At 47.9% G+C, this 60,948-nt stretch overlaps 1 protein-coding gene across 5 annotated transcripts; it reads left to right on the top strand.

The window, feature by feature from the left end:
* Positions 1-3,793: 3,793 nt before the first annotated feature.
* LOC144099325 (uncharacterized) lies at positions 3,794-49,543 on the top strand. 5 transcript variants are annotated; one of them, XR_013307379.1, is made up of 8 exons: positions 3,794-3,889; positions 7,297-7,588; positions 20,832-20,930; positions 23,288-23,435; positions 28,478-28,723; positions 40,115-40,446; positions 48,506-49,044; positions 49,373-49,543. XR_013307379.1 is itself a non-coding variant. In XM_077632541.1 (7 exons), exons 2-6 carry the CDS (start codon positions 7,317-7,319, stop codon positions 40,436-40,438), a joined length of 1,089 nt encoding a protein of 362 aa, XP_077488667.1. In that variant the 5' UTR covers positions 3,794-3,889; positions 7,297-7,316; the 3' UTR covers positions 40,439-40,446; positions 49,373-49,543. The 5 variants fall into 5 exon arrangements, 2 of the variants coding, with proteins under 2 accessions (XP_077488667.1, XP_077488668.1); XR_013307380.1 differs by having other exon boundaries at positions 3,870-3,965; XR_013307381.1 differs by lacking the exon at positions 40,115-40,446.
* Positions 49,544-60,948: the final 11,405 nt, after the last annotated feature.

Below are 60,948 nucleotides of genomic sequence, written 5' to 3'. Positions count from 1 at the left end.
AGTGAGGAAAATTAAATGCAGAACAAATAGCGCAAATATAGCGGCGTGCATAGAGGAAGCAATAGAGACACATCCCGTGGAAAAGTGGGATTATAAGTTAGAGCTCCTCATTAGTAAAAAAATAAAACAAGTAAAAGGAGTAAACCACTGGAGAGGAAAGAGGAAGCCACGAAGTTGGTGGAATAAGGAAATTAGGGAGGCCATCGAACAACGACGGTTGGCATCACGGGAACACAGAGAAGCAAAGAGGGCGCAGTTATCTGAAGAGGAAATAGGCCGAAAATGGGAATCTTGTCGACAAAAGAAACAGCAAGTGCAGGTCCTCGTACAGGTTAAAATAAAGCAGTCCTCTGATCGCTGGCTGGCTGAAGTTCACGATGCAACTAAAGGGGGGCCAAGAAAATTATGGAACCATATAAGCTGGCTGGGCAAAGCGAATCACAGAAAGCAAGAACCGATTCACGATGCCGAAGGAAAATGTTTAGAGGGAGATGACGCTGTGAACTACATTTCATCAGTTATAGCTGAGTCATTTAAGAAAGACGATAGAGTAATCTCCCGAAATGAGGGAGCAACACAGCAACGCACAATAGAAAACAGCGTGGAACTGACGAATCTTAACTGGAAAAAGGTGGGAGCAAATATTCCAAGATGTACGTCAGCAGGGATCGACGAAATTCTAATCAAGCTAATGAATGAACTTGGCCCAAGAGGCAAGGAAACGCTGAAAAAAGTATTGGAGGCAGTCATAACTTATCAGCAAATTCCGTACAGCTGGAAACAAAGTAAAATGAATTTGATTTATAAAGGAAAAGGCAATAAGAGGAGCATAAAATCCTTCCGACCGATTACGATAACATACAGGCTGGCGATGCAGGCGGTGAAAATAAAAATGCAGTCATGGGTAGAATGTAATAGAATACTCGGAGAACTTTAGAACGGGTTCAGAAGTGGTAGGCGCTTAGATGATTGCCTGTTCGTACTTACCCAGTGCATAGAAATAGCTAAGGCGGAAAACAGACCTCAGTATTTAGCCTTCTTGGACATAAGCGGTGCATACGACAACGTGAACAGGGAACTCCTGTGGAACCTATTAAAAGGTGAAGGTGTCAGTCATGAGGTAATTAATTTTCGACTGGAAATATATCGAGAAAATGAAGTTGAAATAACATGGGAAGGAATTAAGAGTACAACTATCCACATACACAAAGGATTAAGGCAAGGTTGTCCTCTATCACCGCTGCTGTTCACGTTTTATATGATAAGAAGGCTACAAGGAAGCAATCTAGGTTATGATCTGTCATACACATTAGGCAGAAAGTATACTGAGCAACGACTACCGGGTTTAATGTATGCGGACGATATTGTACTGTTAACAGATAGCCAGGAAGATTTTCAAACTTTGGAGACGAAGGAGACAGTTTAGGTTTCAGTTTTAGCGCAACTAAGTCAGGTATGATGGTTTTCAACGGCACAACTGATCAGGAGCTTAACAAGGCCATGAAATACCCCGAGTGGCCGAATACAAATATCTTGGGGTATGGGTAAAGAACGGGCATATGTACACGGCAAAGCACGAACAGTCTCTCATAGCAAAAGGGAGAAGAGATGCCGGGATAATGAAACATAGGGCATTGTGGGGGTACAACAGGCATGAAGTCCTCAGGGGTATTTGGAAAGGAATAATGGTGCCGGGGCTTACTTTCGGGAATGCAGTTCTATGTTTAAGAGCTGCAGTTCAGTCGGGATTAGAAGTAAATCAGAGAACTGTCGGAAGATTTGCACTAGGTGCCCACGGGAAAACCACAAACGAGGCAGTACAGGGGGATATCGGCTGGGCAACGTTCGAAGCACGGGAAGCTCAGAGTAAATTACTATACGAAGAACGCCTGAGGAAATTGGATGATAACAGGTGGGCAGCTAAGGTATTTAAATACCTGTACAGAAAGAGCTTTGACACACAGTGGCGGAAACGAACTAGAAAGCTGGCCAGTAAGTTTTCCAGAGACGAGGAAGGAGAACGAAAGAACATTAAACGACAGGTTAAAAACGTTACAGTTGGCACGAAAAAGTTACGTGCACCACGAAGCGAAACAAAGTTTTCGACGCATGCGGGCATAAGCGCGGCAAGGCCAGCAGGTAGGAGGAGTAGGGTGTGAAAGGCGCAGCGCCAGACGCATCGAAACGATTGCGATGGCAATGGATGAACGCTATTGACGTACTGAAATCGCTGAAGTCGTCTCTGCCTTCGACGCAGCGTTTCGGTGGAGGCGAAACGCAAAGGCGCCCGCGTGCTGTGCGATGTGAGTGCACGTTAAAGATCCCCAGGTGGTCGAAACTATTCCGGAGCCCTCCACTACGGAACCTCTTTCTTCCTTTATTCTTTCAGTCCCTCCTTTATCCCTTCCCTTAGGACGTGTTTCAGGTGTCGGTCGAGATGTGACAGATACTGCGCCATTTCGTCCGCCCCCCCCCCCAAAAAAAAAAAAAACAATTCAACTTCATTTGGTCTCTGCATTTAAAAGAAATTTGCTGGCAACCAAGCAGAAGATGCGCCGCTGAGATTGTACAGTGATTCATTGCAAATATTCTAGCTGAGTTCTAAGAAAATTTCATCCCTGCTCTCTGCCGACTCTGCTCAGCTGTAGAGCATAAATACTGCGGCATCATACGTTTGCTTAAATGCTTATGGTCTTTATTCAAATTAAAAATACCTGATTTTTTAAATTCTATAGTTGGAGCATCGACATATGAGCTAGGGTATGAGCTCATGCTCAAAACAGAGCGAAACTTGTTGCGTATGCGAGCTACGCAGAGTTATATCGGTGATATGTCCACACCTTCAAAATGCAAAGTTATCACATCCTGTTTTCAGCTGAAGTTTTTGCTGCCACAAAATCGAGAGCTGATTAGACAACAGAAATGACGTCTGTGTTCTCTTTGGCTATTTTCGGGCTAATTTTTTTCCTGCACGTATAACAAGAAGTATAAGTATACGCTCCCCTTGCTATCACTACCCGTATCAAACGCCGCAATCGAACGAGTGTCTCGCTCACTAAAACCGACCTGAGACATAGATTGCCTAATGAGAAATTGGAAGCGCTCCTCACGCGTACGTAGTGTGGCCTGGTCAGAAACGGAGGATAGCTGCTGCAAGGATTTCAAACCGGGCCAAGAATTTTTGTTCCATTTCAGTTAAAACATTTTGTACATGAGTCAATTGCAGCCCCGCTACCCAATCAGCTTACGATGCTTAAGATCCTTCTCTAGCCTACTTGTGTCAATTTATTTTAGTTTTTCTTTTACGGTGTTGCGTTGCGCTCAGCGAAACTGTCATGAGCTCCATAATGCAAAATCGATAGTTCTGCTTTTAGAAAAAAGAAGACACAAGAATTTGTGACGAAGACCAACGTTTTTAAAGTATGCATTTAAAAACTCCGATGAAGACCGCACTATGCCACGAAACCATTGAACTGATTGGCGGTACTGCCAAGGTAGATGGAGTACTGCATCAGCTTTCCGCGGCACATGCCCCAAGGTAGATGTCTTGCATGCCCTCTGTGATCATCTCGAAAGGTAAAGCGTGGAAAAATCTAATAGGTGCATATTCTTGCGGAAAATGAATTTTAAATGCCTAAAAAATCACCTGACAAAAAGTAAAAACTTTTTCGCTACTTCGGGGCTACTTAAAATATTCGTCTTTGGCGACATTTGGGCTGTTACGTTTCCGAATTTGGCGACCTGTAGTTAGGGCGATCTGGTAACCCTGCAAGCCGCTAACTTTGCCTATTTTAAACGTTGGATTTGCCAGCGTTCATGAGCGTTTGCTTCGTCCTTTTCCTGCCAGTTCCCTCGTTGCAAGTATAGTGAGCTTCTAGTGCACTGTACTGTAAGTAAGCTTCTGCTTTAACCTTCTGCCAGTCCGCTACTACAGAAGGCAAAGCTTGTGCGCCTCGAAGCGAGTGGTAAAGATTGTCATTCACGCATGTGGGCGAGCTACAATCACGTAGTGGGCCGATGGTTCACCATGGGTTTAACAAACCCGAAGCGCTATTAGTCCGTGCGCGGTTACGTTAAAACGCCCGTAACAATGCTAAACCGCGTGCAACGGTGACGCATGTGCTTGTCTCCGACGTTTTATTTTGGTACGAAGAACAGCACAACGGTGGCTGTACCCGGACGCAGAAGCGTCGCTCATCGTTTCCAAGCTGGTCGACCAAAGTGACGTCGAACTTCATTCAGATTTTTTACTGACAATAGATATGTTTTATAGTGAGAACGGAGCTTATTTTTATTAAATGGAGTCATTAGACGCTGCTATTTAGGTCGGTGTGTAATCGTAAAGGTGGATCCCCAAGGCAGCGTTTCTTAGGCCCTGCGTCAGCGTATCGGCTAGCATCGCCGGAGGCAAAATTTCAACGCTTGGAAAGTGTCTCTTCGCCGGAGGCGAAGTTTCGACGCTTCCAAGGTCTCATCAGACGCTGCTATTTAGGTCGGTGTGTAATCGTAAAGGTGGATCCCCAAGGCAGCGTTTCTTAGGCCCTGCGTCAGCGTATCGGCTAGCATCGCCGGAGGCGAAATTTCAACGCTTGGAAAGTGTCTCTTCGCCGGAGGTGAAGTTTCGACGCTTCGAAGGTCTCTGTTTGTATTAAACACCTTCCAAACGGCGAAATTTTGTCTCTGGTGACTCCTGTAGCAGACACACTGAAGGGACGCCGAAGAAACGCGCTGCCCCATGGTCCGGCCTTTAACGTTGTGAAACGCTCACGTGTAGTTCAGTGGGTTTAGTGTTTATTGTTGAAATAGATAGAAAGGCATTGCCGAAAAAGAGGTACGAAGTTTAGAAAACGCATTTAAAACATTTTGGAAGCACTAGTTACGAACATACTTTTGGACTTTTATTAATACGTGCAGATTGGATGATAAATGGATCAGTGACCTGACACAGCATTAGGCATTGTCGGTGCGCTTTCAGCAGGAGTCTGGTGAACTGGTGTTATGTTGACTGCGCCCTGTCGGTATGGCACTGTCTCTGCCTTTCTGTGTTTTTGCCCTGTGCCACGATTTCTGAAAGTGTATTCTCGAAATTGCTGGTGTCTTTACGGCACTGCTCTGACTGTGCTTCAAGAATACTATCAGGCTGTGTTTTTTTTTGTACCACTTATGCCATTCAGTGACTACATTGATGCAGGTATGGGGCACAGAACATAACTGTTAAAAAAATAAGTACGCGCCTCTTCATATTCTTATTGCACATTACCAACATGCACATTCCCATGCTGGTGATATCATCAGTACAAGTGCAAATCGTGAGTGTGCAGAATGTCCACACCCATTAGACACTTTATTTTAAGAAATGCTATTGACATATTCTCCATCTGTTTACTTGTCCCTTTACATTTATCTACATATTTCCAGTTATCCTGCGTTTAACTATCCCAAACAGCAGCCTTGTTAGAACTTTTTTATACAAAGCATGCTGACAGTAAGCGATGAAACCCTTAGCGGTCTCTACCATTATCTCCTAGGGATTCCGATGTTGAGATTTTATGTTGCTACATGATGTTCCATATTTTGAGTGCAGTTGTGACTTTCAGTTCACATTTTCGAAGCACTAAGTACTCGTGGCTGCTGACAACTATATTACAGCCAATTATCTTGCAGATTCCGGTCCATTTAAAGAGAGTCATGTGCTGCTACTTTCATTACTAGTGGGGAGAAAACCATGCAGCATTGGTAAAATCAAGGGTTGAATCGTTGACCTTTCCACTGCACTGGTGGCTTTGTGGTATGAGCATTCGCCTCACATTTTGGAGTTGTGGGGTGGAGGTTGTTTTGCACGTAAAATGACAGAAAAGAACACTCAAACTTTGCACTGAGGATGATGGCAGTGCAATGGGCATTTATTGCACTTAAATCCATGCTATAGATTTTACCAATATTGTTCCTGTTTCTAAATCTCGTAAGACATAGGCTGTTTTTTTTTCTTTCTGTATTTACTCAATTTTGCAATTAAAAAAAGGTGGACGTGTCAGTGCAGTCCTGGCCTGTCCTGTCAAAAAAAAGTCTTTCCATCCTGGTTTTTTGCTTTGTGGCGGTTGTAAACGTTAGTTCTCAAAGTTGGAATCCACCTTTCACCTGCCTGGGATCTCCCTGATTGTGAAGAGTTAAACCTGCTTAAGATTTTCCTCCATTAGAGTTCATATTGGGTCACTTTTTTCAAGGAGTGGGCAGGTCTTCGTGTTGGCTGCAGGGGAACAGTCTTTGCCTAGGCACTGTGTTGTGGGTCTAGCTCTGTTTGCTTGATGGCAAGGTTGAGTGACCATCTTTATTGGGAGCCATAGGCAGCCTAAATTAATTTGGAGCCCTCAACTACTGAGTCTTTCATAGCCCCTTTGCAACTTTGAGCTGTTTTATCCTGCATACTGTTGCCACGGTGGTTCAGTGGTTATGACGGTCGGTTGCTGACCCGAAAGACATGGAATCGATCCCGGCCGTGGCGGTCGAATTTCGGTGGAAGTGAAATTCTAGAGGTCTGTATACTGCACAATGTCAGTGCACATTAAATGGGCTCTGAAAGGGGCTCCAATAAAGTTGCGGTACGCCTGGGATTTTAAAGCATGCCGCATCACGAATATTGAACACGAAGGATTTTTTTATGCGCTTTGTAGAAACAGAGTTATCTGCAGTCAAAATTTGAATTTCAGCGCCTTCGAGCCTTTCCCTCTCCTCTCGTCACTTTTTGCATGCTGGAAGGTCTGCACTCCTTCGCCAGCCCCACCTCCGGGGGAGAGCTTCCTCACCCGCCGAACCTACGCGGCTTGTTGGCCACGGCCTCGGTAGCTATGTGACGTCTGATAGAACCTAACCAGTAGCCATCTGTCAACTGGTGTACGTAGATGCGAGCGACGGAGGAAGGTGCGAGCATGAGAGAGCCGCCGGGAAGGGCTCGCCCTCTTACGCGCGTGATTGTGCGGTCTCTGCTGCTTGTAGAAGTGTATATTTGGCTCAGGTGTTTGTGACGACGCAGTGCAGTGATTGAGAAAATTGATGTCCTCTCCTCGGAAGGTGCTTCAGAGCCCCTTTAAAGGACACCTGTTGGTAAAAATTTCCAGAGCCCTTCACTGTAGTGTCCTTCATAGCCTAATTTGCTTTGGGATGATAAACCCCTATAAACCATACCATAATGTACTATACCCTTTTCATTAGGAGTGGACTTGGAGTAATATTTCAGGCTGCCTAGCCAGTTCACCTATGAGATGGCTCATCCTGGTGGTACATTGCCTTTTTCTGCAGTCTGCGCAACAGTGCGTGACATGATGGAGGCATCGACTGACTCCCTGCTCAGCGTACCTGGCACGTCTTCTGCTGGCTCACGCTCTGATGAGACCAGTATGCCCCCTTCTGAGCCAGCGGCTGAGAATGAGACTGCCCCTTCTGAGCCACGAGCCAAGAAAGCGAAGGCATCCAGAGCGCCACGGAGGCATTTGGTACCGAGGCTGCGTTCCTGCCGTGGGCGGAACTTGAAGATGACTGTGCGCTTCAAGAGTGAAGGCTTGAAGGATGACGATACGAATTGGACAGTCAAGTGAGTCTGGGGTGTTTCTTGCAGACTACTGCATGCTGCATTAGCTGACCTACTCTATATGCCTACAATCTTTGCAGCTATGGCTTCTTTGAAGGATGTGTAATGCGATGAGCAACAGTAGTTCTTGTGTCTGAATGTTCAAATTTTCAAATAATTGGGGAATAATACTAGCTCTTGGGTTCACATGACACCTTACCACGAACAGTTCTACAGGTTGCTTTGATTTGGCTGCACTAACTGCACTAGTTCCGTGAAGTCCTTTGGTGGCGCCGCCGGCGTGCAGCATCAGTTCAAGAAGTGCAGCTCGCACTGGCTGATTCGAGCACAAATGGTCAAGAGCAGGCCTGGCAGTCCATGAGCTTTTGTGTTGCCACCAAATTTCACCAGGCGCGTGCTGCCGACATCTACTGCCTCCAAATCCCGAACCAGGTGAATTTTCAAGCAGCAAATTACTTTGAAGTGTTGCCATGAACCTGCCCTACGAAATCGTCGTTTCACTGGAAAGATAAAGATTTAAAAAGTTGTTGCATATATAATACCGGGTTTGTTTCAGCGAAAATTTTAACAAAAATTTCAAATTTACCGTAAAAACCGGAATATAGGTCGAACTTTTTTTCAAAAAACCATGGTGAAAAGTCGACCCCCGTCTTATATACCGGTCATTGGCGGAAAAAATACGGAAGTCTTGCAACAATGGGTGGCTGAAGTCAACAGCCTCCATCACCATCGCCATCAGCAGCAGTGCCGCCATTTTGCGTTTCAGTAGATGCAAAGCGGAAGCTAACGGCAATTTACCGTTGCCTCCAAGAAAAACACGATTGAGTACGAGGAAGCTCACGGGAACCTGGCGGCACAGCGCGAATTTGGAGTATCCGAAAAGAGCATTCAGTACTGGCGGGGGCAGAAGCTGCGTATTACAACTTGCAGCAACCAGAAGAAAACATCATTTCGTGGGCAGACCGTAGTGTATCGTGAATAGGAAGGAAGTGTTGCGCTGCGAGCAAGATCGCTGCCTGTGACTGCCGAATGCATCCGCGTGAAAGCAGCAGAGATCGCGCGTGCCTCTAGACTCACGAGGGCGCAATTCAAAGGCTCGCCATCCTGGTTGCGGCGATTCATGAAGAGGAGGGCTTTGCTCTACGGCGCCGTACTTGCCTGTGCCAGAAACAAACACGCGGGCCGATTGGTGCGCGATATTGTTAAAAAATTTGCCGGGTGTACATATAAGCAGCATTTAAATGAAATTAAATACTGTCACCATTGTGCAACCTCTCGAGTCGCATTTGTTTCAAAGTAAGGATGTCTTTCGGTACTTTTCCCATTGAAAAAAGATCTTTTTCATTTTTAGAATTGGTTAGTTAGGGGGTCGACCTATATTCCTGTTTGACCTATAGTCCGGTTTTTACGGTAGGCTTTTTAGGGTAAAAATATGGCTTTTGCAGAAAAGTATTACCAGTTTTCTGGCATTTACCTTTCGTTTCTGCAAGTTCTCACGAAAAATTTGGTGGCACGTTGTCTTACTAATATCGAGAGCATCTATATGCATGCAGACTGTAATGGTGCGGTCTTGCTGTACGATTTCCTTGATCCGAGCCACGTTGTTTTCATTCCGTGAGGTTGAAGGGCGCCCCTGCTTTGTGTCATCTTCCACCGACGTTCTCCCCAAAACGAACCTCTTGTGCCACCCGCCGCGGTGGCTCAGTGGTTAGGGTGCTCGACTACTGATCCGGAGTTCCCGGGTTCGAACGCGACCGCGGCGGCTGTGTGCCGGTTGTTGTATCGTAGTAATGATAATTAGCAATGAAACAGTACACGTAGCATACGGTCGAGCCGATCTGTATTCTCCTACTTCGTCGTCTTCTCTCCCCCCATGCGCGCGAGTGCGTGCAGCGCACTTGCCACACTTCATCTTTATCACATTTCCGCCGCACTTAAAAAAAAACAAAATGTCTAGCGGATGTCATAGTCTTTGAACCATGCGGGCCGCTTCTTTTTGCGAGTACTTCGGCGAGGCGGCGCAGGAGGTGAAGTCGCAGTTGCCGCTGTGGATTTACTACACGAGGGTTGAGGAGCGGCTGCCGATTCCGGAGCGGGCGGAACGGCTGGCATCATATGGATTGAAGGCGCGTCCGAAGAAGGACCCTGGACCACGGCTCCGGACTGTGGACTGGGCGGCGGCATGCGGTTGCCGTCGATAGGCGGCGAAACATCAGCGAAAAGGGCCGCTGGAGCTGAGGAGGACAGTTGCTGCTGAACTACTTCTGGGCGAACCGCAGAAAACTTGGACGAGTGCCACACTCGCCCATCATCCAGCAGATAAGATGCAGGTCCACGCTGCTCCACAACCTTCCGAGGCTCCGAGAACCGAGCTGACAGTTTGCCTCGCACATTTGGTTTGCGGACACGCACGTACTGGCCAATCTGAAAGTCACGACACTGGGCGCCACTCCGCTGGTCCGCATAAAGCTTGTATTGCGCTTGTTTCTCGTCAAGCATCTGCCGCAAAAGCTTAAGCGCTTTTGTCGGATCCATTGAGAAGGACTGATCCGGCAGTCCTACGACGTTAAGTCTTGTGCGGGGCAACCGGCCATGAAGTAGGACAGCTGGTGCAATTCCTGTCGTGGCATGGGGCGTACAGCGGTAGACACCGAGGTAGTCCACAATCGCTGTACGTAGGTCGCGTCGCTCGCACAGAGCTAGCTGAATGTAAGACTTAAGCACTCGATTGAATCGTTCAATGAGTCCATTAGCTTGGGGATGGTACACTGAAGAGTAGCAATGGCGTATCCCCCGTTCGCGGAGGAAAGTTTGCATGGCCATCGATGAAAATTGAGGTCCGTGGTCAGAGACAATCTCTTGAGGGTAACCCTCATGAGCGAAGAGGCCAAGCAGGAATTCTTGAACGGTTTGAGTTGTGATGGCATCAGCGAAGACAACTTGGGGCCACTTACTGTAATAATCCATGGGAGTAATCGCGAAGCGGCAGCCACTGGGAGCTTGGTCGAAAGGCCCCACGATATCAATGGCAACCTTATCCCAAGGTTTCTCTGGGAAGGCGACAGGTTGCAGAGGAGCTGCCACCGGACGAGCCGATTTGTCACAGGACTGGCACACGACGCATGTCCGTACCATTTCTTCGACGTGCTCGTCCATTCGCGGCCACCAGTAGAGCTCTCGCAGTCGACTTTTCGTGCGGCTGATCCCGGGGTGTGACTCGTGCGCGATGTCCATGAAGCGTCGTCGCAAACTTTCGGGAACGACGAGCCTGTCACCTCGGTACAAGACGCCTTGCACGACGGACAGCTCCGAGCGCAGGAGATAGTATGGCCTAAGGTTCTCCGGTAGGGATTTCTTGTCCGGCCATGTCGCCGATGTAAACTGAATGGCTTGAACAACTGCCGCGTTGCTGATGGTTGCCTCTTGAAGCTCTTGTAGAGTCACGGCTGGCGATAGCAGGCGGACGAAGTCGTCGTCACTGGCGTCGAACTCACTGGGCTCACTGCACGATGTGGTCGGTAAGGGAAGGCAGACAGAGCATCCGCAACAGAGTTGTCATTGCCTTTGCGGTACTCTACAGTGTAGTTGTAGCACAACAGGCGAGCCGACCAACGTGAAATTCGCAACGGCCGATGGCCCGTTCCTTTCGTCGACAGCAAAATGACAAGTGCACTGTGGTCGGTGCGTAGAACAAAAGGCCGGCCCCACAAATACACGTGCCACCGTTCGCACGCCCAAACGCAAGCTAGGGCCTCACGTTCACCAACAGAGTACTTTCTTTCTTGGGATGTCAAGGTACGGGAGGCAAACGCAACAGTTTGCAGGGAATGGCCATTGTCTTGCTGAAGCACTGCCCCAAGGCCATATCCGGAAGCGTCAGTCGTTACGACCACGGGAAGGGCAGGATAAAAAAAATGCAACACGTCACATGACGTCAACATGGACTTCAGTAGTTTGAAGCTTGAATCCGCAGCAGCAGTCCAAGTGAAGGCGGAGTCGCTGCCTCGAAGTAGGGCGCGCATAGGCTCAACGACGTCGGAGTAATGCGGGATAAACTTGGAGTAGAAACCCGCAAGTCCAAGGAGGGAGCGAAGCTCGCTGATGTTAGATGGAGTCGGAGCCTTCGTAATCGCCTCGATGGCAGAAGAAAGCGGAAACAGTCCTTCACCGCTGACAACATGCCCCAAGAAAGTGAGCTTCGGAACATCGAAGACACATTTGTGGTTGAGCTTGAGTCCGGCTTGGGACAGGCGCTCGAGAACAGCACGAAGGTTGGTCAGGTGCTCCTGTCGGGAGGTGCCATGGACTATGATGTCGTCGATGTAGAAGAGGACACCTTTGCACCCTTTTAAAATTAAGTGCATCATCTTCTGAAAAGCCGAAGGCACCGAAGCAAGGCCGAAACACACTCGTTTGAAGTGGAAGAGGCCATCATGGGTAATGAATGTGGTCAATTCCCGACTCTCAGGGCTAAGTGGTACTTGATGGTAAGCCGAGGCAAGGTCCTACTTCGAAAAACGCTTTGACCCGGCCAAGCTATGTAGAAGTTCTTCCGTTTGAGGCAAAGGAAAACTGTCGACCACAATAGCCTTGTTCGGCTCACGCAAATCGACGCACATTCGGATGGAGCCATCTTTTTTCTGAGCCACGACTATGCGTGAAATCCACTTGGAAGCGTCGACCCGTTCAATGATGTCTTGAGCTTCAAGCTTCTGGAGTTCCTCGGACACCTGCTGACGAATGGCAAACGGCAGCCGTCGGAGCTTGCAAGGAACAGGAGAAACGGAATCCTGCACTCTGACTTTGTGCACGTAGCCACGAGCAACTCCGAGTTCCTTGGAGAAGAGATGTTCGAAGTGTGGACGTAGCTCAGGAGGTAACAGAGGCGTATCAGGTGTCATGGAAAGACATTCCAACGATGCACCTTTGATCTTCATTTGTAGAGCGGCAATGGAATCCAGGCCCAGCAGCGTTGTGCCTCCCGAGACAACGTACAACAGGATGCAGGCAGTACGGTCGTGGAACTTTGCTGTGGCAACAAAACACCCTTGGACTATAATCCGAGACTTAGAATAGTCCAATAGTTGAACTGCAGTTGATTTAAGCGGGAAACATTTAGCGAAGAATCGGTGGTAGAGGTCTTCAGAAATAATTGACACAGATGAGCCGGTGTCAATCAGGAAGCGGATGAACTTGCCTTCAATCAGGACTGAGGCGAAAATTCCGTTTTTTTGACTTTCAACATTGAGAATAGACGCACTGCTGGAGCCATCCGGCATCGACGATGTGTCAGCAGTATCTGCAACTTGCTGAACTTGAACAGGACGGTCGGACGACTTGCAGAGAGAGTCGAAATGGCCCACCTTGCCGCACCGACGACACTTGCGGTTGCGGGCTCGGCATGCAGGGTTGTTCGCTAGGTGAGTTGTAGAACCGCAGCGGTAGCACATGCGCTCTGGTATTGCAGCAGCAGGTTGTGATGGTTGACTTTGGCACTTGCAGCAATGGGCCTGAGGTGGTGTTTGTCTTGATCCGCGCTCGCATCTCACACGATGTACTGGAGCGTCCTCCTCAGCCAATTCCCTGGCTTCCCGGGAAGCTTGCTCACACTGTCGAGCAAGGAGCATGGCGCGCGACAGAGTCAAGGAGGAGCCTTCCATGAGTAGGCACTCACGCAGATGGCAACTCGAGGTCTTCTCCACCAGCTGGTCCCTGATCATATCGTCCGCCATGGTCCCAAACCCGCAGTCGCCGACAAGGCTGACTCATCGGTTGTCTCTCCTGGAGCCTGAACTCGACGGCGAAAGCGATGACGTGCGGCGATTACATTTACGGATGATTTGTAATGCTCCGACAGGATGGATATCGCCGCATAAAATTCGTCAAGGCGGGGCGCCTCGTCACCGGAGTGCGAAGCCGCAGCTGTAGGCGCTGGAGTGGAAGGCGGCGGCGCCAATGTATAAAAAATGCGCTGACCTTCCAGTCCGAGGCAATTCAGCAGGATGGCCTTCCGCCTGTCCGCGCCCAGAGTAGAGGCACCAGAGGCCAGCATGTAATTCCGGAACGCCAGCTCCCATTGCTCCCATGGAAGGGCAGGACGACCAGGAGTCGGCAGGAAGGGTGGTGGTGGCTGAAGCCCAGAAAAGCTCATGACGGATGGTGAGCAGGCCACGTGAAGGTCCCGAATCAAAACAGCATCCTCGTCGCCAAAATATGTTGTATCGTAGTAATGATAATTAGCAATGAAACAGTACACGTAGCATACGGTCGAGCCAATCTGTATTCTCCTACTTCGTCGTCTTCTCTCCCCCCATGCGCGCGAGTGCGTGCAGCGCACTTGCCACACTTCATGTTTATCACACCCGTGTGCTGTGCGATGTCTGTGCACGTTAGATATCCCCAAGTGGTCAAAATTATTTTGGAGCCATCCACTATGGCACCTCTTTCTTTCTTCTTTCACTCCCTCCTTTATCCCTTCCCTTACTGCACGGTTCAGGTGTTCAAGGATATATGAGACAGATACTGCGCCAATTCCTTTCCCCCAAGACCAATAATTGTTATGTTGGTAGGCGCCAGAAAAGCGGTGAATCGTCTTGAGTAGTAAGCTGGTTAAGTAAATTTTAATAACTTTCTAACTAGTACAGTTAGGCGCCTAGCTGCAATTAGATTTGTAGCCGGTCGTCAGTAATGGCCGTATCAGTTTTTAGAATTCTGAAAACGGGTTTACCCTTGGCACTGGGGTTCGACAAAAATTTGTCGTTTTCAACTAATTACGTGCACTGACGGTGTTGCTTTGTCTGCATACTTTCGAAAGCACATGTATTTGCGCTCGGCACAGCCAAAGTTTGTCGAGCCACAGTGGTGAGCGTAATCAAGTTTTTGAAATGCAAGCAACTGATGTGGCTATTGCTAATGACCGGCTACAAATCTCTAATTGCAACTAGGCGTCTAACTCAACTAGTTAAAAAATTAATAAAATTAGTTAACCGGCTTACTACACAAGACTATTCACCACTTTTCTGGTGTCCGCCAACACCGGTAATACTCCGCCGCAAAAGCCATATTTTCGCCCCTGAAAGCTCATATAGAAAATTTTTTTTTTGAAGTGGTCACTGAAATACCTGGTGTGTACTATACAGTAAAAGCTCGTTAATTCAAACTGATGCCCTTAAGAGAAACTTTCGCATACAACGAGCGAGACCTGCACGACCGTCAAAATATACATTATTTCAATGCCACAAAATCACGTATAATGAACATCATTAGGCCCTGCTGATCGGAGGAAGCGAATGGACGGCGTAAACCCGGCGCCGCGACGCGAGATAACCTGCCTCCGACCCCTTTGTGCGCCCGCCGTGTGGTATGTTTTCTCAAGCCTCATCGCGGTTGAATTGCCCGCCCCGTTTCGTGCCGCTCTTAAGAGAGCTACCCTTTCCCCGCTGGCGCACCTTCCAAGACCACCCTCCCGGCCCTCCTCGCTACTCCACTTCCCTCTCCTCTCTCGCAAATCCGTGCGTGGCCTCCGTGATCAACCACGCCGGTGCCGATCGCGAAGGCCTCACTCCGTGAAGCAGGCCTTCCGTGGGAGCCAAGAGGTGGCTGCAGTGACGCTCACGGACGCCCCTCATTGGTCTCTCCGCTGGCGATTGCGTCTGTATTTTTAGCTTGAGTGCCGCCTGTGTGCGTTGCACGTCTACCCCATCGCGCGCTTCAGTCACTCTTGTTGCGGTGCGGACTCTCCGCTGGCGATTGCGTCTGTATCTTTAGCTTGAGTGCCGCCTGTGTGCGTTGCACGTCTACCCCATCGCGCGCTTCAGTCACTCTTGTTGCGGTGCGGACGTTTCATTGGCTTCGTTCAAATTTCGGGGCCCTGGTCGCCCTGGTTGTAATTCGGAATGTTGGACGGGAACACCGTGCCCATTTCGATTGTATTTAGCGGTTGAGATGATGAAAGCGGCTTGGACGGAGCTGACGGCCACTGGCAAGTGGAACTGCTTCCGCAAGGCCGGCTTCGTCGACACAGTGTCTGACGCCGAGCCTGATGCTTCGCAAGATGACCAGCCCGGCAGCGATTTGTTGCAGCGCGTCGTCGACTCTGACATGGGGGGCCATGACATTGGTTGGAATGATTTTATTTCTGTCGATGACTACGCCGACAGCGCGGAACCGTGCACGGAGGGCATCGTTTCTGAAGTGCGGGACGAGAGTGACGCGGAGGAATCAGATGAGGATGAAACTACGGAGCCAGCACCCATAAGCGCGCCTGTAGCAATGGGCTACATAGAGAGCCTCAGACAACTTGTCTATGCCAAGGGTCTCGGCGAAGAGCACGCTTTTGCTTAAAATAATCCGGAAACCTCCCTGATCGGATCTGCGCTGCAAAAACACACGTCCATCACAGACTTTTTCGCAAAGAAAAAATTTTGTGTTTTGACAAGCAACCGTCTTTAAAGCTGTAGTCCACTTACTGCGAACTTCGGGATATAACGAACAGACGCCGCGTGACGCTCATGTTCTTTATAAGCGGGCTGGACTCTATTTCCCTAGCCAGGGGGCTCTCCCCACCCTGTTTCGCTGTTCCAACCACTGTATTGAATTGATTGCAGCCTCTCATGCGAAGCCTCCTAAAGGACATACAGTTGAAACCCGGTTTAAAATAGTACACATGGACTGCATGCACATGTGCGTCCGTGAAGCCTGCACACCCTCAGCGCCCCTAGTGGATCGAAGCTGATGGGGCACACTCTTGGTCTGGAAGATACCATCTGTGGAGCACCCTCCCCTGTATGTGCACCTGCGGGCACCCACCAGTCTTTAATTCCTATTAATGTTGATGACTGTGTCATTTATCATCAGATTAATAAACCTAACGAGTCTCATCTTCTACAGGAGGGCCTTAATTCATTATCATAATGATGTGTCGTGTGGTTAATACAGATTATTGTTAACAAAACCAAGGTAATTACATTCATTTTACTCCATCTCGGTAATTCCTTGTAGCACTACCAAAGCTGCGATGAGTGCACAGCGATGTTCTGACACTGCAGAATGTTGTGCCAGTATAAAATGGGCATATGGGATAGCGTGTGCTAAGAGCATTGCGTGCTTTGTGGTGTACATGTGCAAAACACTATTTCAAGTCGAGCTTTACTGTGTGCGTGCGTTATGTATGCTATTTGCAGAGTCTGTCGTGCATGGCTCGTGCCACTGCTCTTTCAAACGCCAAAATATTGTTTCCAAAATGGTGTTGCACTTCTAAGCAGGACTCCTAGCTTCAGGATAGATTAATGTTATTACAGTAGCCGACGGGTAATTCGGACTTCAATAATTCGGAGTTGTAGGATGTTCTGGACCTCGGTGAGGCACCGTCAGTCACTGCATAGAAGCACATACATATTCGCGACGGGTATTTCGGACTTCAGAAGTCCGAAAGTTCGATTTTTCGGACTAATTTCAGTCGCCTGCAGCCCAAAATTGGCCATTTTATCGGCTTTTCTCCGGCGCAGAAAGTGCCATCTTGGGTTGAGGTGGATTTACACTGCAGTTGGATTGGCTTGACACACTTACGTCCTGATTGTTGCCAGTAGAGGTCCCTGCGATCTCTGACACATTGAGGTGGCAGCCGGATTGTCATCGCCGTCAACTTGCTTTTGTCGCCGGTGTTGTCGCGGGCAGTTATCACTTGTCCCTTACGTTGAAAATTGGTCGTTGTGGGAAGGAAATTGTGCAGGAGCTATCTCGCATATCGGAGGGAAGAGATAAAAGAGGGGCTGAGAGAAGAAAGGAAGAGGTGCCGTAGTGGAAGGCTCCGGAATAATTTCGACCACCTGGGGATCTTTAACGTGCGCTGACATCGCACAGCACACGGGCGCCGTGTGCCTCCATTGCCTCCATCGAAACGCGGCCACCGTGGTCGGGATCCAACCCGGGTACTCCGGATCGGTAGCCGAGCGCCCTAACCATTGAGCCATCACTGCGGGTCTCATACGTTTGCCATTCGCCGTTTCGTCACTTGGGCTCCTCTGACCGCGTTGACCGAGTGGCGCTCAGTCTTCACGAAGTTACATCCGTTCGCCGTTTTGTTATTGCGTCCGGCGGTTCCGCCGCTTTGAACGAAAAGTGCCTTATCTTTGTGTGTGTTTGACGAGCGGTGTAGTGCACACTCGGGTTGTGGACAACATGGCCCCGCCAGGTCCGTCAAAGAAGCGTGGGAAGTATTCCAACTAAATGCGGTGACCTTTCTGTCGATCGTGTACAGTGAAAGCACAAATTTGGCGCAAATACAGGCGCAAATCGTCGCCAGCAAGAGAAATTTGTCGCGAGGTAAAATCAGTGACATTTTTAAGCAGATTTCATCTCAATAAAGTAGTTTTTTTGTACTTCACGGATTTTTCGGACTGTTCAATTATTCGGACCATTTTTCGGGTCCCTTCGAGTCTGAAAAATCGGTCGGCGACTGTACTGTCGTTTTCAGTACGTTCACTGGCCGTAAATGGGGCACGAGGCTTTTGCGTCATCTTATCTCGACAATAACAAATCATATGAGGGATAAATTCGGGCTATTTTTTATTTGGACGGACGATTCTGCCACTTTATTCTCGGGAGCAGCGTCGGTGTGAACCATATCTATGTACACTGCAGGCAGACACACAGATGGCGAGGCACGGAGGAATGTGTTTAACGCACTCTCGTGATTGTTTGAGGCAGTCGCTGTCTTCAGTAGTGCCGCAAGGAACTCGTGAACTACAGTATACATGTCGCTACAATGTACCATTTTCTTATATCAACCATGCTGCCATTGAGTGGATAAGTCAGTTCAAATGCCTCTGTGTCATCATGTCATGGAATCGGCACATGGAATACACCTTCAGCAGAGTGAGTAGAACACTAGGAGTAATTTGAAAAACACTGTACATGTGGCTACACCTGACACAAAGCTCCTGGTGTACAACATTCTGGTGAAATTGCAGCTGGAATATGCCGCCTCCATTATTTGGAATCCGCATCAGGGTTATTTAACACAGTTACTCAAATCATTACAGTACCGTGTGATTCGTTTTATAACTAGCAACTACACATGCGACAGTATTCCTCAGCTCCGAAACTCCCTGAATCTTCAAACACTCCATCAGTGAAGACTCATTTCTTTACCTCAGTATTTTCAAACTCTGCCACTGCAGCTTTCCAAATTGAACAGATTCGCCATTCTTCACATATATTGGGGGAATTTTTTGGGGGGAAACACAGTAACATGTCTAGGCGATCAAAAAATTTTTGTTGTTCCTCGTTGAAGGCTGCTTTTCCTTGGTGTGTGGTGCACTTCCCGTATGTTGCAAGGGCATCGTGTGCCTTATTGCGTCTTTCTGGGCAGCCGTCAGACCAGATGTCGATTCCATTCATCACCTGGATAGGCTTCATTGGAGGGTGTTCATAAGTATCCAGTGACAATATCCATTGACATTGACGTAGCTGTTCGGAATCTGATTACTGCATGGCTGATGGCACTAGTGTTAAAGTAGTTGCCAAAGCTGGCACCACATCATTTTACTCACCAGAATTTTCATAACTGGAATATGATGCTTCTGGCATCTGAAACTTACAAAATCTGTTTCAACATGTTCGATTCTGTTAAGGATTTGTTGTACATCTGAGCTGTTGTGATTACAAAATTGTTCTTCAGTGCTCATTTCTTATTTTTATTTTGTTTAATATGCTGCAAACTTTCTATGACATCAGATTCATTGTGGTGGAAGGAAGTTTAAAGGGGATGTTTACTTGTGGTTAATAACAGTGGGGCACAAGATTGCGAATTGGCATGTGAAAGCATTCAAGCCAGGCCACAGGTACTGAGGCTGTGTGGTAGGTTGGCTCTGTATTAACTGGCAGTCTTGCTTTGAGCTTGTACTGCAGCCTGTTGACTTGTCATGAAACAACTTCTGTCAGCTTGTCCAGAGTGGGATATCACTTTTGTGTAAAAAACTCTACAGCTAAGAATTATCCACAGAACTCTGCTGTTCTGTGTTCCACAGGACCTCTGAAAAGGAATGTACCAGCCGGGAAACATAGTAGTCGGGAGGCGTGTGTGAGAAAAATTGTACCATCGTTGTCTGGCCTTTTTCGGGGGGGGGGGGATTGTATTATTTTTAACTTATAGTAAAGGTAGCAATGCTTCACTGGAATTTTCAAGGCTCTGCAGTTCTCGCACTCGTTTGCATGCACTGAATGACCTAGATGCCCTGCGATGGCTCTGTCCTCCTGAGCAGCTTTTTGTGGAAGGCAGGTAGTAGCGAAGATGGAGGCAGTGCATAGCAGGTGAAGTTTGGGCATGCATGAATAGTTATGCTCCATTTTCAATGCAGTCGCTTTAATCCTACAGAATCTTAATCTATTGGAACCTAGAAATTGTGTTAAGCCGCAGACAACAAGGCAAACGTGGATGATAGAAACATGCCTTTTAGCCAACGGCGCTCCCCGCACAGCATTAGCAGTCATACAGCTTCGTTTTCGCGCCTTCAGTTGTTCGTGCTGCACCGGTGATGGAACTGCACTAGCAGCTGCATCCAGATTCATGCTGCCTGTAAGTGTGCTCGACAGCATTGGCATGGTTGCAGCATGGCGGAAGCCACCGAACACGGTGGCGGCCATGTGTCGATGGATTCGTTATTAAAGAAGAAAGACAGGCTATTTGATGCTTTTGATTCACTCTCTGAAACAAGGTTACTAGCGCTAAAAAACGCAAGCGACAGTGAATAGACGCAATCCCTGCAACACAGGAAAAACAAAACCAAAATTCACAACACATGAAAGTGCTTGCTTTTTGCCATGCAATCAAATCAGGTAAGCAGATGAAGTCTGTTCCGCTTTAGGCAGTCTGCCACTGCTGTTCCACGCTCGCTGAACGTTGTATGTCAAAATGCTGGCGCAGGGTAAAGCACTGTTGCGACGTAGCATGTGGGAATGCTGTCACAGTTGCGACATAACCGAGGAGTCTGTATCGCATGGGTTTCTATTGTATTGGAGGTTAGGTGGGACTGGCTCATGAAGACATAGCAGCTGGCAAAACTCTGCACCCAGGAACATAACAGCAAGGTTCTGCTGCATGTTGTTACTGCTGTGTCTGATGCCAGCTCAGCTTAAGATGATCAGAGATTTCTTCACTTGAAGTCTGCTTGTAAGCCTGCCTTGCAAATAAGCTGCTGGGTGCGGAAGGAGTACACGTCATAGTGCTGTGCTTCTGTCTCTGCAGTGAACGCAAGCAGCTGTTGGATGCGTTGAAGGAACATGGAAGCAGTGACTTGGAGAAGCTGGCCCAGGCAGTACCGACGCGATCAGCGACTGCCATCAAGTAAGTTAAGGGGGGCGCGGCTCTTGAAAACCAAAAAATCGCGAAAAAGTCGATTTTTGGGAAGGTACATATTCCGGCAGTATGTGTCAAACTACCTTTTCTGTAAATATGAACGACTAATTCATCGTGAAAGTACTTCATATTAAATATCTAACAAGACGCGGTGCCCGCTGAGCTGCGAGAAAGCGCCGAAAATACCCCAACTTAGCGCGGACGCTGTTCCTTAGCCAGCGAACCAAGCGCCGCCATCTTGGTCTTGTTTCGTTCGTGAATTCTTGCTCTTTTTTCGCCGCCTTCGGTGGCGGTGGCATGGTGGGAGCGTGGCTCGCTTGTGATTGGGGCCCTCAAAGCGCCTTTCGAGTTTCCCACATTTTAAATGCGAGGCTGTGATTGGGTGAAGGACGCGCTCCTCGAAAACACGGGGGATCGTGCAGCCGCTGTTGGCTGCTGCGCGCGTTGACGCGGCGACCCCCTCTTGCGGCGGCCGCCGCGTCGTCCGTCCCGGCTGCCGTCGCTCTTTATTTCGTTTTCTCGTTGTGATCGCCGTTGTCACGTCTACGATCTCTCACCGTGCCGGCCGAACAGTTTCCTGCAAACTGTTGACTATTGCGCAGTCAGTCACGATGTGTCCAGCAAAGCTAAAGACGCTACACGCGTTCGGTGCGCGGAAGCGTGCAATGAAGTTTGTTCGTTCGGCAAAGCGTGCCGCCAAAAACTGTCGATGCTTCCAGCCACGTAGCTGCTTCTGCATCGCTACTAGACAGCGATTGCGTCGCCGCTTCCAGAGACGTACCAGCAGCTTCATCGGTGCAAGAATGCTTTGCTTCGGGCATGCCTTGTGCGCCGAAGGCATCAACCTCGGAGATTGTGGCCTCCAGCTTCTGTCTCGCATCTACCCCGAAGCGTGACAACGCATCGCCCGCCGTTCACTTGGAAACGCATTTCCTCATGTGCGAGGTGATCGAGATTCTGGTTGCATCTCGGGAACCACTTATTGAATTTCCATGTTTTTTTTTTTCCGTACCTGAATAAATTTCTAAAGGCAAGTCAAGCTCGTTTATTCAGAATATTGTGTCTGGAATTTGTCATAAGCAATTAATTTTGGCTAATGAGGTCTAATCAATGACACCAAATTCAGTGCTATGCTAAAATTTTTCAGCGAGGAAATTCAACAAAAGGGCCTTGCCTTGCCCTGCGGTACCTATGTAGGAATAACCATTTTCAAATTCTCCAGACCTGGAGTAAGGGGCCTATGTGAACCAGTTTGATATGCTCCTGTAACCTTAGAACCAGTGTGCACAGCTTCATGAAACATAGTATTTCTTGAAATGTTTGTGCTGTGAGCCTACCCTGAAAATTTCATTCAGATATCTCAAGAAACAAACAAAGTTGGTGTTCAAGGGTAGCCTCCCTCCTTAGAAAGCTAAGGTAAAAAAATTAAGCGAGTCTTGAAAAAAAAATTCTTCAAGCTTACAGTTTGTGAAAAATGCACGCTCAAAACAAGAATGAGTGTGCCCAAGATGATTTGTAGAAATGACGTTTCTTGTACAAAAAATGGAAAAAACAGTCGTAACCAACTGCAGGAAGCGACACAGAACTTCTAATTGCTATGACCTAGTGATGTGCATCTGCTGTTTGCATGCGTGTTCTGCAGCTGTGTGCCACTGATTTTTTACACACATCAGTGCTGATAAATGTGACTGTGAACTGAAAGTGCAATATGTATGTTAGTTACTTAAACGGGCCTTACAAAAGTCACTGCAAGTTTTCTCTTGTGTTTGTGTGATATTATTACTCTTTGCATGTACTATAGTAGACAGTCAATAATTCAGACTTCAAGGGACCAGGGAGTTTAGTTTAAATGATCAGAAGCTTGAATTTTCAGAAGTGCACCTTTATATGATCCAAGGCCAATGGTGATTTACGTCTGTGCATAACATTTTGTAACCTCTTCTGTGTGCAGACATAGCTATAAGCATCAGTACAACATCAAGTATTGGTGAAATGCAATGATTTATTTATTCAACCGCCAGTGTTAAATGGAGGTGGGGTTTTAAAAAATGTTATCAATAATATACTTGTTTCCCATTAAAGTAAAATCGCACTAACTGGGACTTCAAGGAACTGAAGAAAACGCCCGAATTGTCTGAAGTGCGACCATCAAATTGTCCCTAAAAATTTAATAAAATCATTTCGCTGCATAGTAAATGCCCCAAAGAGTGCAGGTGTGGTATGTCTGATGAGAGGAAATCAGTGGTGCCAGATATGAAGCCACCAAGATTATTGATGACGCGTAGTCAATGTATTTTTTTTGAAAGGAAATAGATCTGAAATTTCGCTCTCTCTAATTCTTGCAGCTATTCTCTGATGGAGCGCCGGTGCAAGAAAGATCGCATCGTGGCGCAGGGCGCAACTGGCAGACGCACGACGCAAGCTGTTCGCATCCTACGGAGGGCGCTGGACGTGAAGCGGCGTCGCTTTGACCGCTCACAGGCGCTTGTGAAGGTGAGAAGGCAACGGCAGGTTGCATCCTTCTGCCAAATCCATTGTGTATTGTAAAGGCATCAGTAATGTGAGGAGCGCATCGGATGCAGCACCCAGGGCCATCTGCCGCAGTCCGAAATCAAGGCCAGGCTGAAATCAAAGCGAAGACTTCCCCCTAGATTTTTTTGAATTCATGGTGTTGGAAAAAATGCTCAGGCGCCTCTCTCCCCCAACAGGGTAAAGAAATGAATGGCAACAGCACTCGCCTCTCATGAATGCAGTCATTCCCAGGGCTAGCTAGACCACATGGCTAAAACAGGCAGCAAATTGAGTGTACTCTCCATAGAGGGAAATTGACGTGACAAGCTTGGTGTGCAAGGATCCTGTTGTACTTAGTGGACTCTCACATTTTACATTTGTTATTTACCATTCAGTGCTCCTTGGAAACGAGTCTGCAAACTCCGTTCGCCAACACGACATTTCCGTAATGTTGGTGACCCTATCACACCACAGCAACACGGGCTCATTGGAAAGAATTCCCTTTCATCCAGCAACATGTGTCTGAAACTTCTGTGACAACTGTTGGCGAACTCCTTGTCACACTGGAAAAAGAATTTGGGTGGGGCTCCTCCGCCACCTCTATCCATGTGCAGCTGCTAAAACAGGAGGTGCCTTGTGCTGTCTACTGCCTTATGCGTTTTGCAGTAAAGATGTAGAACGAATACAGTAATTCCTCATTAGAACGAAATCGCTTTGCTTGAAATATCACTTTATTCAAAATTTCTTCCGGTCCCGAGCAAAACGCCTGCATTTTAAGCCGAATTACTCGAAGCGAACGAAGAGCTTGAGCCGCTTAGAGCGATGTGGCGAGCGGAGTTATCGCCACGGCAGCGGCGACTCGTTTGCGCATGTTGTGACAAATTAATACCGCCGACGAATTAGTCTCAGGCAGGCACAGAACAGGCCACAAAGGTACCAAACCTACGACCGATGACCTGCCTAGTAACGGGTACCGAGCGAGTGCCGAGTGCCCCCAGCTGTTTACAGCGGATGCGAATGGAAGCGCGCCCAATCGGTTGCAGTCGCATCACTGGTGTCCCCAGTGATAGAATTCAAACGAAAATAAAATTTTCATGACGCTTTGCGATGCCAGAAAACCGCATGCCAGAAAACCGTGGTCTCGTGGCTGCCGAAAAGTGGCCAAAAGACCGCGGGCAGACTTGCGCCATAGCATTCCAAGGGGTGCGCTCGGTGAGCAAAGTTTTACCGCTCTAAAGAACATTTTTGGCTCTGAAACGTGCCAAAAAGCACGAAAGAGGTGTCCCTCCGATTATGAGCCCATTCACGCTTGCGAGTCGAGAGCGAGGTGAGCTTTCGGCAGCAAACTGAGCTTCTCCCTGGCTGCCGTCGTCGTCGCTAAGCCTAACCATTTCACATCGGCCAAAGCAGACAAAACTCTCGAAAGTGCGCGAACAACGTCTTTTCGTAGAGTTTTCACTTCAGACAAGAAGGCAACCCGCTGGTCGCGGTTGCAAGCATGAATAACGGTGCTGTCGAGCTGCTGCCTGGTCGCAAGCGACTGCTGTCGCACGCCCTTTGCCGTGTTCGACGCGAGGAGCTATGTTAACAAATCAGGAAGACGACCTTGGGGAAGCCGGCCTAGAAATTTTCTCGCTGCTAGTCATAATCGGCCTGCATCGCAATAAAACACAGCCCCTAGCTTCGTTGCACTTTTGATGGTGCAAATCTGCTGATAACTTGCCGAAAACACGAAAAATCTGAGTGCTGCCAACGGCGAGTCGGGCTGTCAACATGGCGGGTCAACGCAACCAAGGTGCTTCCCCGGCCATTTTCTCAAGCAGGTCATGCTTGATTCGCGCCATCCAACTAAACGAACGGTCGAAATGCTTGGCAGGGCCATTGAATTTTGTTCCTAGACATCTGTCAACGGCGCGGACGCGACACTGCGCGAACACTGAGGCTCGAAACGTAGAATTAGCATAGTGTCGTCGACAACGGTGCACCGAAAAACTCAATTGCAAACTTCACAGCTGTACACCACGAGGAAAAAAAAGTGCCCGTAATCATGCGAAGCCCCCACTGCAAAACCGTTCAGTTTCCATGATCGCGCTGTGTACCTAAATTGAGCGGCTAATCATTTTTTGAGCACAACAAACACAACCTCAGACTCGAGCCATAGCATTTCCGTGACCCCCCACCGCACGAAAGCGGCCACTGCCTTCGGGATTCAAAAGGTCGAATTCATGGGCGGCGACCGTGGCCTTGTGCAATGCATGGTCAGATTAGAGCAGGGGCTGCACGCACCCGGTAATAACTTCAAACAGCCAATGCTTACTGCCTTTTTTGCACCTGAATTAAGTTTTGCTTTACTGAATACATTGTATTTTGACTTCCACGCTGTTGTGGCACAATTAAAGCTCGACTGCTTTAGATTTTCTCAGGTGGTCGCTTGAATCGAATTGCCGCTTATAACCAATTTTTTTGCCGTCCCGCTGACTTCGTTATAACGAGGGATTACTGTAATTGCTGTGTGCGGCTACTGCAGCAGTAATCCGCCTTTTTCACGACGCGACTGCGCATGCGCCCATTCCCTGGCGGTGATGTCGCGAAACATATTGGAAGGGTCGCACGCTCTACTCGAGACCGGCCGTGGAAGTGTAAACAAACCGGCTTCCTACGCGGGGTGCGTTGCTGCAGCCGTCGGGCGTTCAGCTCGACGCATTTGGCGATACCTACGAAATGTGCTGCATACGGCTGCAATGCCCAATATGTAAAGGGAAGCAAACTTGAATTTTTTTGCTTTCGGAGCGCTTCCCGGGACAGCCTTCGACGCGAAGAGTGGATAAAAACAGTTCGCCGGCTCAACGATCGTGGATGCCCTTGGGCACCGTCAAGCACGTCAAGACTGAGCGGGAATCACTTTGTGACAGGTACGAACGATGTACTGTGGTTAAATGCATGTGCAGTCTATCTCGAAGTGTTTTATTCATGGGCAAAAAGGCCTCGAATGTCACCGCGGCACCCAGACATCGTTCCGACGCTTTTTGCTTTCTCTAGCAAGAAGGCCAAATGGACAAGTGCTGTGAAATGCTAGCAGAGCTGCTTTGTTCGAGTACGCTTGCGCTTTTATAACTCGTGTAGCTATTCTGCAGCGCTTGAGCACAACGATTGCTTGTGAAAACTGTTGTCCTTAGTCGTTTTCTGTACTACGGCGTGCACGATGTAGTATCCACCTTTCATGAATTGCAGGCATATACAGCGGAAAACGCCAACCTCACTGATCGGGGATATCTCATTGAACATTATGTTCCGAATGTAGCCTTCATCTCTGAAGCGGCGGCCCTTGCTAGATGGTGTTCGCATCGCATGCCGGATGATTGGAGATTCTGAAGAATTTGCTCTTCGGTGGGCGCTGCAGCCTGCCTCGGACTTTGCTCCCAATCATCAGTCAACCCTATAAATCCTCCAGGTACCAGGTGCTGGCACACGGCATCGTCGACAGATTCCAATAAAACGTGCTCCGGAGCGGCACTCAGTCCGGCCGGGTTGGGCGCGCAGTACCCTACCAGTGAGCTTCCAGCGTTGTACGCGAGGTGTCAGCACAGGAAAATGAAAAAGGCGGATTATGCTGATGTTTTGCGTTGTCGATTCTGTCTCGAACGGCTCATACATATGACAGGAAACGCGCCTACACATTACACCGTCTCACTTCCGAAGCGAGTGCAGTAGTACAAACTAAAAATGCCTACAGGAAGCATACCCCCCCCTCAAAAAATCTCTGAGAAAGAATGCGACGGTACTGATTTGTTTATATTGGTTTTCAATACGCCTGGTCAAATAACTCGTGCTCACCCCTGACATCTAATCCCTCGTTGTAGCGCTCTCTTCTAATGATCTATCCTTAAGCTCAGGCTGATGGTACCTGCTTCGTTGCGTCTCACAAAAATCTCCTCGTGTCGACCATTGCAATAGCTCTCTGGGGTGAAAATGACAGCAGCATATTTTCACGAGCACCTTGCAGACTTATCTGCTGACATCCGTGCTGATTTGTTGCTGGCTGGCGCCGTTAAAACCACAGAAGACGGAACTGTCGCTACAGGCAGAGAGGGGCTGCGCCAGAGAGAAAGGGGCTTTGTGGAAAGCCACGCTCGTCAGGAGCGTATGGTAATTTGCACACAAGAATGGGACGGGGACAGGGCGGCGCTCCTCCACAGTGGCTCCAGCGGAGGCGTGGGCAGGATTGAGGCATGGCAGCCAGCCATCTGGCGGTGTCGATGACAGTAGTCTGCCTGCCGGCATTTGCATGCCTGCAAGATGCTGCACCGCGGCAATTTGCATGCCTGCAAGATGCTGCACCGCCGCAATTTGCATGCCTGCTAGATGCTGCACCGCCGCAATTTGCATGCCTGCTAGATGCTGCACCGCGGCAATTTGCATGCCTGCTAGATGCTGCACCGCGGCAATTTGCATGCCTGCAAGATGCTGCACCGCCGCAGACAACAATGCGGCGAAAGGAAATGCTTTGCAAACAATGCTTGCAATCGGGAAAGGCACGAAAGTGGTCAGTCACCACAAAGTGCGTGCTTTGGCTGGTGCGTTGGTGCCAGAAAATTTGCCCAGCCGGAGAGCAGGCCAAACTGTGTCTACGAACGTTGTTTGTTCCTAGTGCTGGTTCCCGAAAGCTGTCATACTGAGGCAATACTACAGCAGCCTGTCTTGTTTCTCTGCTGCTTGTGTAGTGTGACACATTAGGGAATGAGTTGGTTCAGCAACTTGTTAATGGCTTGCTGGCGAAAGTGTTTTGCCGATGTCACTTTTGTGTTTCCGCAGTGTGACACAGGCTTAATGAGCTGTCATTTTCTTTGTGGGTGTGTCTTACTCTCTATTGACGCCCGTTTTGTGCACTCCCAAGGTAGTGCTCTATGACCAAGCTGCCATTGTGCCATTAGAATCAAATCGTCATTCCAGAGAGGTGGCAGTAATGTGTCAGCATTGGAAGGCCTGCATTGGTCCCTTCTTCTTTGCATGCTGTCTTTGTGCAGGTGGTGGAATCGTGCCAGCGGCAGCCCTTCGCCGATCCCACGGAGGTTTATGGTCTGGAGCTCCCCCAGTTCGCGGATATCTACCAGATGCTACAGGATGTCATGGAGAACAAGGTGCCAGCTGCCTTGGGTCCCTGCGAGCAGTTTGTGGTGCGCCGCCTGCTTGGCACCCTGACCACCGCTGTGGCCTCGCTCGATTTAAACGAGGAACGTGAGGTTCTGAAGCAGCAACTAGCCTGGGCAGCCGTGAGTCTCTGCACATTTCTATAGGAGTGGTCGAGGTGCAGTTAGTTCTGGCTAGATTTTTTTTTTGTTGTGAAAATAACAAAAAAAAATTGTTTTTTTGTGGAAAAAAAAATTCATTCCCTTCAGGGCCCTTTGTTGACCTAAAGTGCGGTGAGGCAAAAGCCTTTAGCGCGGTGTTGCTGCTCGTGTCACTGATGTGTAGTTAAGGTGTTAAGTACACAGTTGTTACTACATATGCGCTTGCAGGAAGTAGCGTAATCGATAGCACGCTCGGCTCCGGAACAGAAGGATGGTGGTTCGAATCCCGCCGTGTTCAAGGATTTTTTTCTTATAGAGTTGATGTCATTTGATTGATGGCTATAGTGCGATAGATTTCGCAAAGGGACAGATGGACGGAACGAAGCATTAAGCCGTTGCCAACGCATTCGCTGTCGCAGTGTAGCTGGGGGAGTAGTGTGCTTGCGTTTGCCCGCATTCTGGGACTCCATTGACGCGAGCGTCTAGGAGGGAGGTTGCGCGGCACCCGGGTCGACAGCTGCAAGGCGTCTGGCGTGGGCGCACCGTGTGCGCAGGTGGCGCCACCTTGCGCATGCGCAGTGAACTACCAATGGCGCAAGAGCGTGACATCAGACAGACAGGCTGATGGCCGCGAGTATGAGCCATTATGAGCATGAGCGAGTATGAGCATGGTCCCTCTTGTTTTGGCTTCTCACCACCATGCCATCGCTTCCAGCCGCGTTTTTGCTCGCTCTAGCGGTGGTACTCTCCATTGGCGGCCCCCCCCCCCTGATTCACCAAGAGGTGCTTTTTTTTATTTAATCCACAGAACGTAGGAAGCCCCAGTTTTCATGGGCGAGACAGCAAAGGTGAAATTGAGGTCTTTAAGATATTTTTTTTTCCTACAAAGTAATCTGGTTGTGCAGAATTGTCAATAGAGTTACCAAAGGGTAATCCTTCAGTCTAGTTTGACTTATTGTTTCTTTTTTAGTGCCCCTTTAATGTGACCTCATTCTCATGCAAAATTTGTAAGCCTCGGTGCCTTGCATTTCTTGGATGCAGCTACCGTTTTTACACGATTGTAGGTAGACCTATATTTAAAATTATGAAAATTCTAAGTGGGGTGGGTGGGGGGGCGGGGGTTGATTTACTTTAGAAGCCAAAGCATGCCACCATAAATAAAGGCGAGACAAACGAGGTATCAGAAATGCTTCAGCGTGGTTGCACTTTTGCTGCGGGGCTCTCCCTCCCTCTCCCCGCGTGTGGTGGCCGATTTTTTTGCTGTTGATAAGTGGCAAGCTGGCATCCCCCTAGGTGCATCGTCCCTCTTGTTTTGGCTTCTCGCCACCGTGCCATCGTTCGACTTAGATTTGTTTTCCGGGTCAGATAAGCATCCGCCTCTCGTTCATGGCTGCATTCAAGATGGATGTTATTCTTTGCACTGAAGAAATGAACAACTCCATGCCAGGCCCCAAGTTCGACGTCTCTGAACGGATGATAGAGATGTGGCTTCTACAGGGAAGCAAAATTTTCAGCTGTTCCACGTGCTTTCATAGTGCAGATGTTTGCGAAGTGCAGGATTTCGCTGGAGCATGACATTAGAACGATCTGCTGTGGGACTTGCAGCAGCGATCACGATGTGTGGACGAGTAGTCCAGTGACATTTTCGGTTTCACGCCTGCATAGGGCAGCTGATAGCGGTTAATGATAAGCGGTGGCAGCCGGATAATGCTATTGCGTTCTACTGTTAAGGACGGAGCTTAAGTGACCTCCAAGTCATTTTTCTGATATGAGATATGGGTTGTGGACTTACGTTTGATTCGACTTACAATTGTGTAAAAGCAGTAAAAGATCGTTAATGCGAACTCTGTTAATTCGAACTGATGCCCAGGTCTTTTTCATAGCCCTGTGTATTTCAGTGGGGGAGAACTTCTGATAATTCTAACGACTCTGCATCCGCAGCGGTTACCGTATTTCCACAATTGTAAGTCGACCTTTTTTTTTTAATTTAAGGTTCTGAAGTGTGTGTGTGTGGGGGGGGCGACTTACAATCTAAACGAAACCTGCGAATGCTAATAAAAGCAAGAAAAACGGTTATCAGGGATGCTACTGCGAGGTTACAAGTTTTTGTTTGCTGTAATGCTCCAAGCGTAGCATTCAGCTATTCCACGGGCTTTTCGACAAGGATTCTTCATTTTTTACTTTTACTGCGCAAACCATTACCCATCGCAGTTGTTCAGGGGTTAGGGCGCTCGGCTACTGATCAGGGTACCCGGTTTACAACCTGGCCGCGGCGGCAGCGTTTCGATGGAGGCGAAACGCGAAGGCGGGTCCCCAGGTGGTCAGAATAATTCCGGAGCCCTCCACTACGGTACCTCTTGATTCCTTTCTTCTTTCAGTCTCTCCTTTATCCCTTCCCTTATGGCTGGGTTTCCGCGGAGATTTGAGACAGATACTGCGCCATTTCCTTTCCCCAAAAACCAATTTCATGTCATCTCACTCGCGGGAGTAAGGATACTTAAGCAAGGGTCGAACAATCGCGGAGTCTGCGCCAGCACCCGGGAGTGTCGCTAGCTGATGGAAGAGCTGCTATTTCAGTTGGTTGTGTAATATGGCGGCATAACGGCGGCGGTTCTGGGGAATGCCGATGTTTGCTGGAAGAGCCAACGCCCCGACACTGATCACTTTTTGTTTGGTGGTGCTTGGAGTTGGTGCATTTGACTCGACTGCCGGCCATGTGCTTTGCCATGAACTCGACCTGTTCGAAAAGCATTCAGCGCTCAGTCAGTGCAAGGTTCAACAGGGAGGCCATCATTTGCTCCGAAGAAACGAACAACTGCGTGCTGGGCCGGAAGTTCGACGTTTCTGAACGGTTGGTGTGGGAGTGGCGGAAGTAGGGAGACAGAATTTTCGACTGCGACTCCAAGCGAAGAGGTTTCCGCGGGCCGAAGTCCGAACGCTTTCTGGAGCTGGAGGTCAAGCTTGCAGCATGTGTTACCGAAATAAGTGATCGGCAGCTTCTAGTGAGATTCGAAATGATCATGCAACAAAGCCGGTTCTTCGCTGCAGAAGCTGGGATATCCCGAACAGACTTCAAAGGTAGCAGGGTTTGGGCTCCGAAATTTATGAAGAGGGCTGGCTTCCGTCTTCGTCAGCGTACTAGTGTATGCCAGAAGCTGCTTGCTGCTTACGAGGAGAAAGTTCTCGCCTTCCATAGGCACTACCTCAAGCTACGCGACTCGCGGCGATACCTGCTCGGCCAAATCGGCAATGCGGACCGGTCTCCCGTTTACTTCGACATGACGAGCAAGACACCAGTGAGCGTGAGGGGAGCTCGCGAAGTTAAGCTTTTCTCGACAGGAAATGAGAAACTTCGGTTCACTGTTATGCTATCATGCTAGGCAGATGGCACAAAGCTCCGACCGTACATAGTCTTCAAAAGAAAAGCTATGCGAAAGGAAATGTTGTTGAAAGGTGTGATTGTGCGAATGAATGAAAAAGGCTTTCTGACGGACGACTTAGTTATTGATTGGTACCGTCACGTGTGGCTTTTGAGGCCAGAGGCATCCCTCATAGATTGTAATCCGAACCTCTTTGTGCTGGACTCATTTCGCGGCCACCTTACCGCGAAAGTGAAGGCAGAGCTCCGAAAAGAACATACAGATATGCTGGTGATTCCCGGTGGTCTGACTGGGCAGCTGTAGCCGCTAGACGTTGGCATTAACAAGCGATTCAAGGGCTTGCTCCGGCGTGAGTATAACGAGTGGCTGGTGGCGGAAGGGTGGGGATTTACGCCAACGGGGCGCGTGAAGAGAGCCGCCCTGGTGGCTGTGTGCGGGCGGGTGATTTCCACTTGGGCGGCCGTACCACGCAATATCGTGATGCGGTCATTTAGGAAGTGCGGGCTTTCCATGGAGGACGATGTGCTGTGGGACCGCAGCGGCGACGAAGACAGCAGTACTACTGAAGATGACTCAAGTGAGGATGAATAGCCTATCTATGCAATAGATTTTCTTTTTTGAGTACGTCCACCGGAGTTTTTGCCTTCGGACATGCAATGGGTCGATTACATTCGCGTCAACATTTTTTTTCCCCGACATGCGATTTGGGGGGATCGACTTACATACGAGTCGACTTACAATCGTATAAATACAGTAATTTGAACGAAGAGTCCTTGGCTGACATTGCTCCTCGTTGGTAGAAGTCTGCCCATAGTGAGTACAACACACTACTGCAAATTTACTAGAGCTGTGAAGCAGTGGAAAAGAGAAAAGGCAAGTGCACGAGACTGGTGGAACCCGTGCTCTGGTGCATGCCGTAGCAGGTTTTTGTTGCCTGAACACTCGCCCGCGCCGGCCACGGCACTGCTGATGCTTTGGCGCTAGCCGTTCAGGTTTTCTTTGTGCTGCGGTCGCTGAGCCGCGTTCGTGTGGCGTACACAACACAGTTCGGCAGCTGCAGGCTTTTATCTTTATGGTGCTGCGAGCTATATGGACAGCAGTGTGGAGGTGCAAACGCCATCCGGTTTCTAACGAATTGATGGTCGAGAAGGTCATGGTGTCTTTAGCACTGCCAAATTTGAAAATCCGAGGACTAGAAGGTTCAAGTACCTTCCATTGGATTACCGTATTTACGGGCATAATTTGTGCACTCTTTATTCAGAAATTAGGGCTCGAAGAAGGGGGGTGTGCAAATTACGCGGGAATTTTGCGAGCGCGACTTAAAAAACTCCACAAAGGTCATAACGTGCAATATATAGTGTATGTTGCTGCGTATATGTCAGCACCAGTGCCTGATCCCCACGCTGGCCGCCCCCCGAAAAAAAGTTCACTCTAAATGAAAAGCCGCGCACCCCCCCCCCCCCCACCCCCCTCCCCCCTTGCGGGATGGCATGAAGGTGTATGCATGAAGCTGAATAAAACGCTAAAACAGCGTCATCGCTTGCGGCCCTGCTAATTGTTCGGTAGTTCCAGATTCCGTAAGTTTGCTTTCGCAACTTCGTCCTGGATAGCAAGCGCGAATCAATTAATCAATTATCACACCACACAATTTTTTAACTGTGCCGCGTGAGCGTCGACCAAACTGCTTGTCGGCGCCTTATCACGGCACGGAGCTGCAAAGCCAGCGAGAATAGCCACATGCGCACAACTTTGCCGACACAATCATTGTCATCTATGGGCAAACTTGTGCGCACGCGGTTATTCTCGCTGGCTTCGCCGCTCCGCGCCGTGATAAGGCGCTGACAAGCAGTTTGAAACTTGCCGTATAGTTGTGATATCCCATCGTAAGACACGACCGAACAACCAAACACAAGCCGTCAGAGCCACCAAGACAAGCGCAGCCGGCAGTCGAGTCACATGCATCAGCCAAACAGCGGTGTTGGCTCTTCTACCAGCTGCTTATCCTCCCCAGAAACGCTGCTGGCCGTTCCGAGTGGCGATGCCGCTGGTGCCGCCGCGATTGTAACAGCGGCCTCCGACACCACTATGAACGCCCAGTGCACAAAAGATTAAAAAAGCCTTCCGAACAACACACGCGGAATAGCCGAATGCTACTGGGTTGAGCCCGCGTGCATGATGGTGGTCTAGCGCAGCGCGGTGCATAAAATATGCGAGTGAAAAATGTTTTTCGTAAACCCGGGTGATAAGTTAAGGGTGCTCAAATTATGCGATGGTGCAAATTATGTGATGGTGCAAATTATGCTCGTAAATACGGTATCATGTGTGGTTATACTGATCTGACCCACTCTTCCACCTTGGTCCATCCAGTAATCCCCAAATAATCCACTTTAATCCACGCATTAATCCCTAACAATCCATATGAATTCATTTCAATAACCCCCACAAACATGCATTAATTATTCCACCACTAATTCCTACTAATGCACATCAATCCACCCACTAATCCATGCCAATTCATTTTCTGGGGTGGGCCTACTTCGAAGATTTAGGAGGATGTTTTGAACATTTGGCAGTGGACAAACTTCCAAATGCTATCGCATTCTCTTCTTTAAGAGAGGCTAAAGGCACCAAGTTTTTGATCTCTCGTTTATCCGAGAAGGAACATTAAAGTCTGGGAGTATTTTTACGTCATTGAGAGTCTAAAAAGTTACAATTTGGAGCACTTGTCTGATTTGAATGACATTTTCAATATTGATTTATTAATATATTATAATACTATAGAGTGCACTTGCGCAAACTTTTGTAATTTTCATACAGTTAGAAAAGGAGTTATAACTTTCGGAAGTGAACTCTCCTAACGAAGAAAAGCATAAAATACCAGATTTTTCTTATTATTTTCTAATACATGCCTAGAAAACATTCTTTTAGTATTATACTGCGAAATACACCACTTTGCAGCACGTAAATACAAAATTTATCCTCATGAAGGGCGTACTTTGGTCTTGTGTGATGGATGACATTTTTCAAAAGAAAGTAGCCCGAAGGGGCATAAAAAAAAACCCATAGTTGAATTACTCAGTTTGGCGCAGAACATGCACTAAAATAATGCGTTCGTTATCCACTATCAGAACGGTACTAGTTTCCCCAAATGGGTGGTTTAATGCTAAAATGCAAAATGTGAAAACCGAATGTTTATGGAGGCTTCAATTTTGTGTATATACATACATCTACACATTTCAAAAGTGAGCTGCCGTGGTGGCTGAGTGGTTATGGCGCTCGGCCGCTGGCCCGAAAGACGCGTGTTTGATCCCGGCCGTGGCGGTCGAATTTCGATGGAGGCGAAATTCTGGAAGCCCGTGTACTGTGCGACTTCAGTGCGCTTGAAAGAACCCCAGGTGGTCGAAATTTCCGGAGACCTTCACTACGGCATCTCTCATTGCCCGAGTTGCTTTTGGACGGTAAACCCCTATCAACCGAGCCAACCAACATTCCAAAATTGCTTCAAAAGCAGTTCAGTGATAAGGAAGTGGTAAAGAGGGATCAAGAGTCTTCTCTTCTCGGCGCCTCTTCGTGTGGCAACACTCCTGTTGTGCTACCGTGTTGTAGTTGTCTCAGCACCATTGTCCAGGATCTGTTTGGGCGTTTATAAGTGTTAAAGGGTGTGCACTGTTTCACATGGTGGTGGCGGCCATTTCTGAGTGCGGGGTGCGTGTGGACCCAGAGGTACCCTGCTAAGTTGTTGCTGATTAAGAGGGTCGAGGCTTTTGCTAGTGTTTCTTCACCGAAAGTGCTAGGGCTGTTTTAAGACTGATTTTCACTTTTCCATTTCTTCTTGCGTTATTCCTTTCCCTTTGAAGCCTAGCTATGGCGTTCACATACCGTAAAAACCGGAATATAGGTCGAACTTTTTTTCAAAAAACCATGGTGAAAAGTCGACCCCCGTCTTATATACCGGTCATTGGCGGAAAAAATACGGAAGTCTTGCAACAATGGGTGGCTGAAGTCAACAGCCTCCATCGCCATCAGCAGCAGTGGTGCCATTTTGCGTTTTAGTAGATGCAAAGCGGAAGCTAACGGCAATTTACCGTCGCCTTCAAGAAAAACACGATTGAGTACGAGGAAGCTCACGGGAACCTGTCGGTATAGCGCGAATTTGGAGTATCCGAAAAGAGCATTCAGTACTGGCGGAGGCAGAAGCAGCGTATTACAACTTGCAGCAACCAGAAGAAAACATTTCGTGGGCAGACCGTAGTGTATCGAGAATAGGAAGGAAACGTTGCGCTGCGAGCAAGATCGCTGCCTGTGACTGCCGAATGCATCCGCGTGAAAGCGGCAGAGATCGCGCGTGCCTCTAGACTCACGAGGGCGCAATTCAAAGGCTCGCCATCCTGGTTGCGGCGATTCATGAAGAGGAGGGCTTTGCTCTACGGCGCCGTACTTGCCTGTGCCAGAAACAAACACGCGGGCCGATTGGTGCGCGATATTGTTAAAAAATTTGCCGGGTGTATATACAAGCAGCATTTAAATGAAATTAAATACTGTCACCATTGTCCAACATCTCGAGTCACATTTGTTTCAAAGTAAGGCTGTCTTTCGGTACTTTTCCCATTGAAAAAAGATCTTTTTCATTTTTAGAATTGGTTAGTTAGGGGGTCGACCTATAGTCCGGTTTTTACGGTACCTCCCATGCCTTTGGAGCCTCAGTCTTTCAGGTTTCACCGTGGACACTTTCTGACCACGAAAACTGTGACGCCTTTCCAGAGAACTTGTGCACTGAGTGCTAGCTTTCTAAAACGGCAAACACTGCTGCAGTTGCCGCGGACTGCGTTTGTTGCAACAAAGCTCCCACCGCCGTTAAATCAAGCCCAAACACTTGTTTCTGCTTTGGAACAGTTACGAATTGGCATTTAAAGTCAAGTTTTCGAATATTTCTTTTTCCACTGCAGTTACATTTGCAATGGTTAGTATGCAGTTTCATTAGAGGTAATGAAACAAAAAGGGCAGGTTAGCTGCTGTCATGCAGCTAGTGCCTCTGCATTTGGGTTCCTAACCAATTGGCACAGACTGAATTTTTAAGTGGCTGTCAAACATTCAACGATGGTGATGCAGTTAGTTAGCTGTAGAGTGTCCCATGTACAGTGACAGATATAAAAAAAGAGTTACTCCACCAACACTGCCTCAGTATTCGATATAAGATCGGTAGCTACGGGAGCTTCAAGTGTTTGCATCGGTGTGCTCAGCAAATGTGAAAAAGACCAAATCCAAACATCCGTGGATGTTTCTTTTCCGGAAACATCCCTTCTAAGACGCAAGCAGCGCCACTTACCTCTTGGATTTTGCACTACTATTGCGATTTACAGCCATCTTCGCTATTGCCGGTATATTTCCTCGTTGTATTGGTTAATTTTACATACGTGTGCATCACGACACAAATCGTTTGACGCCATCCGGGACACCCTGCGACAAATGGTTCGGTCGTAATGGCCGTCTGAAGGTCCTCGGAATGCACATTTGAGGGCGGAAAGGTTTCAGTTGTGAATCTCGCACGTATTATGGGTTTCATCTCAACTAGTAATTTTATCCTCGGGAACATGCCAAGCCATTTGACACCACTTCAAACAGGTGTCCCCCAAGTTTTATGCAAATGGCGTTCCCGTTGGGGGAGGGGTTGTTCCCAATTCAAAGGCCGCTATACTGGCACGTATATAACTGATCAAAAGTATAGGTAATAGTTGAGGCGCTATGTGCGCAGTGTTATGTGATGTAGTGTGGTCATGTGGAGACTGTCAATTGGACCTTCATTGCAGACAGATGTGTTGTTGACAAACGTAAGTAGCAAGAGGTAACGCTCTTCAGAAAAAAAATTGTTGTCTTCTTACGCACATTCGTGAAGAAAATGCTTATGGCCCAGCAAATTCTGGAAGTAGGCCCACCCCAGAAAACGGATTAAGGTGGATTAGTGGGTGTGTTAAAGTAGGTTAGTGGATGGATTAAGGTTAACATTGGGTTTGATTAGTAAAATCTTATATGATAAATCCAATGGAAGGTACTAGTAAAAGCTCGTTAATTCGAACTTCACGGGACCGGGAAAAAAGTTCGAATTATCCGATGTTCGAATTATCGAATGGCCTCGAAAAAACTGATAAGAACCATTTGCATTACGGCATATGTACCGTATTTACTCGGTAACGAACCCAGTCGCATAAGGAACCCAGCCACACCCGATTTTTGCCTAAAAATGTGAACGAAAAAAAAGTGTCAGTCGTTAATGCCTCTCTTCGTTTCCCACCCTCATGGTCCACAACGCGTTTCTTGGCAGTGCGCCGAAAAGCTGTGCAGCGTTAGCTCTATCATAGGGGGGGAGCGAACTTGGCAGAGTGCCAGCGCTTGTCCGGTTGGGCAAGCCTCGTTTTCGCTATGTTCGCCTTATCGTGCCATGGGCGATTGGGGCGGACGCCGTCTGCTGCCACTCAATCATTGGAACGCGCAATAGCAGCAAGCGCCTTTTGCGGCGAACGATGCCAAAAGCCGGCGTCGTGATCGCGGCTGACCGCGTGGTTCCGCTGGCGACTGATGGGTGGAAGGATGGACAACACTCGCAAAGGAAAAAAAAGTTTTTCGCACGTAATTTGTAGCGCCCGTCTGAAGTCGTAGCCTTTCATGGGCATTGGCTGGCGCCGCGCCAACAGTACTTATCCGTATTTCCGAATTAACAGGGCTCGAATTAACGAGTAATTACCGTATTTACTCGCGTAATGGATCCACTTTTTTCCCAGAAAAGTTGACATCAGTTTGCGGGGTGGGTTCATTACACGGGAAAAAAAGTTTACAACAGATTTTTTTTGAAGGGTAGAGATTTCATATATCGCCATCCATCCTTCCGTCATCAACAAACGCATGCGGTCAGACGTGTTCGTGCCGCTAGTGTTTAGCATCGTTCAGTTTGACGAGATCCGGCAATTTTGTGCTAGCCGGCGGCGAGATAACGCTAACGTGCTGAACACCGGCCCTGAAGGTGAGGCGCGCGTTTCTTACTGCGAAGTTAAAAACAGGACAGTGACGAGTGTGCAATGCGAATATTTAAGCTTTATCTTAGAGCGCACAACGTCTTGGCGCTCTGCCAAGTCCACCGACCGCGTCGCGCCCCCCACCCCTCTGCAGGAGCTGTCCTCAAATTATAGAAAAAAACAAATGATGTTATCGGCGGCGGCACAGCTTTGCGCGGTGGCAAGATCCGCGCTCGGTTCATTAAGCGAGTAAATACGATAGTTTCGAGTTTTGGAGGCTGCATGGAAAGAGGGTAGGCAGCTGCCACCGCGTTCGCCAACCCGTGCCCCCTCCCACACCACCGCCCGCCGCGCAGGTGACGCCGCCATTTAGGCTTTACCCACTCTTCCACCGTTTTACCTGGTTCCATCTTCTGTCCCCGTTTAGCACGTGCGCAGCCTCTAAGTACGCGCAGGCGATTTTTTTTTTTGGCCACGTGCTGTGTGCCAAGCCGCCGAGACGGGGCGGCGCATAGTTCGAATTATCCGAATTATCCGTAGCGGAACCGACTCGCTTTTGAATTAACGGGCTTTTTTATACACAGATCTGTACGGAGCTTGGCCGGACCAAGTAGAGTAGTTCGAATTGTCCGAAAATTCGAATTATTGAGGTTCGAAACAACGAGCTTTCACTGCATTCTTGTCCTCAGATTTTCAAATTTGGCAGTGTTGATGATGTAGAGACCCTTTCGACCAAACGGACAATTTTGTTAGGGAGGAACCAGGGGTTTCTTGTAAGAAGACAGCCTAAATGCTATTGCATTAATTATGGGCACTGTACTCATCCTCAGTGGAGAAGCTCAGCTCTCCAGTGGGGCTGTACTTTGCTGACATGTGATATTAAGCTTTTGGAGAACAGGAAGAAGGCACATGCAACAGTGTGTTGAAAAGGAACAAACTTGACAAATATCCCCTCCCCCATTCCCCTTTCTCTCTTGGTGATTCAGGCGCAGCCTCTGAAGACCACTGTTATGACCACCGCAAAGGATACGGAGACACCCACATTAGAGACCGGAGAAAAGACTACGATGAATTTTCCCTCCATGAGCGTGCGTAAGGAAAACTTGAAAAACTCGTGGAACCCGCTGCGGCTGCCAGCTGAAATTATTCAAAAGCCGTGGCCCACCATCAATGAACTTATGTCGAGGAACGTGTTCAGATCTGAGCGCGCCACAGGCCAGGGAGAGTCGGCACCACTGACCCCTGCACGGGCGGGCGGATCTCGCCGGGAGCCCCAGCCACTGGAAACATTCAATGCATGGAAGCACTGAGCCCTAAGGTGAGGGCATTTTGAAGGAATATTTCTCTGGTGTAAAAACTCGGAGATGAGCTATTTTGTGAAACTTTGATTGCTTTTCAACAGCTGGTGTCTCAGCTGTGCCCCAGGTCATTCGGGTTCATTATCATACAGCATGCATCTGGCATAGTCTAGTCATCTACTGTTTCCATGGGTTGCACTGCAAATCATGTGATGAATGTCATAACCTGCTTCATGTAATCTGTACTTCTAGCACACCATTGTCTTATTGTGCATGTTCTGTTTTGTTGTTTGAACTTGAAATCACGCATAGACCACTAGGGATAAATTAGTTTGACATCTTCATGAACTCTAAGAATTTCATAACTGACTTCAGCTGCATATTGATCGTGCTGTGTTGTGTCTAGCAATGCTACTGTCGCAGTCATCAGCCGAAGGACCTCATCAAGTGATCAATTGTCCCACATGAGCTCTGGTCACCAGATAGCAGCTTCTTCAAAATATAATGATCTGTGATACTGTGTTATATATGTTATCTGTTCCACATATTGTGGAGAAATCGGTGCTAAGAATGTCCTGTGCACTGAACAAAATGTGCTATACACATCAGTGTCATTCTTGCACATAATGGTTTCATGCTTCGGGGCAGTGCCACGCAGAAGTATTTCTACAGGACATGGTACACTGCTCAAGTTGTTATTGCAAGGCAGCCTATCTTTCAGTCTTGATAGTGCAGTGCTTGCCTCTTATTTTTTTTTTATTGGAATGGGTCAGGAATGGCTGTCCAAAAACAGTGCTATTGGGTATAGCCTATGTTCACTAGTACCCAACAGGAAGCGTGCTGCAAAAAAAATGTGAAAGCCATTTCATTATGATTTAACATGCCCTTGTAGTTCGGGAATAAAAACTCTTTCACTCTAATTGCCTCCTGTCATTTCCAGTACTGTTACTGATTTGGATGAAAGAATCAAATGTAGTAGGACAACTTCATTAATTCGGAAGTCCGGATAATTCTGACTACCGGGGTTGTCGCGGTCAACACCCGTGTAAATAGTATATGGCTTTTGACGCTCCTTAATTAGGGACATTGGTTAGATCGTGCGGGTTGAGTATGTTTTTGGTGCGGCCAGCGCCCATGCAAGTATATGGCTTTTAGCTGATGCTCATTAATTGGGGGCAGCGGTGAGGTAGCACTGGTTAATTTGGCTGGGCTCCCTGCAGGGACGTTAATGGGGGCAGCCGGACAGCAAGGGAACAGCGGCGCCTGGGTCTGGTGGCTCAGGCTATCGACGGCGGTTTGTGCAGATCTGGCAGCCCGGACGTCTGCGGCTGAGGCCCAAGGCTGTTATCTCGGGGAGCCAGCAGACATGTTGTTGTTACCATCACACAATGGCACACGGCCACTTAGGGGAATTGGCCAAGAATTCAGCAGATATAGTACATGTCCGTCGCTGACCGCGTTCTTCCTGTTGTTGTTGTTGCCTCCTATCGTGACATGGCACGTACCCACGAAGGGGGATTGGCCAGGATTCAGTTGGGAGACCCCATAGAACGGTAAACTGGCGCCAAGCTAATGATTGTGCCTTAGGTGAAATTTTAGTAATTAAAAAGAAAAGGAAAAAACAAAATATCGGGAGAGAATAGATGAGGATTAACTATATGAAAATACCCAACCGCTCTTTTAAATGCGGAAATTTTGTAAACAACGAGAGGCGTTTCGCAGTCAGCAATGAAATAAGCGCAACTCAATTATAGTCTAATTTCCTCAGTCATTCTATATACAACAATACAACATTTTTCGTGGTGCGTCCCGTGCATCAAACGCTGCCCTGCACATGTCCGCTTTTACTGCTTTTGTGGTTTTGCTGTAAGCATTGTTTTGATCGGCCATCTTGGGAGCCACGTGCGGCGACTTCCCAGGTGTTGGTTCAGAGAGAGAAAAGTCGCATTCCGCAGCTTGCCAAATCGCTGCAACCGGTCAAGGAGACGGGTCGTTTTCTCCTTTCCGCCAAAACCGATTAATCCCAGGGGGTGATTCAGCTGCACCTGCCTTCTAGAAAACACACATGCATCCAGATGTGACCTTCAAAGAACGTGGCGACAAAGGTCTTCCCGGAAGCTGATAGCGGTGGACAGTTACCGCCATTGGTTTTTCTCCATCGTCAAACAGCGCACAAAGGAAAAAAAACAGGACACTTGGAAGGAAAGACAGGGACAAGAGCGCTCCGTGTCGTTCCAAGTGTCCTGGTTTTTTTTGTGCGCTGTTTGAAGCAGGAAAAATGAAGTACCTACGGCCTAACGTTCTAACTTGCTGAACTGCCACTGGTCCTTGTTTGGCGATAAGCGTAGCAGGGGGCGGCAGAAGGTCAGGTGGGCGGAAGAGATTAGAAAGTTTGCGAGGATAGGGTGGCCGCAAGAAAGCGGCGATGGCAAATGCTGCTCACATGAGGCCCTCCAGTCAATGGCGTCAACCGTCTGCCGTAATGCTGCTGTTGACCCCCTAGCGCGACATCGCAGGTAGCTGCCAGAGTCCTCCGTGAAATCTCGTCACCAGAGTGCCCTGACAATCGGTCGACGTCATTGACCATAGTGCGCACTTTGAGGGGATTTGCAGCCTCTATAGGCGAGACTGCACATGCACTTTCTCTCGTTTATATGAGTCCCATTTTTTCTACACTCCATTTTGAGAAATCTGCGCCTTCTTGGCACCTCTGTGCTGTCTCTCGAAACCATCTTTCAATGATCGATGGCCTCATTAATTTCTTGAGCGTGACTTCATGTTTACTTCCTTGCGGTTTTCCGCTTTCACTTGTTCTAGCTGCGTTGGAATAAGCCATTCGTAATCATTATAATACCACATTTCTATAGTGCGCTTCTGCACTCCTCCCGGATGCCTGCTGCTATTTGCGTTATTTGTTCTTGGCCTAAATTTCGAATCCTCTTTTATACTGCCATCATTTCTCTTTCTGCAGACTAATACTCTTATGATATCCTCCCTAGTTTCCCTCTCATTCTTTGTCTCATGTCCAACATTCTAGGACAAAATTAAGAAAATGGGAAAATTGTAAGATAATAATACGGAAATATTGAAGATAATGGTTTATTCCTGTCATATGTAGCAAAATCTTTCTCTTAAAGCGTTTCCATCGATCGCATCAAACACTTAAGACAGCTATAGAAAACTAGTGGGGAACGCTTTTGAAGATAGCAAAAACGTTAACAGAAAAAAATGCAAGACTGCTGTCGGATGATCTGCAGATGTTTTGATTGTTGCAGCAGTATCTTACATTATATAAAAAAAATTGCGTTCATATAAAAAAGTTTCCCGCTAAACAAACGCTTTTGCCCAGAATTGTTGGGTAACATTTCCACTTTTGCGAGCTTGCTACAGATTGTCTGCGACTTTAGACAGTAATCAAAGGTCGATTGCCTATGTTGGAAGTCCCACGTGATTTCAACTTCACATTTTGGCTTTCTATTTATCCAGACTAGCCTGTGCTGCTCAAAGTAATTAAGCGTTAACTTCCCTTTCTGTCCCCGTATCCGTCCAAGTCTTTGATGTGGAGGTTCCGGGAAAAGCGTCGCCAGAAAATACGGACCCGGAATAAACGTCCTCATCTGCGAAGGAAAAAATATCTACAAATTGATGCCACCAATGTCTCGTAACTTACAGTGATTCTCGCATCCACCTCGAGTGCGGGAGAGGCCACGAGTGGCCTTTTACCTCAGGAGGCGAATGTTTCGAGGTGGAACGCATCAACGACCCGTAAAAGCGACGATATGGTCAACGCAACGCAAGTGTGGCAGGGGTTTATCGCTCAAGGCTCGGAAGATTTGCAACAGAACACTAGATGAGAAGGAGATCTTCATATACAGGCTAGGAACAAGCTAAATAAATTTATTAAAGCGAAAACTTTACTAGGCTATGTAGGCGAGATTCTTGTCCGCAAAATGTGTCGGCAGCAGTTGTGGACAACTCGAAAGCGGTAGCGTCAAACGAGTGGTCGTAATCGAAAGAAAACGATGCAGGGAGGCTTCCTGAAAGATTGTTTTCGAAATGGAATGAATAGGTAATGAATTATTGCCAAAAATGTGCAAAGAGAAGGCGGGGCCAGAACAAAAGTGCACGAAATTTGAAAACACCGGTAGTAGGCGGAGCGATAGCGTAGCGCCAAATTTGAAAAACCCGAAGTGTGGACGAAGCCAAAGCGTGGGGCCAAGTTTGAAAACTCGAAATGGCCAATCACAAGTTAGATGGAGTATTCGCGTGCAATGGGTGCCCTGTCACTGCGGCAACGCGCAAGGCGACGAGCTCGCCACCGCGGAACGTCAGCTTCCACCCAGCAACGAACCACTCGCCCTGGAAGACGTGCGTGCGGTGATCTACGACCACCTCCGTCAGCAACACCCTCGCACAGCGCCTTTAAGTCGTCTGCGCGCGCTCATTGTCGCGCCTCCAGCGCGCGATGATCATCCGAGTGTGCGTCGGCTGCGTGTGACCAGGGGAAAGACGGGTGCGCCACGGACTTTCGTCGAGCGACGCGTGCGGTGACTGCGGTGCAGTGGAGGCATTAGGGCGGATGCTGCTTCGCCGCACCGCTTCCACAGTGCCGCGTCGCGAGATGTTAGCGGCCTACAGGGCGCTGGGAATCATCCCGGACAGTTTCGAGGCGCTCCTGTGGCCACAGGGCAGTGCGCGCACCCGTGACAGAACAATGGTGAGCCTCTGTGCGTTCATCGAGCAGGCGGGCTTGACTTCCCGCTTGCTTTTCGCCAGGTAGTGCACGCGTGACATGAACGCTCCGTGGGTGCTACCTCGGAGGGTACGCGGCCGGGCGCCCCACCCCGGCTGCTCGTGCAATGTGCAGGCCGCGCGCCCGATTAGTTCGAGGCAGGACGCTACGTGCGCATGGCTATGTATGTACAGTTTATTTTTTCCGGTAGAAATTGCACGCAGTGGCCGCACGCGTGCACTTATTTTGGAGCAGGGCCTGAACATTAGCGCACGAGCGGCGCGAACTTGATTGCCTTATGTATTTTGTGAACAGTGTATAAAGCTCTCCCGTAACCTTTCTTTCTATCGCTCAGCTTTATACTTCTCCTCGCTATCCCTACTCTTTCCCTTTCACCTCCGCCGGCTGCGGCTCGGGTGCTTAAGATATTAGTTAGGTATTGCTGCGGCCGGCAACATTCTTTTCCTTCCGTTCTTATTTACTTTTAATTAAGCCACCACTACTACTACTGGTATTAATCACATGACCAATGATAAGTGATCGATAAGTAACCAGAGAGAGATAAAAGGAATGATAAATTAGAGGAAATTAGGTAATTAATGAGAAGCAAAAGGTAATGGACGGGTAAATAGCCTGGATGGTCATATAGTCAGTGGACGGGATCGAAGTGCGGCGGAAAATTTGAAAACTCGAAATGGTTGCCGGGATGAAATGAGGGTATAATCAGAGTTAATCGATAACAAACAATCAACTGACCGAGAAAACAACCGTGGTGCCAAATTTGATAGTCGACCAGTGTCGAGGAGGCGTCAACGCTTTCGCATGCTTCCAATGTGGGTAGCCGCAGTGATCTTTAATTTTTGTTGGGCATCTTATTTAGCTAGAGATTAATGATCGCGTGGCACAAGCAGTGCGCATGTCGCGTACATATAATATAACTATCACATGAGCCCGATGCACAATTTAGGGGATGTTAGTTCAGCGCGTAAGCTTTGCACATAAAGAAATGAGTTTTCAAATTTCGTAACGGCAAGGATCTCGTTTCGCAGAAAGTCTGGCGTCGCCGTCGTTGACCGTAAGTGAGAAATCCTCGAAAACTCCCGAGAGAAGCAACAAGATTGGCAGGTGGGCCTCCTAAGTCACGTGACCTTGTGGCGTCATCACAACGTGCCCGCCGAGTTGTGAACGAAATACGCACCGTGGCAGTTAATTTAATGAGTAATCTCCATAAGTTGTCCGGGAAGAGCAACTCCGATTGCACAGGCCTCACTGGTGGCAGCAGCTGCCATCCCAGTGCTGTGGCGCATCACTTAACTGCGGCACCAGCAGTGAGGACTCCCAAAGATTTATCAATGTTAATTAAAAATGATCAATTTTGCATCTATGGGCAATAACTCATTAGGCTGTCGCATCCTAAACTTGAGGCGGAGCTTAAGTGCCCCCAACAGTTCTCTTGAAATCATTTTTCTAGTCACTCAACTACTCCTGTTCTGTGACCGCTTAGAACATCATGCAACCCTCTCGCTACCATTTCAAGGCTACGTCCTGAGGCACGGCCATTTCTACATGGAGCACTTCGCTTACATTCCTGTCCCTGAAAGTCGCCACTGCTTTTCTCTTGCTTTCTTTTGCTTTTTCTATTGTAGCTAATACTGCACATTCCTATACTCCAGTCACCGGAGATAAGCACCACTGTACTCTCTCTCACCTTCCTCGACATGCTTGCTGTTAGCACTATAACTCTGGTCCTTTTGTCCTTGACCCTGCTGGCTGCGATTGTAGCTTCCTTCCTTGACTTCGCCCTCTTTCTTTCCGCGCTATATCTTCCTGTCTTCTTAGTCACTGCTTCTGCACAGCTGTTTTGTTCCTATACTTTCTCTCCTCTGGCTACGCCAGTGCAGGTTGCAGGCACGTCTCCTGGATTGGCATGTCCGCTGCTGTCGTTTTCAATGCCACTGACAGCCGTCTTTTTCAATTGTTGCCAACTTTTTCTCTCACAACTTCCGTTCTAGAGCGACGTTCGCCTGGCGTCTTGTCCGTCTACCCAGTGCGGTAGCGTTCGCACTACGCAAAACCTAATCATGAAGTTCGCGCTTTCCGCCTCATCGACCGAATTAAACCTAATTTATGTTTAGGGACACTTCAAACTCTACATCTAACTTGAATGTTTTCTTAGCACCATTTATTTATTCCTGGAGGAAAACTCCCGCAGGAGCCGTGTCGCGGTACGGACTAGTAAGGGTACGTGTGACCAGGGTTTCGTAAAAAACGACCGCGGTAAACATGCCACTGGTAAAAAACATCCCCGTTTTCGAAGTGCGAAAAATCTCCCCATATGAGAGACATCAAACGTTCCGTAACTCCCTAGAACTAACCCACAGAAGCTCAGAAGCCTCTACAGCTCATCGTTCTGTTCTAAATATTTCACGGAATTCACGCCACACTCACGCTCAACGCAATTTAGGACGAATTTAGCAATACACAAAAAGAAAACATACTGATGGTTGATGCTCTTTTTGAGGCAATTTTGGAACCTGCAGCCTCTCCCGAACTCAGCTCACAATTTCTTGGTAAACTCCCCTTGCTTACATGGCCAGAACAGGACATTGTACCCACAAAAGAAGAAAAAGCTCAGAAGCTTTATCCGCTGATCCTTAGGCTCTAAATCTTTCACGGAATTTCGCGCCACACCCACAAGCCACGCCTTATCACGAACTCAGCAGTACATAAAAGGAAAACGTACAGACGGTTGGCGCCCTTTTTTAGAAAACTTTGGAATGGCCGTCTTCACCAGAACTGAAGCCACTGCCCCCACCATACTTATTGCCCCCCCCCCTCCAGCTTATATTGCCCCAACATAGCATTACAACCCTAAAAGCAGACAAAAGCTCATAATCCTATTCAGCTCGTCGTTCGGTTCTAAAAAAATCAATAAAAGGAAACGGAGACGAAATGAAGCCGCCCAGAAGAAAGAACAAACACCCCTCCCTCACCTCCTTCCCCTCAGCCATGAATGGGCTTGCGCTACTCGTGACCACTAGTGTGGCTCCCCCTCGCGATTCTGAAGTCTGAGCACAGAAGGAGAAGGGGTGGGGAATGGGGAAGAGGGGAGATAAAAAGAGCTGCTTTGGACGGAAGTCTTCAGTCGTCTGCGACATGCGGGAGCGTCTACCTCGTGCGCATTTATCGAACGTCGACAACGGACTACGCTTCTTGCTAAGAGACCGGTGCTCTGCGCTTGGGTAAATATAAGCGGTGGGCATGCCGGCATGAGGTAGCAGTGAAAGAATTTTCGAAGTGGATCCCTCAATGACGGTGAGCTTGAATTCTTGTTCCTTGATTCGCAGGTGAGATCATGGGGGAACGAGAAGGCAGCCAGGAATGCATCCTGCAGTACCCCGGTCCATACAGCGAGTGGATGACAGGTATCGACGACCGGATACTTCAAGACCCACCTCGGGCGTCTACGCCGATACCGGAGAGCCGCCGTGATTCCCAGGGGCCGTCCGATTTATCCAGTTCGTGGGGGTCATCCGCTGTTCCTTCCACCTGCTCTTACGATGCCTCAGGGAGCAGCTCCGAGGAATCAGGGTCAAGCGCAAGTGCTGCGGAAGGTGCTCTTTTTGCTAACGATTTCGAGCAATCAAGCAGCGAGACGTCTTCTAGTTTTCCGGAGGACCTGGATGACGACTGCGACCAGCGCTTCATTGTCAACGGCACTGCATGTGCGATTTGCCGTGAAAGGCAGCTCTTCCGTTTGCAGCGCCAACGGATAATACGAGCGCTGGAGCTCCCCGACACCTCGGCGGAGTTAAACCTAAGTTCTGGAGTCTTCGGAAGCAGCGACCAGAGCTCGGAATACTTGCAATGACCTGCCTTTCTCATGGTAAGTGCAATATAGTAGTGCAGCGTAGTTTGCGTCCACTTGTGCTCTGTCGATGACTTGGCTATGGACAATGCTGCTTTTAAATCATTTTGTTACGTAGGCATTACGCCAGACACTTGTAGCAAAGTGTGTTTTATCCTTAGCACTTGAGCTTTGTAATACTCCACGTGAAAGCATGTGTGGATTAATCTATTTCTGACCTGTGGTTGTTGTGCGGAGGAAAATGTAGGCTCACACTGGGGATTCTACTGTGAAATTGCATGTTCGGTTACCAGTTCTTCTGACTGAATTCCAATCCGCCTTTTTTATCTTTCTTTTTCGATTATAGCCGAAGCTTTGGGCTTCTTCCTGCGTGACTGGAGCGGGCGACTAACCCTGGGCTGAGATGGCTGCGGATGTTTCGTCGCTCGGTGTGCGGCCAAAGTCTTGGTGCAGAAGTCGGCTTGGATCTTTCTTAGTATATAACAATGTTAATAAATTCAATAATTTTGCTTTTTCACTTCGTATCTCTGTGTGTTCCCAGGCATGCTCATTCTACGGCGCTTCCACCTCAGTCCGGCATAAGGTCTTGCCGACGGGGTTACTTTTGAGCGGATTTTTGGATGCTGATACGAAGGATTTGCGACTTGGAAATATCGGGTGATAATTTAGGATTCTGTACCCTGCATGGCGATAGGTGGTAGTTCGTAGGTATAAGGAGGGCCGTGAAGGCGAATTAACCATCGGGGCGCTTAAGTCAAAGCAACCTTTTTAACGTGGATGCTGCAAAGCATCTTGCGATTTTTTTTTCTCCTAGCGACAGCTAGGCGCGATTTGGCAAATAATGTCTATGTCCAGCGCTTTATGAGACAAGCAACGTTCATGTGCAGTATAGCGGAAGAAAAAATTATGGTCACGGAACGCTCTACGTGCAAGCGATGATGACGCTGTAGTGCAACATCGATAATATGCAAGAACGGGTATGGCAGCGGAGGCGAGCTCTCACAGTGGAAAGCCGACTTGGATTTTCAAACACAGAGACGAGTCTATCATTGACAAAGTGTTCCAAACTGATCTGCCTCCACCCCCCGTACCTGTTCTCTGTCGTGCCCGCATGCCGATCTGGAGCGAGGATTCATTATACAGTAATGAATAAAGCTGTTTTGTATTTTACTTGGTTTATGTATGCTGTGTGTGAGTATTCAAACTATATTAGTTTTTTGGTTCGCCGGATTGCAAAATAATCTTTTGGGCATCAAAGTGGAACTCTATGTGATTAGATTTCATATTTCTCGACGCTTGCTTTTGTTGCACCTGCTTTGTCTGTATACCTCTTTTGGTATGCAATCGTCGGTCCATCAGCGGCCATAATGGGACCGCAAGCTGCACTAGCGGGAATCTGCTATTCTGTTCCGGTTATAGAATTTGCATATAGAGCATTTTTTTCTAATTGGTCTAGGCTGCTGTCAAGAAACTAGGTCGCTCACAACCAGCTGTTGTGATGACGTAAGGAGGTCACGCGACCTCTCTCGACCAATCAGGGTTTTCCCACTAGGGCAGGGTGTGATTATGTAAAAAGATCACATGATCGGCGAATTTCGTCTCAGATATCGGTAGTGTTTTCGTGCGACGTGTTAACAGCGAAGATCTGGGCAACAGCGCACGCAGCTTAGAAAGTGGCCTGGGTGGCCTATTGCTCGTTTCCTAATCCCGAAGAAGAGTTGTCCAGCGCTATAGCGCGCCAGTTAATGAAAACACCACCAGCTGTTTTGTTGTAAGAGAAGCGGCTGATGGCGACAGCTCCTGAAGCTGCGCTAGCTGCCAGGGATGCCATGGGCGCTTCCCGCGTAGAAACTATGTGAACGGGGGTGAGAATGCGGACCTTCCAGCAGCTAAAGTGTGTACAGCGAGGCGACGGTTACCCATGAGGCGTCCTAGAATGCGCTACGGCTTTCCTGCAATGCGGTTCATGTTTTCACCCCCCCCCCTCCTCCCCGAGTCATTTCTAGCGATACACGTTCACTTGTTTTCTGCACATCTGGGCAGCCTTTGCACCGTTTGCCAGCTTAGCCCCCATTTCCCAATCATAGGCGCGTCTATTGAAACGTTTTGACATGCTCAGATCATGGATAACTTTAATTTAGTGGAAGCCTACTAGGTTAGGCGTGTACCGAATTTCCAATGTCTTCACATGGGCTCGCTCCTGCTGCTGAGTGCGCGCACTACGCAACGCGTAATTCGGTTTAGTTGGCTTGCAGTGACCTAAAACTAGCCGCCATCTTGCTGGACCATTATAAAAGCCTGTGTGCTTACCTAATCAGCTGATCACTGCCTGCTCGATATACACTGAGTAAACTTTACCTGATCCACTATAATGGCTCCTGTATGTCGAAGCCACTTTATACATGGCTCGTACTTGTACCGATCCGCTTTGGTAAGACTTCCGGCTATATGGCGGTGGTTAGAGAGATATGTTGCGTGCGTTGGCGTGGGAAACGTTGTTGCAGGAACAAGGTGCAATAGAGCAATATGCGTTGGCGTTGACAACATTGCTGAAGAAACGCGGCACCGGAGCATTGGCCGCCGGCGTACATTGGGTGAATTATCATCGATGATGAGAAGTTGAAGACCCCCATAACTGGCTCCTTGGGTCAGTGGACACCTTATTCGCTCTTTCAGGTACGTTGCGGTGGTGAACACCTGAAAAAAAAAACTTGCTTGTGCACAATATTTCGTGCTTAGCAATGGTAAACCGCCAAACCAATTTTTGTCGCCTATTTTGCAACTAGAACTCCCTGAGAAATTCCTAGAATTCCTCTAAATCTGTTCATGAAATGCTGTAAGTGCGTCCTAGAAGCTTGTTAGAAGAAATCCCATCTTATGGAAATCTGCTTACGGTTAAAAAAATTATATGATCCGTGGAGAGCCTTGCCTGCTGTTTTTTTACCGGGAATTTCGTAAGCTGCTTTTCATCGCTTAATTTTGGCTGTCGGTATTGAAGACACTGCACTGCAAATGCAATGCTGCAATTCGGCACACAGGCATCTGTTTCTGGTAAAGCCGAAGATGAATTCACCATATCGCAGCCTCCGCCCCTCATCGGCCGCCAATGTCCCTGTTCATAGCCATGGGTGTCTGAGGTTAGAGCCGGCATTAAATACCCTGAGCTTTGAGGTGGCTGCGCCGCCTGTCGTGTGCGAGGCGAAGCGCGGTCGGGGTTTCCGACACCCTCTCTCCTTGCAGTCGAGCACGTGCGGTGATTCTTGCGAATTATCATCACTATAAATAAGCTTTTGCCTGAAGCAGTGTCTGAACCATCAGAAAAAAAATATAGTGCTGTGCGGCGGGGTTGGTCAAACAGGTGCATAACCCCCCGGGAACGCATTTCAATGAATTTCCTGAACGCCCCCCCCCCCCCCAAACAGGAGCAGTCTGATTGGGAGCCGCAGCCAGAACTGGCTCGTAAGCTGGGTTTAACGAAATATGTTGCACTGCTCGCCGAAGACAGCTGTACAGGAAGACTCCCTAATAAATACCAAGGCTCTTCCCCGAAGGCTTGCCCCAGATTCGTAGGCTACTCCTGCGAGAATATCTTTAAGGAAGTTTATTTTGTGTACAACAGGTGACGTCTGTATGCTGCTACCTCATTTTCCTGCCTTACAAGCGCACGATAATTACGAAAGGTTAACTCCGGCAGCTGCCAATATAAAAAAAATTATCAGCTGCATTTTCATTAAGCCTACCCATCAAAGCAAACGCATCTTTTGCGCAGTTTTAAAAAGCCTACTATAGCAACTCGATGGAATGAGGCGTTTCTTTAATGCTAAGACCAAGCTTGACTTTACCACATGAAGTAGAAATTTTTCAAACATTTCTTTCTCATAGTAAAGAACAGGCATAGTGATTCTGCGGTGAAACTGAGATCGCTCAGTAAATACAGGCCGGTGGAAGGCTTAAATCCGCTGGTGACTTCGACAGCCTCCGAGGAGCTGTCAGGCTACTCAGCTTTAAAGCTCCCATCATTTTATCGCCTTCTCTAAACAAAAGGTTCTTTACCACACAAAATCATCATCATCATATCAGCCTGACTAAATCCCCTGCAAGGCAAAGGCCTTTCCCATGTCTCTCCAATTAGCCCTGTCCTTTGCCAGCTGCGCCCACCCTTATGCCTGCAAACTTCCTACTCTTATTCGCCTAACCTTCTGCCACCCCCTGCTATGCTTGCCTTCTCCTGGAATCCACTCCGTTAACGTTAAGGACCAGCGGTTATCTTTCCTTCGCATTACATGCCCTGCCCAAGCCCATTTAATCCTCTTGTATTCGACTTGGATGCCAATATCACGAGTTTGTTCCCTCACCCACTCTGCCCGCTTCCGGTTTCTTAAGGCTACGCCTATCATTATTCTTTCTATGGCTCGCTGCGTTGTCCTTAAGTTAAGCTGAACCCTTTTCGTTAGGATTTGAACGAAAACATCTTCGACGGAAGTCCGTCTGGTTGGGTTCTTGAGATAGTTGTGAAAAAACTGACGCAAACCAATACCTTTAACTTTTACCCAAACGTTTCAGGACCACCTCGGTACATTCTTCAGGGGTGACTAAGGTGTAGCAGGCTGCTGCTGGCCCCACCCCGGCTGCTCGTGCAATCTGCAGGCTCGCGCGAAAAGTTCGACGCAGGACGCTACGTGCGCGTGGCTATGTATATACAGTTTATTTTTTCCCGGTAAAAATTGCACGCAGTGGCCGCACGCGTGCACTTATTTTGGAACAGGGCCTGAACATTAGCGCACGAGCGGCGCGAACTTGATTGCCTTATGTATTTTGTGAATAGTGTACAAAGCTCTCCCTTGTCCTTTCTTTCTATCGCTCCCCTTTATACTTCTCCTCGCTATCCTCGCTCTTTCCCTTTCACCTCCGCCGGCTGCAGCTCGGGAGCTTAAGATATTAGATAGCTATTGCTGCGGCCGGCAACATTCTTTTCTTCCGTTTTTATTTACTTTTAAATAAACCACCACTACTACTACTGCTACAAATCACGTGACCAGTGATAAGTGATCGATAGGTAACCAGATATAGAAAAAAAGCAATGATAAATTAGAGGAAATTAGGTAATTAATGAGAAGCAGAAGGTAATTTGAACGGGTAAATAGCCTGGATGGTCATATAGTCAGTGGACGGGATCGAAGTACGGCGGAAAATTTGAAAACTCGAAATGGTTGCCGGGATGAAACGAGGTTATAATCCGAGTTAATCGATAACCAAGCAATCAACTGACCGAGAAAACAGCCGTGGCGCCAAATTTGAAAGTCGACCAGTGTCGAGGAGGCGTCGACGGTTTCGCATTCTTCCAATGCGGGTAGCCGCAGTGATCTCTAACGTTTGCTGGGCGTCTTATTTAGAGATTAATGATAGCGTAGCACAAGCAGTGCGCATTTCGTGTACATATAATATAACTATCACATGAGCCCGATGCACTATTTAGAGGATGTTAGTTCAGTGCCTATGCTTTGCACAAGAAGAAAGGAGCTTCACGCTTGTACAAGAGCTTGCAAGGTACGTGTACGGGTTAGCAGACATGATGTAATGGTATGCAGGGCATTAAAAGTTGGCTACTTGCCCCCGTAATAATTTATATGCTGCGGTATTTATTTTCAGAATGGAGACAGACAGCCGTGGTGTGATCTAACTGCAAAACACTTCATGCTTACATCAATTTTTAAATTCAAGGAAGAGTCCAATGAAGGCGCCGATTTCTTAACAAGTGTGTTCCGGAAAAATTCTTGCTTGGCTTATTTTTTGACTTGGGGACACATTATCCTAGAGGGCGCTTCTTCTGGGAACCTTTTTTGCGAGTCCGAGGAAGTAGTGTTTGCAGTGAGGTATATGAACTGATCCAGTCCCGAATCCGGTCGCGTCGGCGTCAGAACAATGCTCTAAAATTTGTTCGTCGCTAAAATAATGAACACCGGGATAGAGCAATGTAAAAAGTAAACAACGTTTACGGATCGTTGATCACTTCCGAGCAGCTGGCACAAGTGATAACTGCGATACAAGCAAATCTCTTCCCACAGCCGCTTAGCTTCTGTTGACTGATACGGCTCGCCGGGCGTTTTCTTGCGCCGCTGCTGAAGGCGTCGCGTAAATTTACCACATCCGCAGTTATTTCATTATGAGATGGAGAGCGTAAAGCGGTGACAAGATTAGTACCTTTATTACAACGGCGGCCAGTATATACCGAAGCGCCGTGCACTGAGCCTTCGATGCGAAGCAGGTTAGGCACAGCGAGGACCAGGAAACGGAGTTCGTCATCTGACGGGCCGGCAGGCGGCGCTGTTGCGGTAAGCCGAAGGCGCGGATTTTATGTGCAAATGCTGCGTATTAGGTGCACGCCTGGACAGGGCTGACGAAGCAAACACCAGCCTAGCGCTACGTATGGATGCCCTAGAAAAAGAGCTGCAGGTAGAGAGGGCAGCGAAGCGCAAACTCCAAAAGCAGCTTAGTGAATTGTTGAACGCAAAAATGGCTGACACCGCCAAGCGGAGCGACATTGGCGGACATACCAGCGGCAGCTACGATGATGGGGCCTGCGCTGGCATGGACAGCGATAAGGAGTTAGGTCAGGCGGGTTCAGACAGGAACAGCTACGCCCACGTGGAAGCTAGGAAGCCTGTTGGTGATGGAGAGAAGGGGAACAAGATAACTTCCATGAATGAGGTCGCAGCCACAGATAAGAGGCAGCATAATAAACCGGAAGTTAGGATGGAGGAAGCGAGTGCCCAAGTACTTATCGATGGAGACTCAAAGATTAGTAGTGGCAAAAGAACTATAATGGAGCGTGTAAAGGGTGATAAGCGGGTAGCAGTCGGGGCATTCCCAGGCAGGAAAATGGACGCAGTACTGAGAGAAACAAACAACGAACTTTCTAAGAATGTTGAAGAGCGCAATTTGGTAGTGATAGCGGCGGGACTAAATGATGTCTTGAATGGTGAAGCCGCAAATGTAGTGGAAAGATTAGCGGAAGGAGTTGACGATTTAAGGGCGATAGCACAGCAAGTACAGATCGTTGTGTGCACAGTTCCGGAAGTGCAAGGACGGAACGGAGAAATTGCCAAGAACGTTGTGGCTGTTACTCGGGAGATATGGAAGTTAATCCAGGAGAAAAAAGGCTTTGAAGTGGCAGCAAACAGGGAAGTGCATAGAGCAGGCTTTGGCTGAGGCTTTACACGAGATGGCATCCGCTTTAATAGAAGGCTAGGAGCCGAGATCGGGTGGCGCCTGGCAGGCCGTGCACTAGCTTTTTTATGGAGTCCATTGTGGCTCAGGGCATAGGGGTAGGTAGAAGCAAAGTAGAAAGTGTAACAATGCAGGCTGACACCAATAAAATGGCCACTAAGAGGTCCAGAAAGAAAACTACAAAAAAATAAATTTAACACTAGGATCAGGTACATAAACATGCAAGGCGGTAGAAAGAGAGCGATGTGGTTAGAGATAGAACTTCAGTTGAAGGACGAAGTAGGTGTATACGCGCAATGCGAGACACACCTCAGGGATCTAGAAGACCCACCATTTATTGATGGCTACGTCTGGGAAGGGAGCAACAGAACAACAACGGAGAGGAAGAGAGGAGGAGTAGGTATGCTGGTACATCAAGGAACAAATTGGCAAAGAATAAAGTCAACTTGCAAAGAACATGTCTGGGTATCGGGTACAATTGCCGGTAAAAGGACATGGCTAGGAGTAGTTTATTTAGGGACAGGGGACAAATGCAGGCAAGAGAACACGGATCTAGTTAAGGGTCTCAGTGCCGATATAAAGCAGTTTGGAGAAGGCGCCAATATTATTCTGTTGGGGAACATGAATGGCCACATCAAGGATCTGGATGGATACACAGATAATAACGGGAAGTTGATGCTAGAGTTCTGTGAGCGACACAACCTAGTTATTGTAAATAGAGAAACTAAGTGTGAGGGACAAATCACGTGGGAATCCCGTAACAGGCAAACGACCATTGACTACTGCTTAATCTCGCACGGGATGTATAGCAAGCTCGCAATGATGGAAATAGACGAAGAGGGGAAGTACAGCCTCGGTAGTGATCATAAGCGTATTAGTCTACTGTTTGGAGCCCTGCTCAAAAGAGAAATGAAGGGGAGTCAAAAAGAGTGAGGAAAATTAAATGCAGAACAAATAGCGCAAATATAGCGGCGTGCATAGAGGAAGCAATAGAGACACATCCCGTGGAAAAGTGGGATTATAAGTTAGAGCTCCTCATTAGTAAAAAAATAAAACAAGTAAAAGGAGTAAACCACTGGAGAGGAAAGAGGAAGCCACGAAGTTGGTGGAATAAGGAAATTAGGGAGGCCATCGAACAACGACGGTTGGCATCACGGGAACACAGAGAAGCAAAGAGGGCGCAGTTATCTGAAGAGGAAATATGCCGAAAATGGGAATCTTGTCGACAAAAGAAACAGCAAGGGCAGGTCCTCGTACAGGTTAAAATAAAGCAGTCCTCTGATCGCTGGCTGGCTGAAGTTCACGATGCAACTAAAGGGGGGCCAAGAAAATTATGGAACCATATAAGCTGGCTGGGCAAAGCGAATCACAGAAAGCAAGAACCGATTCACGATGCCGAAGGAAAATGTTTAGAGGGAGATGACGCTGTGAACTACATTTCATCAGTTATAGCTGAGTCATTTAAGAAAGACGATAGAGTAATCTCCCGAAATGAGGGAGCAACACAGCAACGCACAATAGAAAACAGCGTGGAACTGACGAATCTTAACTGGAAAAAGGTGGGAGCAAATATTCCAAGATGTACGTCAGCAGGGATCGACGAAATTCTAATCAAGCTAATGAATGAACTTGGCCCAAGAGGCAAGGAAACGCTGAAAAAAGTATTGGAGGCAGTCATAACTTATCAGCAAATTCCGTACAGCTGGAAACAAAGTAAAATGAATTTGATTTATAAAGGAAAAGGCAATAAGAGGAGCATAAAATCCTTCCGACCGATTACGATAACATCAGTTACATACAGGCTGGCGATGCAGGCGGTGAAAATAAAAATGCAGTCATGGGTAGAATGTAATAGAATACTCGGAGAACTTTAGAACGGGTTCAGAATTGGTAGGCGCTTAGATGATTGCCTGTTCGTACTTACCCAGTGCATAGAAATAGCTAAGGCGGAAAACAGACCTCAGTATTTAGCCTTCTTGGACATAAGCGGTGCATACGACAACGTGAACAGGGAACTCCTGTGGAACCTATTAAAAGGTGAAGGTGTCAGTCATGAGGTAATTAATTTTCGACTGGAAATATATCGAGAAAATGAAGTTGAAATAACATGGGAAGGAATTAAGAGTACAACTATCCACATACACAAAGGATTAAGGCAAGGTTGTCCTCTATCACCGCTGCTGTTCACGTTTTATATGATAAGTATGGAAAGAAGGCTACAAGGAAGCAATCTAGGTTATGATCTGTCATACACATTAGGCAGAAAGTATACTGAGCAACGACTACCGGGTTTAATGTATGCGGACGATATTGTACTGTTAACAGATAGCCAGGAAGATTTTCAAACTTTGGAGACGAAGGAGACAGTTTAGGTTTCAGTTTTAGCGCAACTAAGTCAGGTATGATGGTTTTCAACGGCACAACTGATCAGGAGCTTAACAAGGCCATGAAATACCCCGAGTGGCCGAATACAAATATCTTGGGGTATGGGTAAAGAACGGGCATATGTACACGGCAAAGCACGAACAGTCTCTCATAGCAAAAGGGAGAAGAGATGCCGGGATAATGAAACATAGGGCATTGTGGGGGTACAACAGGCATGAAGTCCTCAGGGGTATTTGGAAAGGAATAATGGTGCCGGGGCTTACTTTCGGGAATGCAGTTCTATGTTTAAGAGCTGCAGTTCAGTCGGGATTAGAAGTAAATCAGAGAACTGTCGGAAGATTTGCACTAGGTGCCCACGGGAAAACCACAAACGAGGCAGTACAGGGGGATATCGGCTGGGCAACGTTCGAAGCACGGGAAGCTCAGAGTAAATTACTATACGAAGAACGCCTGAGGAAATTGGATGATAACAGGTGGGCAGCTAAGGTATTTAAATACCTGTACAGAAAGAGCTTTGACACACAGTGGCGGAAACGAACTAGAAAGCTGGCCAGTAAGTTTTCCAGAGACGAGGAAGGAGAACGAAAGAACATTAAACGACAGGTTAAAAACGTTACAGTTGGCACGAAAAAGTTACGTGCACCACGAAGCGAAACAAAGTTTTCGACGCATGCGGGCATAAGCGCGGCAAGGCCAGCAGGTAGGAGGAGTAGGGTGTGAAAGGCGCAGCGCCAGACGCATCGAAACGATTGCGATGGCAATGGATGAACGCTATTGACGTACTGAAATCGCTGAAGTCGTCTCTGCCTTCGACGCAGCGTTTCGGTGGAGGCGAAACGCAAAGGCGCCCGCGTGCTGTGCGATGTGAGTGCACGTTAAAGATCCCCAGGTGGTCGAAATTATTCCGGAGCCCTCCACTACGGAACCTCTTTCTTCCTTTATTCTTTCAGTCCCTCCTTTATCCCTTCCCTTACGGCGTGTTTCAGGTGTCGGTCGAGATGTGACAGATACTGCGCCATTTCGTCCGCCCCCCCCCCAAAAAAAACAAAAAAAAACAATTCAACTTCATTTGGTCTCTGCATTTAAAAGAAATTTGCTGGCAACCAAGCAGAAGATGCGCCGCTGAGATTGTACAGTGATTCATTGCAAATATTCTAGCTGAGTTCTAAGAAAATTTCATCCCTGCTCTCTGCCGACTCTGCTCAGCTGTAGAGCATAAATACTGCGGCATCATACGTTTGCTTAAATGCTTATGGTCTTTATTCAAATTAAAAATACCTGATTTTTTAAATTCTATAGTTGGAGCATCGACATATGAGCTAGGGTATGAGCTCATGCTCAAAACAGAGCGAAACTTGTTGCGTATGCGAGCTACGCAGAGTTATATCGGTGATATGTCCACACCTTCAAAATGCAAAGTTATCACATCCTGTTTTCAGCTAAAGTTTTTGCTGCCACAAAATCGAGAGCTGATTAGACAACAGAAATGACGTCTGTGTTCTCTTTGGCTATTTTCGGGCTAAATTTTTTCCTGCGCGTATAACAAGAAGTATAAGTATACGCTCTCCTTGCTATCACTACCCGTATCAAACGCCGCAATCGAACGAGTGTCTCGCTCACTAAAACCGACCTGAGACATAGATTGCCTAATGAGAAATTGGAAGCGCTCCTCACGCGTACGTAGTGTGGCCTGGTCAGAAACGGAGGATAGCTGCTGCAAGGATTTCAAACCGGGCCAAGAATTTTTGTTCCATTTCAGTTAAAACATTTTGTACATGAGTCAATTGCAGCCCCGCTACCCAATCAGCTTACGATGCTTAAGATCCTTCTCTAGCCTACTTGTGTCAATTTATTTTAGTTTTTCTTTTACGGTGTTGCGTTGCGCTCAGCGAAACTGTCATGAGCTCCATAATGCAAAATCGATAGTTCTGCTTTTAGAAAAAAGAAGACACAAGAATTTGTGACGAAGACCAACGTTTTTAAAGTATGCATTTAAAAACTCCGATGAAGACCGCACTATGCCACGAAACCATTGAACTGATTGGCGGTACTGCCAAGGTAGATGGTACTGCATCAGCTTTCCGCGGCACATGCCCCAAGGTAGATGTCTTGCATGCCCTCTGTGATCATCTCGAAAGGTAAAGCGTGGAAAAATCTAATAGGTGCATATTCTTGCGGAAAATGAATTTTAAATGCCTAAAAAATCACCTGACAAAAAGAAAAACTTTTTTGCTATTTCAATGCTACTTAAAATATTCGTCTTTGGCGACATTTGGGCTGTTACGTTTCCGAATTTGGCGACCTGTAGTT

Source organism: Amblyomma americanum, chromosome 7 (assembly GCF_052857255.1).
Source record: "Amblyomma americanum isolate KBUSLIRL-KWMA chromosome 7, ASM5285725v1, whole genome shotgun sequence".
Taxonomy (NCBI): Eukaryota; Metazoa; Arthropoda; class Arachnida; order Ixodida; family Ixodidae; genus Amblyomma; species Amblyomma americanum.
The sequence above is the reverse complement of the archived record's forward strand: the minus strand, read 5'-3'. Positions and strand labels throughout refer to the sequence as shown.

Excerpts from the sequence above, each read along its gene's own strand:
- LOC144099325 (XM_077632541.1), top strand. The coding sequence starts at position 7,317 with ATGATGGAGGCATCGACTGACTCCCTGCTCAGCGTACCTGGCACGTCT. Across the intron at positions 7,589-20,831 it reads GATACGAATTGGACAGTCAA|TGAACGCAAGCAGCTGTTGG; the intron begins GTGAGTCTGGGG and ends CTGTCTCTGCAG. Across the intron at positions 20,931-23,287 it reads CGATCAGCGACTGCCATCAA|CTATTCTCTGATGGAGCGCC; the intron begins GTAAGTTAAGGG and ends TAATTCTTGCAG.